The sequence below is a fragment of the Chelonoidis abingdonii genome, chromosome 4 (genome assembly GCF_003597395.2).
Source record: "Chelonoidis abingdonii isolate Lonesome George chromosome 4, CheloAbing_2.0, whole genome shotgun sequence".
Classification (NCBI taxonomy): Eukaryota; Metazoa; Chordata; order Testudines; family Testudinidae; genus Chelonoidis; species Chelonoidis abingdonii.
Genome location: NC_133772.1, coordinates 87,802,381 through 87,873,551, shown reverse-complemented (window position 1 = coordinate 87,873,551; position 71,171 = coordinate 87,802,381). Strand labels below are relative to the sequence as shown.

At 43.5% G+C, this 71,171-nt stretch overlaps 3 protein-coding genes and 2 long non-coding RNA genes across 17 annotated transcripts in view; 3 read left to right on the top strand and 2 right to left on the bottom strand.

Annotated features, from left to right (window-relative positions):
- TMEM62 (transmembrane protein 62) overlaps positions 1 to 3,209 on the top strand; it is a 50,036-nt gene extending 46,827 nt beyond the window's left edge. For 4 of the 6 annotated variants that reach the window (XM_032780212.2, XM_032780210.2, XM_032780213.2 and 1 more), the window contains one exon: positions 932 to 3,209. In XM_032780212.2, coding sequence (XP_032636103.2) covers positions 932 to 1,258 — 327 coding nt within the window. In that variant the 3' untranslated portion in view covers positions 1,259 to 3,209. The remainder of the gene's footprint in view (positions 1 to 931) is intronic. The other 2 variants (XR_004373685.2, XM_032780211.2) reach the window with 2 other exon arrangements.
- Positions 3,210 to 10,586: 7,377 nt separating this feature from the next.
- LOC116824716 (uncharacterized) lies at positions 10,587 to 36,097 on the top strand. 4 transcript variants are annotated; one of them, XR_012655791.1, is made up of 8 exons: positions 10,587 to 11,315; positions 18,797 to 18,834; positions 18,876 to 19,013; positions 19,339 to 19,425; positions 22,045 to 22,152; positions 22,665 to 22,756; positions 26,655 to 26,753; positions 29,330 to 29,687. It is a non-coding gene; the product is annotated as an uncharacterized LOC116824716 (long non-coding RNA). The 4 variants fall into 4 exon arrangements; XR_012655789.1 differs by having other exon boundaries at positions 18,797 to 19,013; XR_012655790.1 differs by lacking the exon at positions 10,587 to 11,315 and having other exon boundaries at positions 18,771 to 18,834.
- Positions 19,590 to 47,523, bottom strand: PTGR2 (prostaglandin reductase 2). Of its 5 annotated transcripts, none has more exons than XM_032780218.2 (11): positions 47,287 to 47,523; positions 36,176 to 36,281; positions 33,365 to 33,441; positions 29,956 to 30,074; positions 27,765 to 27,956; positions 26,559 to 26,729; positions 24,867 to 25,076; positions 23,067 to 23,188; positions 21,436 to 21,523; positions 20,710 to 20,749; positions 19,590 to 19,726 (listed from the first exon to the last, which is right to left on the bottom strand). In XM_032780218.2, the coding sequence occupies exons 1-11, from the start codon at positions 47,387 to 47,389 to the stop codon at positions 19,662 to 19,664; spliced, it is 1,293 nt and encodes a 430-aa protein (XP_032636109.1). In that variant the 5' UTR covers positions 47,390 to 47,523; the 3' UTR covers positions 19,590 to 19,661. The 5 variants fall into 5 exon arrangements, with proteins under 5 accessions (XP_032636109.1, XP_074921536.1, XP_032636111.1 ...); XM_075065435.1 differs by having other exon boundaries at positions 36,153 to 36,281; positions 47,287 to 47,374; XM_032780220.2 differs by lacking the exon at positions 36,176 to 36,281 and adding an exon at positions 43,736 to 43,859 and having other exon boundaries at positions 47,287 to 47,343.
- An 18,146-nt stretch (positions 47,524 to 65,669) lies between these two features.
- LOC116824717 (uncharacterized) lies at positions 65,670 to 66,735 on the bottom strand. Its single transcript, XR_004373688.2, has 3 exons — positions 66,599 to 66,735; positions 66,091 to 66,224; positions 65,670 to 65,736 (listed from the first exon to the last, which is right to left on the bottom strand). It is a non-coding gene; the product is annotated as an uncharacterized LOC116824717 (long non-coding RNA).
- A 113-nt stretch (positions 66,736 to 66,848) lies between these two features.
- Positions 66,849 to 71,171, top strand: part of MIDEAS (mitotic deacetylase associated SANT domain protein) — a 110,234-nt gene continuing 105,911 nt past the window's right edge. Inside the window, exon 1 of the mRNA XM_075065439.1 lies at positions 66,849 to 66,935. The gene's annotated coding sequence lies outside the window, so the exon portion shown is untranslated. The remainder of the gene's footprint in view (positions 66,936 to 71,171) is intronic.

Here is a 71,171-nt window from a genome sequence, read left to right as displayed (position 1 = left end):
TGGAAGACCAGTGGACCTGTTGCTCTGTTTCAAAGTGTAGTTGGACAACAGGAATCATAGAAAACAGATTAAAATTTTCAGCTGAAATGTGCACACTTCTGGGTCCTAGGGAGAGTGAATGTGATGCAGAATGCAGTTTTAACTTGTATCTAGTAGACTAGCTGCCACTGCCTTAGTGTTAATTAGCTGTATTATAGAGGTGATATTTCGACACACATAACACATCCAAATCACTTATGCCAGGTAAAGTGGAGGAAGGAACAAGATTTAGAACTGACAAGAGAAAACTCCAGATATTAAAAAGGGGGAACGTTCACTGAGGAGTTCTATCAATTTTTGCCCACTCCCTTGTGAAGTTTTGACTTATTGATGCTCCTTTGTTTTCCTTCTTAAATATCATCAGTAAATCTTGGGTTCCTGTTAGCAATCATTAATTCAGACTACCTCTTCTCTGCCTTAGGGAGGGAGCAGAAAGGAAAAGCAATCTTGCTTCTCTCTCTCAACCTTTTCTTTCTTTTCCTTCCCTCTGTTTAATTTTCCTTTGATCTTCTGTACACCAATTGAAAGCAAAGGATTTTCCACTTCCTCTTGCTGCAATGCATCACACTTGAGCCATGTTCCAGCCAAGGAGGACTGAGTGGTTAAGATTTTTTGCAAACCCTTCAAATTGGTCAGTAGGTTTCACTGTTAAATAGATAAACTCACACTTTCACCAATCTGAGTTTAATGCCTTCCCAATATTCCATCATGAACAGTCTCTGTGGAAGAATCTAACTCCAGGAATTATACCCTCTGGAACACTATTGCTGGCTACTAGACCAGTCCATGGGATAGTTATTGTGCCCTCCTGTATCTTCCCATGGTCTTACTTGCTCAGTATAACATTCCTGACGCATTTAAATCCTCCATTTCTCTCTGCTTGCCTTTCCAGATGATATTTTTTAACTTGCCTTTGATGGTTTACCTGTGCTGGTGCCTGTTGCTACGATGCCAGGGGCATAGCTTCTGCTCTCATATCCGTCATGTCAGGCACTTCCTGGCTGTGCCAATCCACCTAACCATGCTGCTCCTGCTGGCCTGGCAAGTCTATTCCTGTTACTTTCTGCAACGGACCTATGGAACTCTGGCTTTCTTCCTCTCCCCAATGAAGACCTGGCTGGTGGTGCTGACTCTAGTTCTGATCCGTAAAACCTGGACACTGAGCTCTTCTGAGCTGAGAACTTACATAGTGGAAATGAAAAACTGTCAGAACTCTTGATGCCTGATGAAGGTATTCAAAGTTCTTTGAAGTTAAGCTGTGAACTGCAGGTTTGTATGGCTGCATTTCAGTACAGCCCAAGCAATTAAATGGTAAAATCTGAAGCTGTCCCTGAATTGCTTCAGAACTTTGTGGTAATGGGGTTTTCTGTGGTACAGAATGGACCTGTGTGTTTGACAGATGGAATTATTTCCTGATTACTGAATGAAAAAAATGTTTTAATTAAATTCCTAATTTTGTAACATTGGAAAAATTCAGAAGTGGATCTTTATAATGCATTATTGGAACTGTGCTGCTATTTATTTATTTATTTCAGTGTTTACACATGAGTCTACAAAACCACTCCGTGTGATTGGATGTCACTAAAGACAGTATTGACCATAACAAAGGTCTGCCACCGTGGCCTTCACACTAGGTGTCACTGTGGTTTGTGCTAAAAACACTTCTTGGTGTGTATAAATGCTGTAATGTATATCAGCAACTCAAAATCTAATTGTAATGTGTGTGTGTGTGTGTCTAAGTCCTGCTCTATTCTTCTTCTTCAGACAGTGCTAAAGAGAGACAGTGTGCTCTGTCTTTGCCTTTTCTCTCCCAACAGTGACCCACACCTGACTAGTGAAAGAGCTGTGTTGATTGGTGTTGAAGGGAGGCTCTGTGATGGTCAGAGCAGGGAATCACAGCAGAGAAGAGCAGAGGTAGGATTCTTCAGGGATGAAAGATCTAAGTGGAGCAGTGTGGGCCAATGACTAGGGCATAGGAGAGGGAGTCAGGAAACTGGTTATATGACCTGCTGTGTGATCCAGGGTAAGTCGTTGAACTTTAGTCTTCAGTTTCTCCAGCTGGTAGATATAATGCACTTTGAGATTTATGGATAAAAACCATGAAGTGTTTCATATTTATAAACTATCCCTTCTCTTCTCCCTCCCTTCTGGAATCAGAAAGAGGGATAGTGTAGGTACAGGATTAGAATTGGGAAATCCCTAATGCTAATCTCATCTGTGACTCTTTGGATATGTGTTTACACTTCCGCCTGGAGATGTCATTCCCAGCTCAAGGAGCCATTCTAGTGCTCTCTCTTATTGAGCCAGTGCACTTAAAAATAGAACATAGCTGCAGTGGTGTGAGCAGTGGCTGGGGCTACCTTCTCTGGTTTTAAGCATGCTCACTCGCATTGAGCTAGCATGGTGTGTCTCCACAAACTTAGAATTACATCCTCAGCTCGAAGTGTAGACAGACTCTTTGTTTATGTCTTTGGACAGCCACTGTGCTTCTTCATGTCACTTTTCTCTATCTTTAAAGTAGAGAGAATACTTACATGGGGCTGTTTTGAGATGCAAAATTTAAGTAACTTGAATACGTTAACTAGTAAGAGCACAGATCTCATCTGCACAGCTGTTGTGAAGTTTTTTGCTTGTGTACACTAAAGAATCTCCTAATTCAAAAAAAAAAGGAGTAAATGAAGTAAAATGTATAGAAAAATAATTAATAGAATTTGGGGAAAAACACTTTTTAAAAAAACATGGAATGGTTATTTCTACTTGACACTTTTCTGTCTTTTAATGTTTTTCCCAATGAAAGGAGAGGGAGAAGGTAATATAAAGAAATCTGAGGAATCAGTTGTACATGTGAAACGTGGTGTTTTGCACACAGTTTACAGCATACTTTCCACAGCTTACCACAGCTCACCGGTACTGCTATGTAAACCAGCCACCAAAATTAAGAAAGTTTACAGGTCCAGAAACAAAACTTACGTACCATGAGGAGTAATGAAAATCTAATGATCTTTTTACTCATTGTGCAAAGCCACACAACTAGTACTTTTATTATCAGATTAGGGAGAACAGGAAGTGGTGGTATGACATTTCTGCTCTATATCCTGTGGCAAGACTCTGCTCTGAGTTGACCCTGCTTTTATTTTCATTACAACTCAATAAAACCTTTATGGATTCAACATTCCAGTGTCTGGTTCACTTTTCAGCTCTTGAGGGTTGGTTGGTTGGAATTCAATTACGAGCCTATTAGTGCCACTCCAGCAGGGGTGTGCTGAGTGATAAAGAATTATGTACGCCTAGGTGAATTCCATAGCTCTGATATCCCAAGTTAAAGACACCCAGATAGGAATCAGATGCTGAGAAAAGCAGATGACAGGGTGAATTAAATATCTACATGAGTAGCGGAATAAGGAATTTTGAGGGAAAGTGGCGTGAGCTCTACTGGATCCACCACTATCCTGATACCATAGCAATGAGCACATTATAAAAACCTGGACCACAACTCAGAATAGGAAACGCCTCTGGCCCCTGCCCCTGTATAGATATGATGTGGGGTGTTTTTTTAATTGACTGACAGAAAAAGTAAAACTTGATTCTGTCAGGAAATCTGGATTATGGTTATTCTACTTCAGCCACCTTGTCCATTGCTATCTTACTAGAAATATATTTACTCCCCTTGCAAGAGTTCATACAGTGGTTCAATTTAAAATGCTCAGTTTGAAAAAAGGTTCCTTAAAAGGCCATTTTTTGAGGCTGAAAGTTCTTGGAAGCCGAGACTGAATATAAGTTAGCTGTAAAAAAGTTGACAACTAAATTGGAAGCCAACTGGAAGTACAAATTAAGGAGAATGTAACTGATAGTTTAGTGAATCTTAAAGATGCAAAATATGCCTGAGGATATAAAAATCAGAATACCATGAATTTTGTCTTAAATCTAAAGCTGGAGAATTGATTTAATAAAACAAAATCACAATAGTTTACCATGGAGACTGAAGAGTATCACCTACTGCACTGAACTTATTATTAATAGAATTTGGGGAATTTCAGCTATTTGAGGCAGGGACCATATTTTTCTTATGTATTTATACAGTGCCTAGCTGTGGTCTGTGGCCAGGATCCATGACTGGAGCCTCCTCTGTGCCACAACAATACAAATAATAAGAAATGTAATATTCCATAGCAAAACAATAAATGATGTGCATATTAATGTTAATGAAATTCCTCTGACAGAGAACATCACCAACTCCGTATGTGGACCTGTCCCCACTGGCATCCATACAAAGGCTACTGTGTATTACACAAGTCAGCCAGCCTACAAAGAGCATCTTAGCTAGAAAAAGGAGCAAATCAACCACAGTGGACTGTAGTGAGATGTCCCAATATTAACAGGCCCCTCCTCCTCCTCTCAAGTTGCCCATGTGAATTAGTTCATTTCGGAATTAAGCTCTTTTGATCATTGTTACCAGCCTACATTTCTCTTGAGTGGAGAACCTGGCATCAGGGCCACCCAGAGAGGGGGGCAAGTGGGGCAATTTGCCCCGGACCCCACAGGGGCCCCCATGAGAATATAGTATTCTACAATATTGCAACTTTTTTTTGATGGAAGGGGCCCCCGAAATTGCTTTGCCCCAGGCTCCCTGAATCCTCTGAGCGGCCCTGCCTGGCGTTTTGCTGTAATACATTTGATCATTCTTCAGGCTCAATGTAAGATCACACAGTCCTCATGGCATATGATACAGATTTTTCTTCAGTTCATAAATTGCAAGGGTTTTGGTTTTTTGTTGTGCAAAAGAATTTTTTCTGGCTTACATTATTGGTAACACAGCTCTTTTTTCCTTCAACATAATATGGTTTGGCTGTTGTGGGGCAGGCATGAGAGTACAACAGTCTTTTGAAATCAAGAACATCCTTGCCAAGCTGTTCATTAGGAGGGGACAGAAGTACTGGAAGAGAGCAAAGCAAAGGACAGACCATGGAAACATGCTGTTAAGTCTTAACACATTGCCAGCAGGCGTCAATACCATGCTGTGACAAACTAATTTTTCCCTGTGAATGTTTCAATTGCAGTATTCTATGATTTTTAAAAAATAACTGTGGAGGAAGGAGGAATGGCGGTAGCCTGGCCCTTTGTAATCATTAACTTGCATTTGAAACTGTGGATTAAAATGTTAATTCGAAGTGACTGATCTTTTTAAAAAAAAAATCCTTTTTATGAGAGCACGTTTTACATAGTATTGTCTGAAAAAAAAATTAAAAGGCCTTTTAAAAAAGTGTGTATAGTGGATTTTCTGCTCCTGTTTGTTTATGAAGGGGCTTTTCTGTTAGTAAATGGACTGTAGATTCCATCAAATGCACAAAAAATCTGAATGGAGAATTTTCCTCCTCACTAAGCAGCCTCAGTAATCTTAGGTGATAGAACATTTTCAGATGTTAGTGTCTTTCAAGTTGACTCTGTATCTTTTAATATAATATAAACTCCTCTTCATAAGATAAGGCTTGATCTATGCATATTTTCTATGCATGTTTAACTATTTTGGCTGTGGGCGGTATGTGCTTTTTTGCACTGAAATAGTTAAATGGGTACAACCCCTACTGTAGACTCATTCTATCCATAGAAAAGTGCTTTCTACTAGCATAACTTATTCCACTTCCTGCATAGGAATATCTGTACATGGCGTCTTTATATTGATATAATTGCATCCACACTTTGGCTTGTACAGTTTGAACTGTACTGGTGTAGTTCATGTGGTACAACCTTAGTATGTAGAAAAGGCCTAACTGCCAAATGCAGGGCAGAATTTTCTTGAATTTTCACCAGTTGTCATCTGTATTGTCCACTCTCTTCAGTGAATAAACCTTTACATAAAAGGAGCAGATCAGATGACACAATGTACAGTAGAACCTCAGAGTTACGAACACCTCGAGAATTGTAACTCTGAAATGTTCGTAACTCTGAACAAAATATTATGGTTGTTCTTCCAAAAGTTTACAACTGAACATAGATTTAATACAGCTTTGAAACTTCACTGTATTTTGTTTTTTTGGGGGGGGTCGGGGAGGAGGGGGTGTCTCTGCTACTGCCTGATTGTGTACTTTCAGTTCCAAATGATCGACCGGTCAGTTCATAACTCTGGTTTTCTACTAGGAGGGAAAGGACCCTTCTGGGTACTCTTTGCATGGCACACTTTCGCAAAACAACTGGAGCCTGCTTAAGTTAATGGGAGTTTTATCATTGATTTCAGAGGGGTCATGATTTCACCACTAATGTGAAGAGGCCCTATTTTGCTCCCAGGAAATGTAAATGATTCCTATTGACTTCAGGAGGATTTCCATTTTGCCCTAATGGAGCAGAGTCCTGTCCTACTTTGCAACATATTGCTGGGCTCTTCTCATTGTTTCTTTTCTAGGAGAGTATTAAAGGCTGGTCCTATCCATGGTGTGAACTATCCTGCCATCTTGGACAATGCACTTTAGCCTGAGACACCTGCTATTTCAGTCCTTGATCAAGCTGAGTAGACACAGCTTCCTATGCCAACACTAAGAAATGTTTAGGAAGGCTCTGGCTGGGGATGTGAGCTTTGGGGTGGGGCTGGGGATGAGGGATTTGGGATACAGGAGGGTGCTCTGGGCTGGGGCAGGGAGTTGGGATGTGGGAGGGGGCTTGGGGCTGGAGCAGGGAGGTGGGGTGTGGGAGAGAGTACAGGCTCTGGCTGGGGGTGTGGCTGGGATGAGGGGGTTTTGGAGTGCAAGAGGGGGTTCCAACCTGGGGCAGGGGCTTGGAGTGTGAGAGGAAGTTCAGGGGTGCAGGCTCTGGCCAGGCAGTGTTTACCTCAGGTGGTTCCTGGAAGCGGCTGGCATGTCTGGCTCCTAGGTGGAGGGACCAGGAAGGTCTGTGTGCTGCCCGCACCCACAGGTGTGGCCCCACAGCTCCCATTGGCTGGGAACTGTGGCCAATGGGAGCTGCAGAGCCAGTGCTCAGGGCAGGGACAGCACGCAAAGCCTCCCTAGCTACCCCTGCACCTAAGGGCTGCAGGAACATGCCAGCCACTTTCAGGAACAATGTGGAGCCAAGGCAGGCAGGGAGCCTGGCTTAGCCCTCCTGTGCCACTGACTGGACTTTTAGTGGCCTGGTCAGCAGTGCTGACCAGAGACACCAGGGTCCCTTTTCAACCAGGCATTCCAGTCAAAAACTGGATGCCTGGAACCCATGTGAGTTAATTTTTAATAATTGGAGATGTACCTATCTCCTAGAACTGGAAGGGACCTTGAAAGGTCATTGAGTCCAGCCCCCTCCCTTCATTAGCAGGACGAAGTACTGATTTTTGCCCCAGATCCCTAAGTGGCCCCCTCAAGGATTGAGCTCACAACGCTGGCTTTAGTAAGCTAATGCTCAAACCACTGAGCTATTCCTCCTCCTTTCCCCCTTATAGTATAGCTGTTATAGTTGGTTAAAAAAAATCCATGAGACAATCATTTATCCCAGTCACACATGCTCCATTCTCTTTATGTCCTAATCTCTCTTGTAGCAGTATTAGTGTATTTAGGGCTATAGTTAAGACTGCAGAACTGTTTCCATTCTAACACACTCTATTTTCAGTTTCTTGTAGATTTCCAGGATGTTCACTTTTTCTGACTGAAATTTTCCTTGGTTGGTCTCAGTATAAAGAAGAGATTTCTTCTGAAAATTTGAGCAGAAGTAGTTCAGTTCAGAAATAAAAAAAAGTCAGCAGAAAGTCTGCATCTGAAGTAAGTATGGGGGAGACAGGGAGGAGGATGTGAAAGTTAAAATTCAAAATGGAGATAGCCCTCATTGAGAAGGACCTTTTAGCATTCCAGTGAAAACTGGATTTAGTTTTACATGGCTGAACCTTTGAAATGGTGCATGCTCTCAAAAAGCTTGGGAAGAATGACCATCTCCACCATGTGTAACTTGGATGTCAATTTAAAAAAACATAGGGAAGGAGGACATTGGTGAAACAAGGGCTCTGCACGTAAGATGAAAAAGGAGGGCTGCTATGCGCTCAATTCTGCCACCTAATATGCCTTGAATAGCACACTCAAAGCCCCTGTGAAAAGGTGACAGAATCAAGCCCTTTGTAAGTGATGCTGAGGCTGAATCAAGGGCTCCTATGAAGCCCTTGCTCTGTCGCTGCAGACTTTGGAAGATGCTAAGGGTGTAGGAAGAGCTGGTGCTGTCTTTGTGCAGTTCACAGAAGGGAAACTCACTGACAGAAACACAAAGAGGCCTCACCATCTCAGTACTCAAGTTCATGGGAGAGGAGGAACCCCCTCAGCTGTGACCTTCCTCGACTGGCTAGGGCAGGGGTGGGCAAACTATAGCCCGTGGGCCCTTTTAAGCCAGCCCCCGAGCTCCTGCTGAGGAGCAGGGTTTTGGGCTTGCCTCACTCCAGGATGCCAGGTCGGGGGCTGCACCATGGGGCTTAGGCCCCCCCCGGCACGCCAGTCGGGGCACCAGGTCGAGCGGCCCCACCACACGTCTCCTGGAAGCAGCTGCATGGTCCCCCTCCAGCACTCTAACAGGGTCGGGGGCTGCTCCATGCATAGGAGCTGGAGAAGGGACATGTCACTGCTTCAGGGAGCCACTTGAGGTAAGCGCCACTCACACCTTGCATCCATGAGCCTCTGCCCACACCCCAGTCCTGATCTCCCTCCTGCTCTCCAAACTCCTTGATCCCAGCCCAGAGCACCCTTCTGCACCCTAAACTCCTCATCCACAGCCCACACCCCCAACCAGAGCTCTCACCTCCTTCCACACTCCAACCCCAATTTTGTGAGCATTCATGGCCCGCCATACAATTTTTATTCCCCAATCTGGCTCTCGGGCCACAAAGTTTGCCCACTCCTGGGCTAGGGGAAGGTTTTCTAGTAGCCTTTAGCTAAATAGTTCCTGGTTATGGAATTTACGATGACTTGTGTCACCTTTCTTCTGGGCAGTTTGATGCTATTTGCACGTAAAACAATAAGTTTTTTTGTAGGTTTATTCCCCCTGCTGTTCTTTTTCTATTTATGGACTGTATAAGGCACCATTTCCCAACTCGAAGAGAACCTGATTAATGTGGGAAGTATGGCAATGGAGATGGAGGAGAGCAATTTAGGAATGGGTAAGACTATGTAACCTTGCATTTGGCCTTCCCCTTACTTTAAATATTAAGTATGGAATAAAGTACTAGGCACCTCTTTGAAAACCAGTCACCTTCCATCTTTGCTCTTGTAGCAAATGCTATTACCTGCTGCAGGAGCAGTTTCTCTGTGTAGGCTGCAGGCTTCCTGTTCCTGTGCCAGTCATGAACCCACATTGTCTGGCACTACAGAGCCACCAATAGGGCTGAGGAGGAAGGAGCTGTCATAGCTTTTCTACTTAGATCTGAACCTTAGAGTTCAGAAAATGAGATGCTAGCATGAAACCTCCAAGCTTAACTACCAGCTTAGATCTGATAGCACTGCCACCAGCCAGATTTCCAGTGTCTGGCGCACTTTGGTCTCCCCACACCTTCCCTGGGGGACCCCCAGACTCAGATGCCCTGAGTCTTACAACAAAGGGAAATAACCCACTTCCCTTCCCCCTCTTTACCTCCTCCCAGATCTTCCCGCCCTGGGTACTCTAGGAGATACCGTGTTTCAAGTCCTTGAAATGCAAACACAGAGAGATCAAGTTTCTTTCACCCTCAGTCAGAGTCCATGCAAATGCAAGCTTTGCAACTCTGACACAAAGAGATTTCCCCCTCCCAGTCTTTCCCTGAGAGAGACCGTAACCCTGGCACAGAGATTCCTATCCCCCTGAGCCTCAACTAGAAAAGAAAATCCAACAAGTTTTAAAAAGAAAGCTTTATATCAAAAGAAAGAAAAAAGACATAAAAATGATCTCTGTATCAAGGTGATAATAACAGGGTCAATTGCTTAAAAGAAAAATGAATAAACAGCCGTATCCAAAAAGAAATACAATTTAAACATTCCAGCAAACTACACGCATGTAAATACAGAAAAACAAAATAAGCCTGTCTTTCTACCTTTGTACTTACACTTGGAAACCGAAGATTAGAAAAGCCTGGAGATAGAGGGATCCTCTCTCAGAGCCGAGAGAACACAACAGAGTGACAGACAAAGAACCCACACCCCAAAAATTCCCTCTCTGAGCTTTGAAAAATCCGGTTTTCTGATTGGTCCTCTGGTCAGGTGTTTGGTTCCCTTTGTTAACCCTTTACAGGTAAAAGAAACATTAACCCTTAGCTATCTGTTTATGACAGGAGCTAACATGGAGGAGGAAAGGAGTGCGCAAACAAACCCAAATCTAATCACTCACGTACCCTCACATGTAGAGGACAGACTTGAGGATTACTTGCCCTCTTCTCTTAAATGGGAGCTTAGAGACCACCATCCACAGTCTAAGTTAAACCAACATGGAAGAAATTCTCATCCCTTTGCTGTTATTAACTCTGAGTCCTGCATGTGTCCTATGTATCTGTGCTAAGTCATCCTTTATTAACTGAGACCCATTTTGGACTATGCAAAAATAGGCTGCTGAAGAATCACATAGTGTAAGTTCGAGACCTGCACAAGAGCTCTGTGTAGCTTACAAGCTTGTCTCTTTCACCAGCCAAAGTTGGACCAATAAAAGATGTAGACCAACATGGCTACAACAATACTGTAAACACACAGAGTAAGTCATATGCAATTAAAATAAAGACATCTGGATTTCTGTTAACAGCTTGTAATGTAGGATACTTTCTTTAAACATTTTTCCCTTGTACTGTTTGAGAGAGAGAATCAGGATTCACATATGTAAATATGCTTCTTTATCAGGCTCCCATATATGACTGTGGCACCCTGTTGAGATTTCCTTCAGTCTTCCATTTCTTTGGTTTTTCCTTCTTTAGCCATTTGTGTCTGGTAGCATCTTTATAGGCTAACAGATTGCAGATATATTGCTGCATCCAAACTTCTTTTTAGAAAGGAAAGGATCAATACTGCAGTATGATCTCACATGGGCTTACCCCTCACTTCATCACCTGTTTATAGGGTGGTGACTTGGGTAGATTACTAAGCAGTTGCTGTGAAACAAGTAGTACAGGGGATTTTCTGTATTATGTTTTATCTCACGTTTGAAAAAATGACTCCCAGAGGAATGTTATTGCTGTAAGATGTGTCAGCTCACACAGTGCCAGATAAACAGCTCACTCTATGGAAACAGCCTTAAGGCAAACACAATTCATAAATACAAGCCTTGTACTTTGGACAAACAAATCCAGCTCTGGGACCAGGAAAAAGGTGAGGTGCTGAGGGATGGGGGAAGGCGGAGGCAGGGGGGAGCCTCTGACATTCTTGTGGGGACCCCTGCAGGGCCTGGGGCAAATTGCCCCACTTGCCCCCCCCCCCCACCTCAGGGTGGCCCTGATTTGACTGGGCCATACTGACAATATGAAATTCCTAGCAGTTATTTCTAAAGTGTAGTTTAGGATCTGTACACCTTCCCACTGAGGCCACGATGTTACAACCACAGATAAAATATGGGACATTCCTGGCCCATAAGACTTTTCTTTCCCCTTATAAGGTCCTATCTCCTCACTGCAAACCTATGATGCAAGTTGGGATCTAGTAGCTCTGAGGAGGATGATCTGCAGCAACTTTTGGGTGTTGCTTACAATTATACCACCTAGCCTGGAGAACCTTGGCAGGGATAGTATGTATGTGTTTTTTTTCCTCCGACGTCTGCTCCTTTCCCCTGAATGGATCCCTAAAATGCAGTGGGATCCTGGGGAATGGCACTGTGGGAGCAGCTGAACTTCTTCCATGGAGGGGAACAGGGGAGGGTAAAGGAGTAGGTGCACATATAGAAGTTCCCCTCCATGTTTGAATCTAGGGTGATGCTGGTGCCATAATGACTTGTTCCTCACATCTATTCTAAGGAAGGACAGCCTTGTGGTCAGAGATAAGACGGTTACTCACCTTAGTAACTGTTGTTCTTCGAGATGTGTTGCTCATATCCATTCCAGTAGGTGTGCGCGTGCCGCGTGCACGTTCGTCGGAGACTTTTACCCTAGCAACACTCGGTGGGCCGGCAGGGCGCCCCCAGGGCGCCCCCTGGAGTGGCGCCGCTATGGTGCCTGATATATACCCCTGCCGGCCCGACCGCTCCTCAGTTCCTTCTTGCCAGCTACTCCGACAGTGGGGGAAGGAGGGCGGGTGTGGATTGGATATGAGCAACACATCTCGAAGAACAACAGTTACTAAGGTGAAGTAACCGTCTTTTCTTCTTTCGAGTGCTTGCTCATATCCATTCCAGTAGGTGATTCCCAAGCCTTACCTAGGCGGTGGGGTCGGAGTGAGACGTTGCGGGAAAGTAAGACCGCTGAGCTGAAGGCGGCATCGTCTCTAGATTGCTTCAACCAGCGCGGTTAGTGCGATGTGAAGGTATGCACGGGAAAGACGACCAGGTAGCAGCCGGCATATGTCTTGGATGGGGACCTGGGCCAGGAAAGCGCGCAGACGAGGCTTGAGCCGAGTAGAAATGGGCGGTGATTTTTTTAATTTCGGCCAATTGGGACGTGAGCTAAGTCATAGCACGTCCGGATACAGGACGTCACCCTTGATGAAATCCGCTGGGAAGTTACAGGGAGACCTTTCATACGCTCCGCCACTGATATGAATAACGGGTGAGCGTCTGAAGGCCTTAGCCCTGCTGATGTAGAATGCAAGAGCCCGGCGGACATCCAGGGTGTGTAGTTGCTGGTACCGAACGGGATGCGTGCGGCCCCTCTCGGGAAGAAGACCGGTAGAAAAATGTCTTGGTTAATATGAAAGGCAGAGACCACCTTCGGAAGGGAAGGCTGGGTGTGGTCGTAACTGCACTTTATCTTTGTGAAAGATGGTGTAAGGTGGGTCTACTACCAGATCAGCGCGCACGGAGAGCTCAGATACCCGTTTCTGGCCGAGGTGATAGCTACCAGGAAGGCCGTCTTCCAAGACAAGTAGAGTAAGGAGCAGGTGGCTAACGGCCCCAAAGGTGGGGTCATGAGTCTAAGACAGCACCAGGTTGAGATCCCATGTAGGGGAAGGAGGCTTAACCGGAGGGTAGAGTCTTTCCAATCCCTTAAGGAATCTGGAAACTATTGGGTGAGAAAGGTGGAAGTGCCGGATTCTCCTAGGATGGAAGGTGGAAATTGCGGCCAGATGAACCCTAATTGACTGAGAGAGGGCTAGGCCTTGGCCCTTGAGATACAACAAAATAGTCCAGGATAACAGGGACTGGAACGATGTTAGGGACCAGGGAACGCTGCGTACACCAGTAAGAGAACCGCTTCCACTTAGCGAGATAAGTTGTCCGCCGTAGACAGGGTTTCCTACTACTCAAAAGGACCTGCTGAACCTGGCTGGAGACCACTGGCGCTCAGACTCGTTTAACCAGACAGAAGGCACGCCGTCAGGTGCAGGGACGGAAGGTCCGGGTGCTGAAGCCTGCCGAAAGTCCTGCGTTATAAGGTCCAGGTAGAGGGGCCAGTGGTATCGGAGTCGCTAGGACAGGTCGAGCAGCATGGAGTACCAATGCTGTCTCGGCCATGCGGCACGAGCGATTCAGGATTCAGGTTGGCTTTGTCCTGCCGTAGCCTTGAGCAGGACCTGTGGATTAAGGGAAAGGGTGGAAGGCATAAAGGAGACACCTTTTCCAAGGAATGAGGAAAGCGTCCGACAGAGAGAGCCCGGAGAGCGCCCCTGCAGGAGCAGAACACTTGACACTTCCTGTTCTTCTTGGAGGGGCGAATAGATCTATCTGGGAAAGCGCCCACTTCCTGGAAAACAGAAAGTAGGATGTCCGAGACGGATGGACCATTCGTGTGTGCCAGGAACGACCGGCTCAGGCGGTCCGCTAGAGTGTTCTGGACCCCCCGGAGAGAAGGAGGCTATCAAGTCTATTGACTGGGCTATACAAAAGTTCCCACAGTTGCATTGCCTCTTTGCAAAGAGGAGAAGACCGTGTCCCTCCTTGTTTGTTTATGTAATACATGGCCGTTGTTGTTGTCCGTAAAAAATGGCAACACAACAGGCCCTATAGCTGTTGGCGAAAGGCCTGGCACGCCAAAACTGACCGCACCTGAGTTCGCGGACATTGATGTGGAAGTGGTGGAGTTCCGGCAAGGACCAAAGGGCCTTGGGTACGCAGCGGATGGCCAGGTTGTGCGCCCCACCCCAGAGAGGAAGCGTCCATTGTTAGGGACAGCGAGGGTTGAGGTGGATGGAACGGTCGACCGGCACACACCAGGGCGGGTCTAGCCACCAGCTGAGGGATCCCAGGACGTGCAATGGTATTGTGATTATCATGTCCAGGGCATCCCTTCGTGGGCCGATTAGACCGAGGGGCGAGCCAGAGTTGCAGAAGGCGCATGCGTAGTCTCGCGTGCTTTGTCACGAAGTGTGCACGCAGCCATGTGACCGAGGAGAGCCGAGTGCGGTGCGGACAGAAGTTGTGGGGAAGGCCTAAGAGCCTCTGAACGAGGGTAACTATAGACCGGAAACCTCTGATGAGGCAAACTGGCTGTTGCTCGAGATGGAGTCCAGCAGTGCCCTATGAATTCTATGGTCTGCGTAGGACGCAGAATGGATTTGTCTAGATTGATGATTAACCTAGACGAGAAAACAGATCTTGATGAAGTCTACATTGCGGTCACTTTGGGTCTCGGAGACCCTCGAATCAACAACCTCAGTCGTCGAGGTACGGGAAGAACATCGAATATGACGACGACGGAGGTATGCAGCTACTACCGCCATACGACTGACTACTTCGTAAAAACTTGGGGGGGCCAAGGAGAGGCCGAAGGGAAGAAGGCCGCAAATTGGTAGTGATGACGGTTCAGCACGAAGCGAAAGAAACCTCCTGTGCGGTGAGGTAAATTGCTATATGATAAATAGCGCGTCCCCATGTCGAGAGCAGCGTACCAATCTCCAGGATCGAGGGAAGGAATGAATGTCTTCCGCAGGGACACCATGCGGGAACTTTGAGTTTCTCCTTCTGATGTACTTGTTCAGAAGCCCCGGCGCAGGTCCCAGTTATGGGCCGGAGGGCCGCCTTTTCGCCTGGGAGGAATTAGGAAGTTTAAACTAAGGAAATAGAAGAACCCTTCCGCTCTCAAGTTAAGTGCTCTGGAAACCATCGGAAGTATCTGGAATAGAACCCTCCGCCTCTTAAGTGCTCTGGAACCTCCTCTATGGCTCCCAACGCTAGGAGCTTGGAGACTTCCTGTATGAGGAGTTGCTAATGAGAGGGGTCCCTGAAGAGGGACGAGGAGGGAGGGTGGGAAGGTGGGGTCGAAATAAACTGAAGACAGTAGCCACATTCCACCGTGCTGAGGACCCAGCGGTCTGATGTCAGCTGGGACCAAGCAGGGAAGAAAGCAGCGAGGCGATTGGCGAAGTGAGCGGGATCGCTGGAGGAAATTGGTACGGTGCTCTCGAGCGCACCTTCAAAAGTTAGGCTTCGGTCCCGCCGGTGGTTTCGTGGGACCGGAGTTGTTACCCCCTTGGGGACCAGGCTGGCGCCTACGAGAGGTCCGGGCTCTCCTTCTGGAGAAGTCCTGTCGTGGTCGAGGTGGGGGGTAGGACCACTGGGGCTGGGAACGGAAGGACCTTCTCTGAGATTGCGGTGTGTGCATTCCCAGCGAACGCATTATCACACGATTGTCTTTGAGACTCTGGAGTCGAGGGTCTGTTTTCTGTGAGAAGAGCCCCTCACAGTCAAAGGGCAGGTCCTGTATCGTGTACTGCAGCTCAGGTGGCAGACCGGATGCTTGCAGCCACGAAATACGCCTCATAGCTACTCCCGAGGCAAGAGTTCTCGCTGCCGAGCCTGCGGCGTCCAACGAGGCCTGAAGGGAGGTCCTCGCAACCTTTTCCCCCTCCTCCAGGAGAGCTGAGAACTCTTGGCGGGAGTCCTGGGAGACTAGCTCTACAAACTTCCCCACTGCCTCCCAGGTATTGAAACTATAACGGCTCAGGAGGGCCTGTTGATTCGCAACCCGGAGCTGGAAGCCTCCTGCTGAATAGATTTTCCTGCCCAATAGGTCCATCCGCCTGGCCTCTCGGGATTTGGGCGCAGGAGCTTGCTGGCCATGCCGCTCTCACTCGTTTACGGATTGGACCACCAACGAGCAAGGCGGAGGGTGGACATAAAGGTATTCATATCCCTTTGACGGCACCATATATTTTCGTTCCACCCCTTTCGCCGTAGGCGGAATTGAGGCCGGGGTCTGCCAGATGGTGTCGGCTCGTGCCTGAATGGAACGAATAAAGGGGAGTGCCACCCTGGTTGGTGCCTCTGCCAAAAGGATACTGACCACTGGGTCATCTACCTCAGGAACTTCCTCTGCCAGTAAATTTATGTTCAAGGCCACCCGGCGTAGGACATCCTGGTGAGACCGGAGGTCAATAGGCGGCGGCCCTGACGTTGCCATTCCCGCCACAGCCTCGTCCGGTGAAGAAGAGGACGAGACTCCAGGGACCAAAGGGTCATGCAGAGACGCTTCGGTCTGAGGAGCATCCAGGGGCTGCTCCTGATGGTCCGCATCCTGGGCAGGCAGCTGCTCCAAAGGCGGTGGAGGGGGTCTGCTCGCCGTGGACTCCGGTGCTCGGTGGTCGGAGGCGGAGTGTGGCGGCGGATGATGGCTACCTTGGCTCTGGTGGTAAGCCCACGGAGTCCAAAAGGGCCACTGATGAGGACCGTGATTGTCCGACTCCCCATACGATGCAGTGTCAGCATGGGAAGAGATGGACGTTTGGCGGGACGGCCATGGTGGGGCGGAGAGTGTGTGAGATACGTCCCTGTGACCAACAGAATCGTCCCCGCGTGCCGGGGAGCGGTGCCGGGAATCCTGCCGGTGCCGTGAAGGTGACCAGGACCTACGACCAGGCCGGTGCCGGGAGGTTGACCAGTGCCGAGAGCTTCCATGCCGAGATCGGCTGCGCGACATTCGGTGTCGAGATCGGTGCCGAGATCTGGAGCGGTGCCGGTAATGCCTGGATGGTGACCGGGACCTCGAGTGGTACCGCGAGTACGACCGGTACCGTGATGGGGAACAGTACCAGGACTGCGAGCGGTCGCAGGATCGGGAGCGATGACGAGACCGGGAACATCTGCAGGACCTGGAACGGCGGGGTCCCACGGTGCCGGGAGATCTTATTAGAGCCGGCTTGCCAGTAGATTTTGGGACCCGCACCGGCGGTGCCGGGGGTCGAGGCAGCTCGGGCTCCGTCATCGCGATTAGGTCCCTTGCCGCGGAGAATGTCTCCGGGGTTGAAGGCACGATGAGCTCAACCGCGGCACGCGCCGGGGAGCTAATAGGCACCGGACTCGATGGCTCTTCCGGGGCCGGAATCAACGGTGCAACAGACATCAAGGCCGCGGCAGATGTAGTCGGTGCTGGGCGGTCTGATTTAGGTAAGCGCTCGGACTGCGGTGCCGGAATAGCGGCCGCAGGAGGCTTACGCTTCTTGCTTCGTGGAGACAGCGAGCGGTGCCGACCAGAAGCTGGTGCCGGAGACCTGTGGGACGGCGTCTTTTCTGAGGTGTGGTGCGGTGCCGAGGAGGCGCTTGTGCCCGGTGCCGCGGACGGTGCCGAGGACGGTGGAATGAGAGCTGCCTCCATCAGCAACTGCTTCAGGCGAACGTCCTGCTCTTTCTTGGTACGGGGCTTGAATGCCTTACAGATTTTGCACTTGTCTGTTAAGTGGGACTTGCCCAAACACTTCAGACAGGAATCGTGCGGGTCGCCTGTGGGCATAGGCCGACGGCAGGCCGCGCACGGTTTAAAGCCCGGTGATCCAGGCATGAGCCCGGTACCGAGGTAGGGAACGGGGTAAACCCCCGATCCCTTCTAAGTAACTACAAAAACTAAACTAAGTAAAACTAAGTACTAACTACTAACTAAATCACTATATACAGAATTTACAAAAAAGAGTCAAGAGAATCGCTAGGGATGTGGAGAAACAGTTAGACTGCGCTCCACAGTTCCAACGACCGACACAGGCGGTAAGAAGGAACTGAGGAGCGGTCGGGCCGGCAGGGGTATATATCAGGCGCCGTAGCGGCGCCACTCCAGGGGGCGCCCTGCCGGCCCACTGAGTGTTGCTAGGGTAAAAGTCTCTGACGAACGTGCACGCGGCGCGCGCACACCTACTGGAATGGATATGAGCAAGTACTCGAAGAAGAACTACATTTCATTCCTAGCTCTACCACAAACTTCCTGCATGATCTTGGATAAGTCTGAATCTCTGAATGTCTACTGCTCATCTGTATCTCAGTTATTCAGCACAGGATTGTTATAAGGGAAACGTGTTAGTGTTTGAAAGGTGGTTAGATATGATATAGAGATGAACACCATAGAAAACCCAATCACTCATTGTCAGCTACTGCTACCTAATCCACAAGCTATCTTTAGTGTGACTGGTACAGCAAAAAAACAGATTATACATTTAAGGATTAATAGCAGTGCTATAGATCCGGTTGGGCTCCCCCTGCCAGCCGTGCATCAGACTGCTGTGAGAGGAAATCTAAGTACCTTAAACACACCTGGCCCCAGAATCCCACCAAAGGTGTAAGCTTTGTGGGTGACAGCTCTCTCAAGAAGCATTTGGTAGGTGTAGCATATAACATACAGGTACCTTACTTAGAGTTCTAATCTAATATTGCTCTTTAATCGCATGAGAGTTACACAGATCTATATGAAAAATATAAATCCTACATGCATTTCCCCTTACTCTAGCTCACCCTGTCCATGGGAGACCATCTGTGTTCAAGCAGGTAGAGTCCTCTCTCCTTGCCTTTTCTGGCTCCTGCAGAAGTTTCCCTCAACTTACACTGATGGAAGAAGGCTTAAGAGAGAGATCAAACTGAACAGTTTCTGCTTTTTATAATCTTCCAGCACCTCTATCAGATGACCTCCCGATCAGCCTCCTCAGGTGAACAGAGACCCCTACCTGGTGAGTTCATGGCCCGGCAACTTCTCCCTTGATTAACTATTTCTCCTAGGTCTAAGCAGTCCTATGACAGCCGGCAGCATTGCTGAATGGCAAAGTTTGCTGATCTGCATATTGAAAGACAAGATACAGAACTCTGATACAAAGACTTATTTTTTTCCTCTTTTAATCCTGAAAAGCAAATAGAAGTTGAAGATTAAGCATAAGGTTAAATCTAAAGCTGCATTTATCCCTGATGAAACTCACAATGGTGTACAAACTGAAGGCCGGCACTTTGTGTGAATAACGTAGGATTCATGTAATAATGCTCTGTTGTCTTGACTTGTAGGCATGATGTAAAACGCCACTGTGTAAGGAAATGGACTAAATGGACCAGTAGAAGAGTGTTACAGGCTATGAAATGGAAGTATTTCAAGTATTATACAGCCTGGCTTCAGATACAAGTTTCAGTTTCTCAGTGGAAGAGTTTTTCGAATGTACTCATGTCCAAAAATCTCTGCTATCCAAGTTTAGGGGTTTTTCAGTTGTTGGTGCCTGCTGTAACAAAAGGGAAGATTAATTTAAATAAAATAATGCTCATTCAGTCATCAAAATAAAGAGTCAAGTTTATTTTTCCAGTTGGGCCACCCTCACATGAAGAGGCAAAGATTTTCATTCAGAAATTAACACTATCTGTTTTCCAGTGTTGCCTCCGGTCATCATGGACTGGAAAGCCCCTACAAGAGAATAAGAACAATACACATTATTAGGATAATACCAATTAAACATTTATGCATGTAGTACGTTTTTAAAAAAAAGCAAAAATATTACATAACATCCTGAGAGCCTGCTTTACTGGATTATAACAATGTAAAGAGAAATCAAATTTTGGACTTAAAACGTACAGATTCCTCCACAACACAAGAAGTTGAGACACCATAATGTTAGAATGCAAAAAGTTGCCAAAGGCAATTTAAATAAAACTTTAATAAATTAGTTTTAACATTTAAAATGCCTGATCAGACCTTTATTTACAACAATAGCGGTTAATTTTTAATTATTGTATGCCCTGTTATGATATGCCATGCAGACACAAGAGGTGGGCATAAACCTGGCAAGCCTACAGCAAAGGCTTTTATTTAAAGCTTTGGCCATTAGGTGAAGAGGCAGCTTATAAAATATTTATTGCTTCAGAAATAAACATGAAAACTTTACATAAAAAGTAAAGCACGGGTTAACCCAATATGAAATATGGCTGTCCAGTTAGCCAAGTCCCTTTAAAACAAATCCATGAAGGGCAGTAAGCTAATGGTTCGAAATTAAAGCCAACTTGTATGATTTAGCTAATGTTTTGTTCCCAAGGGTTTTCCTCTGACGGTGCAGGACTGACTTAAGTTTGCTGCTACCTGCTGTAAGAATGCTTGTTTTCAAACCACAAGTTTTGAATGAGCTGGCTCTTTAGCTTTATAGCTTGGGTGTACAAAGCCCCTCTTTTGTATTGTTTTTACTGTTTCTTTTGTTTTTTAGCCACTGTCTGCAGGCTATTTTACCTCTCTTGAAGTGACATTTTGACCTTGTTTAGGCAAATAATATTAAAACTATATTCTAGGAGAGGGACAAACATCTGAACTGGGGGAAGAGGAAAGGAAAGAGAAAGTGAAAGTTGTGTTGTAACTATATTTCAACAAAGATTATGCTAGAAAATGATGGAGCTTCTTACCCCCAATGTTTTCCAGGCCTTTTACCACAGTCTCTTTGACCTGTCAATAAGAATAGGTCTTGTTAGTTTTCCCTCCAAAATCAGTGTCTATCTGAAAGTGGCCATAAAATTGCCATACCATGACCAAAGATTTTAAAGGCATCCTTTTACTCCCCAGAGGAAGGTGCTTCCTTTTGGACCTTGCCCTTTGGTCAAAATGAAAGTAGCTACTTTGTTCAAGTAGATTGTTTTAAACCTGTAGGCTAATAAACCCTTCAAATGAAAGATAAAACATTACTGCAGCTCTGGGTGTACATGAATGTGAAGTTCAGGGAGGATGTGCAGATCAGCTGGGGGACCACATAACATCAGTAGGCTTCAGGAGAAAAGAGCTGGACACAGGGCACTTACCCACCATAAAGTAATGAAGAGTGACTTTTCAAGTTTGGATTAGGAATCTCATGTCAAAAAAACTAGGATTTGGCTTTCTCTGAAAATGGTTGAATCTAGGCATCAGTTATGTGTGCTTCTAAAGGACCCAGTTAGATTGCTATAAAACTACATTCTAAGTAGCTAAACTGCCCTTTCTAAAACAGCGCTGCTATAAAAAAAGCCTTCAAGTGTGTTATCATTTCACTCTCCAAAGTGAGACACCACAGTCAAAGTGATTTTGATATGGGCAAAGAAAATAGACTTCCTGAAAGAAGGCTCATGCTGATGAATAAAATATACAGGTTCGGTTCCTACCTTCAGTTTCCCCTCTTTGATCCACTGACAGAGCTGTAGAATACTAGCTTCGTGTTTGTCCATATAGTTTAATACCAGAAACCTCTCCCTGTGAAAGAAAAGAATGGATGATGATTTAAGAACTAGAGTGGCTGGTCAATATATTTCAAAAGCCTCTGAAATTTTTTCAGTTTTGTGGGCAAATATAACAGAAGATTAATAGCATCAGCTATAGTTAGATGTAGTACAGACAGCTGCTGAGCAGGCTTGCTCATACAATTCTGTATAATGGAAGCTTTAGATGAAATAATGTTGTCTCAGACAAGTAATCCTGCCTGTATTTCAAACAGTATTGAAAGGAGGACTAGCAGTCAAGGAGTGCTACTAGAGCGGGAGTGGGCAAACTATGGTCCAGGGGATGTTTTCATCCAGCCCTGAGCTCCTACTCACCTAAAGCAGCTCCTGGAAGCAGCAGCATGTCCCCAACCCTCAATTTCATGAGCATTCATGGCTCACCATACAATTTCCATACTCAGACATTTGCCCACCTCTGTACTAGAGAGATCAGCTTAATATGTGACTGTAAAATGCAGGTAATTTTCTACTCATTCTTTTTTTTGTCATCCCAAGTGGAAACCAGCAAACAAAAAAGCTCTCTCCCAGGACTGCTGCCGCAACTACACAGCCACATTAAAGTGCTGACTTCAGTGCGGTATACAACTGTAATTAATGCTTAAGGTGAGAGCAGTGGATCTCAAACCAGCATATATACTGTTTATTTCTGAAGCTCATTCAGGTGTAGAATGCTCCAAGGAATGTGGAGATTTAGTGGGTAAGATGGGAGGTGATCCATTAAAGGATTGGAAGTGGTCAACAAAAGACTGAAAAAGTTAGATCTGATGCATTAGTTATCTGTTCTGGATGGTCCTAACAAAGACCATCCTATAGGATCAGATAGGCATATCTATTAATTTCCTGTGATTATCGGGTGGGGATAGAGGGGACCTTGAGCACTAGTGGAGTTTAGTCTTTGCAGCCTTATTTTAGTGTAAGCCTAACCAAGAGCCCATGTTAATTTACATTCTTGAATCTTTTTCCTATATATATCGTGTCATATTTGAAATCCTCTTCCCTAATAAAGGAAATTAGTACTAAAAAGAGTAACTTAAAAAGTGGAAGATGCTGTGATCACAATACCTTCCAAGCAGGATTCCACTTAATTTTCTCTCCTCACACACAACTACATTCAGAAACAAGACACTTGCTACAGAACATCTGGTAACAGAACCTTCTTCATATTAAAAAGACTGAGACAGCCAAAGAATAAAGCAAGTGACCACAGGTGAGGCATATATCAGCCAATTAAAATTATTTTAATTCTGCAATGTTAGTACCACTTGAAGTCACAATTCTCAGTGTCCCTTCTGCCCATTGAGTGGCCTCCTCACCAAATGCTTATAATACAAACAGCTGTAAAACACAAAATCACCAGGTCCTTCCCTCTTTTTCAGTAATCCACAGCATTACCATAAAAATGCTTACAATGGATCCAGAGCTCCTCTCCTCAGATCAAATATACTGATAATGTAAACTCAACACCTGTAAATTTGTGTTCAGTGCACCATGAAGCTGGTGGGGAAAGAGAAATATACCTTGTGATATTCCTTGCTTTCCGTATTTCTTCTACTGCAGGAGGCAGTGGGGGAGGATAAGGTACATCTTTATTATACTGCGAAATCTGTCCACATAGGATGATATGGCTGTTCTGATTCATCTGTTTGATACAACATAAAATTAGAAATACTACTTTCATTGTCCTCAAAAAGACACAAGCTTATTAGAAGTTCATTAGACTATATATGGTAATCATGCAACAAGTCATTTTCCTCAGAAGAAGACATTGGGAGAAGAATTGTATACATGTGGTCATTCAGCTTGTAATGGTGTAGCAGGTGGTTTAAAAACAGTGCAGTAGTGGGAGGATAAGACCCCACTGTACACTGTACAATTCAACAAGGTGTTAACTAGGTAACAAATATGAAGGATTGTTAATTTACGGAGTGAGGATATTTACTGTGGAATGAGGAACAGTGCAAACCAGGGTTGGAAGGGACCTCAGGAGTTCATCTAGTCTAACCCTGCTGCTCAAAGCAGGGCCAATCCCCAAACAGATTTTTGCCCCAGATTCCTAAATGGCTCCCTCAAGGATTGAGCTCATAACCCTGGGTTTAGCAGGCCAATGCTCAAACCACTGAGCTATCCCTCCCCCACATACTTAGCTGTGTAATGAAAAATAAAAAACATTCCATATATCTGTTCTGCAGTCTTACACAATTAAGAAGCGTGAGTTTTCTACTCTATTCTTTTAATTTGTGAAACAGGAGTCAAGAAGACGGTGTCAATGTAGTCTCTCACTCATGAAAATATGAGTCCCCTCAACCACTTATGCATGTGAAGTGCAGAATATTACTCTCCCTTGCCACATTCCAAGTTTTAAAATAAAATAAAAATAAATAAATAAAAACACCTTTCCTTCTCTCTAGCCCAGCAGTAGAATAGCCTCAACAAAAAATGGGAGATCTTTGACTCCTGTTGTTGGCCCACCAAATCCCAGAGGGTACCTGCGCTCAAGGGCTGACAGGAGTCAGAGATTCCTGGAAATGCATAATATGCAGTGAGAGAACAGTAAGTATAAGAAGTGATTTAACAACTGTAATTAACTCTCCCCAACTATTTCCTTGATTGACTCCAGCTGCATTCAGATTACCCAAATACTCTGAAAGGTTCTTCTAGTAAAGCTTGAGTAAGAATCAATAATCCATTTTCCCCCTTCTCAGGGACTCCAAATGATGTTTTCAGGAGGTGGACAAACAATAACCCATTTCTCAAACTGAGTAAACCTCATTCAGCTGATGAACTGGATTATCATGATAAGAGTTTTCCTGAGAGAAGAGTTTCACTGACTGTCTCACTAAGGTCTTGATAAGTGTCCCTATTTTCTCTCCTTCCCACCTCCAACTCTGGTGATACTACCAGAGAGGACTGGTTAGGACCCTCACTAGAGCCCAGTAATGTTACTCCTTAACAAACCAGAGATGATCAAAGTTGAAAAACAACAGTAATCACCCTCTCAGACAGGCATTGTTGCTAAAGTACTCCCCTGTCCCTGCTAGTTAGAGGATTAAGACACCAGAAGTAGAAATCAAACTCAGGACTCCTGCATCACAATACAAAATTGCTACTGCTAGGCCATCAGGCCAGATCAGCATGATAGGCTTATGTCTCTGATGTTTGGACAGTTTGACTCAATCACATTCAGTATGTCAGGTACATGTGGGAAGGGAAGGTTTTCCTATCTTTCATCAGGCTGATTTATATTACACTCATTCTAAAAGATGCATGAAGAATTTGGGAGTGGGAGGAGGTATAAACAGGACAGCTGGTATAGGTACCTGATTTATAACTGCATCACTGATGTCTCCACCAACATTATCAAAATAAACATCCACGCCAGCTGGGCAGAGTTCATGCAGCTGCTCTGCCACATTCCCCTTCTTGTAATTGATAGCCGCATCAAACCCCATTTCTGAGACCAAAATGGAGCACTTCTCATCTGTACCACAGATTCCTACCACTCTAGAGCAGCCCTCTAGGCGGCCAATCTGCAGAAACACCATAAACAAAACAGTGAGACCATCAATCTGTCCGCATTTCAGTACCCTGTAATCACTTGAATTTTAACCACCAGAATTACAGACACCAGTACTTTAGGGGCTGAATACAATTTAAGACTGACAAATGTCAAGCACCATTTCCCTTCCAGAGATTGGGTCTCCAGTAAAAAGACTGGAAAATCAAAATGCAAATATACTCTAATTTGATGTATTTGTTCAAATGCTGTGGTGTAACAGTTCGTGTTTGAATTTGACTTGTTTTAAGTTTACTTGTTGAATGCTGTGTATACACATTTTATTCTGGAAAGCTTGGGAGGATAAATAATATTACTACCTTTTTAGAGAACTGTATACCAATAAAATATAAAGAATGGATAGGAAATGATAGGTCCATCAATGGCTAAACAGGATAGTCAGGGACACACCTCCATGCTCTCGGGGTCCTTAAGCCTGTGATTGCCAGATACTGGGACTGGACAACAGGGGATGATAATTGCCCTGTCCTGTTCATTCTCTCTGAAGCATTAGGCTTCAGCTACTGTCAAAAGACAGGATACCTGAGTAGTTGCACCATTGGTCTGATCTTGATTGGACATTCTTACATAATGTTATCCAAAGCAACATATGAAAGTATTTACTATGCTTTTCACTAGCCATATCATCCTAATGCACAGGTGAACACATCAATACTCTAGTACAGTGGTTCCCAAACTTGTTCCGCTGCTTGTGCAGGGAAAGCCCTTGGTGGGCCGGGCCAGTTTGTTTACCTGCCGCGTCCACAGGTTCGGCCGATCATGGCTCCCAGTGGCCACGGTTCGCTGCTCCAGGCCAATGGGAGCTGCTGGAAGTGGCACCCAGTACATCCCTCAGCCCGCAACACTTCCAGCAGCTCCCATTGGCCTGGGGCAGTGAACCACGGCCACTGGGAGCCGCGACTGACCAAGCCTGCGCACGTGGCAGGTAAACAAACTGGCCCAGCCTGCCAGGGGCTTTCCCTGCACAAGCAGCGGAACAAGTTTGGGAACCACTGGTCTAGTAGCCTTTCAGACAACTTTTGGTAAGAGCGTACTTTATCATAACGTTCCAAAGTCCGTAAGATTGACAACTAAAACACTATAAAAATCTGGTAAAATATTTTTTCTCTATGAAAATTAGTGTATTAAGTAAACAGGTAGGCAATTAGAAATTGGGGGCAGACTACTATGCAATAAATCAGTTTGTTTACTTTCAAGCCAGTGACAAAGTAATCATCATACTCAACTTCTCCTCCCCTCCCAGTTTCAAGAATCTGAAGTTCAAAACCTAAATACACTCAGCATGAGTCACTGTTGACTGTGAGCCAAATTCACAGATGAAATAAGCAGGTGGGTGTAACTCCAGTGAAATCAGTGGAGTTACAAGAAGCCACATCTCACAAGACAGAACTTAGAAGTAACAGCTCATTCCCTTGCAAATCTTAAACCTGTTTACCTGACCAGCCACAGAACCACAGGCACCAGCAGCCCCACTGACAACCATTGTCTGATTGGCACCCAGAGTCACATGTCCCTTCTCTTTTATTCCTAGAAAGGAGGTCAGCCCAGTAATGCCAGCTGCACCAAGAAAGTAGGAGAGGTGTCCATCGACAAGTTGTGGATCTAGCTACACAAGAAAAAAAAAATTAAAGTGAGATTTTGGATTATTATTATTATTATTATTTGCTGACTGCAGATTTTAGGATGACGACATTTTAAATAAACACAAGTACAAAATAACCCAGGCTGTTTAGTTCAGACAAAGTATAAACCAGTATTCAGAAGCCTGCTGTACACCAGCTGTCAGATCTACTATAATACTTCAATAACAAGTTTACAAAAAAGTGAAACATAAAAGCATTTTGGAAAAAAAAAACTATTTTAACAAAAAGTCACTCACAAGAGACTTGAGGATTTTTAGCAATTAGAAGGTAAGATGTAAAATTACGCCATTGTCAATACCGGTTTGGAGACAGAAAATAGTTAACGATGTTGAACTACACCCTCAATGGCCTCACGAATGCTACAGCAGGGTGGACATATCTTGGAGTTGAGTCAATGACACCAACAGTCCTAAAACAAATGTTTCCAGAAAGCCAATCTACCTCAAGTTGCAGAATTTTTCTGTCTATAGTGAAAATGCAATATATATTAAATACTCTTTGTGCAAAGGGGCTAAGTTATAGCCATTACAGAACTGTGACTTTGAACAGCCTTACCTTTGTGGGAGTGCTTGAGATTTTACAAGGTTTCACTAATGTATGCTTTTTGCATTTAATACAAAATGTGTCAAGAGCATAGTAGTAAGATATGTTGGTGATCAGGTGTCAAAAGTTCTATCTGGAGTTTGCATGATTAATGGACAAACCTTAATAGCAGCCTCAGAGAAAATGCTGATGAATTTAACAATTTCATCAACATTGGACTGTTTAGTGGCAGGAAAAGGCATTCCTAATTGCTTCTTACAAATAAAAGAGAAATTAATGTAGACTTTGCCAAACTTAATTTGATCTGCTTTGTAATAATTGATTGCTTTATTAGCGCTGCTTTGTCCTTGACATATCTCTAAAATAACAATCATCACATGCAAACAAAAGATTTTTTAAAAATGGAGAAAAATAGTATACACACTAACTTAATTTTCTGCAGTTCAGTATGTTACCTTTTGGAGGAGTCTTCCATCTAGAATGACCTTTGTCTGCCAGGGCCAGTTGAAAGAAGTTACAATATCTCCTTTAGCAAAGTTAGCATGTTTGCTTTCCTCCACAATCCCAATGCCCCCACCATCAGCCACCTCAGACAACTGCCAGGGTAGGAGGTAATCAGAACCTGTGTCTTCATTCATGCGGCAGCGCTAAAAGACAAGGCTCTAATGAGGAGATTCTTGCATGATGATGTACATAAGCTTCTTTTATATGTTCAGTAACTTTGGGGTGGGATGCATTTAATAACAAAGCACAAACGGCTTCTCCAAAATTTTCAGTAAGAACTCCACTTTCAGATTCTTAATTATTTATTTCTCCTTTCGTCATTCACTTAGATACAAAGGGAGGAAATTTTATTTTCCTCAATAGTGTCACCACAAACACACACCCTAAATGCACCACACCACACACAAACTTCTAGCCAATAGGGACTTGATGAGATTCTCTTCAAACCCAATTAACACTACTTAATTGGATGAAGAGAACTTTATAGAGAAACATGGGGTACTCCTTCACTACAAGGAGCCAAGAATACTTCTCTTGCATAATCATAGCTCCTGTCATCCCAGGGAATAAAAGCCAAGGATCAATAATCAAAGCTGGGTCTCCTATATAGGATTGCCAATTTTGGTTGGACATATTCCTAGAGGTTTCATTACATGACAATCTTTAATTAAAGATTAATCTTTAATTCTTGGAGACTCCAGAAGACTCCTGGAGGATTGGTAACCCTACTCTCATGTAACCATGCAAATCATTATTAGTATGCCACCAACCCAGACTCCAAATGGTTGGTTTAAGATACTATGGGTTTAATATGAAATGTCATGGTAATGTTTTCAATAGGATTTCCTACTTCTTCGTTCAGTGAAAACATCTGGGCCACTTGAGTTCAGCTGCCCTATCTGACCCTAAATTTATTTATATTTTTCAATAGAAATTGAGCACTGAAAATGGATGTTGAATCATAAATTGCTGCTGGAAAGGCAGCTGGGCTCTTGGGAGAAAAGAATGCCCCTACCTTTCATGCCTCCTTCCCATCTCTCCTTCCTCCACATCATTCCTGATCTGCCTCTTCTGGGAGCTAGCTGGGTGGGTGATGGTGCTGCTGCTACCTCCTTTAATGGCACAGAGGTGGGATTGACCTTCAGGTTGCTGTCACTGGCTTCTTGCTGTCCCACATCTTAGGCCTAGAGTGCAGGCTGGAGTGAATCCCGATGCCCAGCTAGTTGTGCTAGATTCTGTGCTGGGCTGGCAGTACTAACCCTGCTGGATTTTCTATTAGAATTTCTGCCAAATTAACAAGGGACTATTCTGTCTAGAGCTGTTGCTGCTACTCAGTTTCAGAGCAAAACTGTGGTGCTTCTGAAGCCCATGGTTGTGGGCCCTCTATGATTAGGGCAATCTAGAAATGTCAGGGTTGTCTCATCCTTCCTTTACATTCTTAAAAAAAAAAAAAAAAAAAAAAAAAAGAGTATGTCTAGTCCTTTTCTTCATGAAGCTTGAAAATTTTATTTTACAGGCCCATGCAAAAATTGCTAAGGGTGGCTCTGTCTAGTTCCACCCCCAAATCCACAGCACTCCCAACTATATATTGTTCACATGGAAGGGCTTTTGCACGTATTGGTGGAGGGTGAGGGAGCATGAGACAGCCTCACTGGCCCCTCCACAGGCTGTTTGTTTCTTCTTTCCTCCTTCCTAAACCATCCAGAGCAGACAAGCACCTGGCACGATATATGTAAGTAAAAACTGGATAACTACATGGAATTTAACTGTACTAATTCTGTGCTTGGAAATAACCCCAGATCTTCAAAGGTATTTAGGCATTGTATTCCCATGGAGTTCAGCACCTAAATACCTCTGAGGGTCTGGGCCTACCTGACTGCTTTTTAAGAATATCAGGAATTTTGATTTTTGCTATATTATATATATATATATGACCCCATTCTTATATATAAAAACCTATATAAGCCACAGGCACATTAATGCCAAATTCCCCCCTTATATAATTCCACAGAAGTGAATGGAGTTATATCAGGGATGAGTTTGGCTCATGGTTTGTATAGTTCACACTAAACATCATGGTTGGCACTGAGGTAAAATCATTTTTAGAAAATCTCCTGACATGACCTCAATTCTTTCACTCACCATGTAAGGGTCCACAGAAAGGTAGAGGGTTCGAGCTCGTACCTGTCCATCTGTGATTTTATCTGGTAGGGGGACCGCTTCCATTCGGAAGTTTTCTGCCACTGGCACACCATTTTTACCTAGAATTATTTTAAAGTGAAGCAAAAAAAACTCCAAATGAATCAGTGATAAAACCTTTGATCTAACTTTATTTTTAAAAAATTGAGGCCTTTTATTTAAATGTTCTGCCTCCCTTTTAGTAAATAAATTAAGTGGACTAAAATTCACAAAATTCCAGTTTGACATAGCATTCTTGGATAGCATGTCTTGATTATTTATTTCTCTGAAACAAAAGAAATAAAAGGGCTTTTCTGTATCCCTATAAATGTTTCCAAGGGTCTTTTCAGCAAGGGAGAAACTGACTTACAGCTTCATCTTGCAGGATAGTGAGAACCCTAACCGTTATCCATGCATGTGCTTAACTTCAGATTTGGAAGGCAGGATACTGGGATAGATGGACCATTGCTCTGACACAATACAGCACTTCTTATGTTCGAGTATCCATATATTAGTGTTTGCAGGATCACGGCCATAGTTCTTTTGGACTGAACTATGATGCTCACATGTAGCTTTGCATTTTCTCATATTAACATTCAAAAAGGTTAACAAGAATATTTTTTAAAATGTAGCATATGACTTTGCACAGAAGGTACATTTAACCCAGGTCTGCACAAGTCGTAAAGCGGTGAGGGCCACATTACTCCAAAGAAAACAGCTGAGGGCCGAAACCCCACGCCCCGTGGAAACACCCCCCTCCCGACCAGCACCTCCTGGCCCCACAGAAACACCCCGCCCCAGCACCCCCCAGCCCTGCAGAAACAAACTCTCCTTCCCCAGCACCGCCCCACCAAAACAGCTGTGGGCCAAAAAGGAAGGTTGGGGGTGGGGAGGTGATACTTGATTTTAAATCAACCAGGGGCGCCCAGCTGAAGAGTTGGCTGGGAGCCCCCAGGGGCAAATTAAAGGGCCCGGGGCTCCAGTGGCTGGGGGAACCCGGAGCTTTGCGGGGCTGGAGCAGAGATTTAAAGGGCCCAGAGCTCCTGCTGCTGAAGGGAGCCCGAGCCCTTTAAATCCCAGCCCCAGCCCGACACTGGAGCCACGGCCGGGATTCAAAGGGCTCTAGGCTGCCCGCAGCGGCGGGGAGCCCTGAACCCTCTAAATCTCAGCTGTGGCCGGGATTCAAAGGGCTCTGGGCTGCCCACAGAGCGCCGTGTGCGCAGGATTTAGAATCCTCCCAAGGGTCGCACAGTGAGGCTCCGCGGGCCGCATGCGGGCCGCAGGTCGTATGTTGTGCAGGCCTGATTTAACCAATTGGAGGCTAAAAAATTAAGCTCCTTAATAATGAATTATTATTAGTCATTTTATTCTTAGATCAATTTTCCAAATTAGTCTAAGTTTCTATAGGAAGCAAAACAAAAAGAATGTCTAAGTTTTTTTTTTGTTGCAAAGATAGCCTTGATAACCTAAATCAGTTTGCCTTGCAGAATGGTCTTCAGCCACACACAAACCACAGAAAAGGTAAATTCACCCTTTTCCCCAACCCCATTCACTCAAGTGGGATGTGAATGTCAGTGCCTGCATAGGACAATTTCAGTGCTCTTAAGTAAGGACAGCTGGATTTGAGATGCTTTAAAAATGCTGGTCCCAGTTCTGATCTCACACTTATGGCAATGGAATTTTTCCTGACTTGCACTGGTGTAAGTGAGAAAAGAATCAGATCCGTTGTGCCTAATTTTGCTCTAAGTTACACACATGCAATACTACTGAATTGCACCTGTATAACAACAGAATTATGCTGTTTTTATACTTTTCATTCTGAAATTAGGAAGTGTCAAGGGTAATTGAGAAAAATTAAAAAACAAACAAAAACCAATACCCAAACACACTCACTAATTGTATTCATTTAACATAATTATAATTTCATGTGTCTTTTAATAAAGTAAGTGTATATATATATATAATATGGGACAGAATTTATTCAGGCTAATATTTTTTACACATAATGTATAAGTTCACTTCACTGTATCACAGTCTGGACAACCAGGTTAGCAAACCATCACCACTCCTAAGTTCTGAACAGCCCCAGAGCTATAAAGTTTTATCAGGGCAGGTTAGAAAAATGAGATAGAGATCAAATCCAAACTTGGCTCATAAAAATTGAGTGTTCTTATTTTCCAAAGATGATGACTTACTTGTGTAGCGACAAGGTTCTGATTAGCCCCGCACTCTAAAACACAGAGGCGGCACTGGGCCAGTTTCTCTGGTCTGATACAACCTCTCTGTGCCACTTCCAGAAAGCTGGTGGATCTGGCCAGATGGACTGTATACCACTTCCCTTTCCGGCCTCCCTTGACGCAGAAGTCTTGCCAGGGGAAAAGATGGTATGGCCAGAGTGCCAATATGTTTTAGATATTCCTCCCTGCCACAACAGCCCTTTGGGACCATAAGCAACTGTGCTTAAATTAGAAAAGTCCAGATGCTGTGGTAATTCCCAGGATTGGAGAGCTTCTCTCCAGGGTCTGTGCTAAGTGCACCTCAGCCAGATCTAAGAATTGGGGCCATTTTTAGCATTAACTGCACAAATTTAGGTCACGGATTGATCCTTCACTCGCTTTAGCGAAACACCTATCTACAGTAGATACCACTGTCGTTTTTACCTGCAAAAACTATTTCCAAACTGAGAAATATCCAAAAACATCAAAATGTTAACTAGTTCTGCAGTAGCAAACTAATAAACACTATTCCAAAAGTTGTTCTGACATCTACAGTGATGCAAATGCATAAGCAAAGAAGTAAACATCAGCGTTGAGAGTTCAATCCTTAAGGGGCCATTTAGGGAACTGGGGTAAAAATCTGTCTGGGGATTTGTCCTGCTTTGAGCAGGGGTTTGGACTAGATGACCTTCTGAGGTCCCTTCCAACCTTAATCTTCTATGATTTAAACAACAACAAAAGCCATGTAAATTTCAAGGTCCTTAGAAACATGGTAGGAAGCAGAGATTCAAAGTTTGCCAAAAGAAAAGGACAAAAGTCAGCAGAGAAGCATATTATTGTCAATCATCTCAGAGTGAATTACAAACAGCAGAGTAAAATGAGAACAAATTTTAAAGCTAAAAAGCTGTAAATGATAGTGTGCCTTTGGCTATTGCCATTGAGTCACTAGTATTATACCTAATTCTATGATCTTGCCTAAAAGTTTGAAGACGGCATATAGAGGCTCAATAACTACACATCTATCATAAACCTCTTTTTCTATTGCACATTACTTTCTGTAAATATCTCATGTTACTTTCCTCCATTTCCCTCCCCATTTAGGGGCATTATGCAATTATACAAAATATACTGATCTTTTGTTGGAAAAAAATACATACCAGGACGTGAGTTCAACACCACTCTTTGTATAATCATAACCACTTTAGCAGGAATTCCACACTGTACGTCAGTGACCCTGCAAAGCAAAAGCTGTTTGAAATGCATGTCAAATTTATAGAATTTTCTTACTGAGAAACATTTTGAGAGTGAAGTATTCAGTAATTTGAAACTCAGAGAAAAACCATTTAAATTCCACATGTGGGTCCAGTGGAGATCATAACATTTAAATGGTCTCATAGACTGACTGTGGTTGAAGTCACAACTGACTACAGACAGCTGCATATCTTCTGCTTCCTGAGGTAGGAGAACCCTGCCATCCTTCACTTTTGCTCTGCAACTATTCTGTTAGCAAGGATGATGATGGGAAACTGATTAAGGAATACAGAGTGTGAAAGAAGCAGGAAAAGAGCTAAAAGAGAACAATCTACCCAAAATGAATGATTAACTTATTTTTTAAATTATTGACTTCAATAGGGTAACGGATTCACTCCCAGTTCCTTTAAACTTATAAATGAAGCCCATGCTTAACTGTCTCTGCTGACAGTTATATCAGATATGTTAGAAAAAACTCTCTCTTTCAGCAGAGCTGGTTTGTCTTGACATGAACTGACATTCCATAGAAAACTATTGTTAACATGAATTCAAATTTCAGCAACAAAGGGAGTAAAAAAAGATTAGCTGTGAAGGTCTAACCCCATTTAAGTTAGTGGAATTTTGTCATCTACTTTGACAGAGCCAAGATTTCACCCCATAGCCCAATGGCATCTTCTGGAAAGGCTTTAGGATACAACTAAAGGTCTCAATCCTGCCCACAAACATGCAATTTTACATATGTGCATCATCCCACTCAACTCAATGTCAGATAGTTCAGACCCAAAAAATAGGGGTTGGAAATAGGTTTTATAAAATATATATTATCTGCAAAAATGGAAACAGGTTTTGTTTATATTTAAATATTCCTCTGCAGTGACTGCAACACAAATCCAAACACCACTGTAACAGTATGTGAAATCAGGAAGTAAAACAGCCTAGTCTGCTTTACTTTTTCCCTTCATTCTTTCAGTTTGGACAATTAAACAGCAGTAAATGTGAAAAACAGATTAGATTTATTTAAAAAATCCAACAACCACAAGCCCTCTTTTAATAATCTCATGTTAATTAGTGTCCCTATGGAAAAAAATGAAAAACACAGAGGTACCTATTCTAATTTCAGTATGGATTATATCCATGTTAAGGGATGGTAAACATACACCCCAACACACAAACATATAGCTAAATATAGAGAAATGAGATTAGATGGCTCATTACATTAAATGACCTAAGGTGTATGTATGTAGGTCTGACACAGTCAAGTAAAAGGTAGACATGTCAGTGACAGCAATAAATAAAAAATAATTACATTGCACTAAAGACTGCCATTTAAGATATGTTTTTCAATATGAGATAAGAGACAACAATATAAGGCAACTCAAGTATTGCTCTCCATGAAGAGAAGAAAAGAAATATCAGGTCTCTGCTTCAGCAGCACATTTTCTTCTGAGAAGGGTCAGAGGTGAGGAAGAATTTTACACCACTAGAACGGTTTTCCTGAGTGGTTTCCCCCTATATTTCAACAGGTGAATGAAATCAAGGACTGGAAATTTGTGTCCAACATTGATTGAGTCTTTGCTACTGAAAATGCCATGGTGATCGATGTGATATAAACCTAATTAATAAAGAGAAAATTACAATCTCATGGACTTCTAGGATTTAGAATAAAATAATAATGTTCCTATTGCTAACACCTGGATTACATATATACTTCTTGCTCAGCTGAGCTCCATAAACATTAACCTCCATAAGCATCAAGGACATTAAAAAATAAAACATGATAGCTGATATCTCTGTCACAGTGTTTATTTTGTTGATAAGAACAACTAATCAGATTTAGTGATGATTTTTTCTTTCTGGACTCATCTGTTTAGTTTGGAGTGCTTGTTCGTCTTTATCCTGGAATGTTACAAAATACAAGAAATAAAATAAGTGTGCGTACATGTATTATATATAAATAAATGGGGTGGGAATGACCGTAACAAGAATATGCACATCTCCTTTCTTAAGTGGGGTAGGAATGGACATATGCAGGTCCCTCTCCCTTCTTCTAAAAAAATAAAATAAAATAAAATAAAAAAATCTACATTTGACATATGCATGAGGTGTAATATTTGTGTTCATTTGCCTTATATTTTCAAATGCTGTTTATGAGAATAAAAGTACATGGGATCTGGTTTTCTTCTGAGATTTCAATTACCAAGTGGTGCAAAATTATGAAATGTGGAATTCTTAAACACCAGTTTAGTGAGCTTGCTGTTATGGGCCCTCCATAGAGTCTCTCCTCTTCAAGCCTCTTTTTTGATCCTTTGTTTTCTCTGTGGGAGACCACTGATCCATCCTCTAAAGACAGTTGGCTGCTCTGAGGGTGAAGAAGAAGGTGGCTGATCTGCCACCATAAATGTTACAGATTATTTTAAATGTTTGTATATTGATTTATCAGCCGCTGGTATTATACCCAAGTCATATCTATGAATAATTACACTGTATATGGTAACCCACATAGCTCGCCACAACAAAACCAAGTTAGCACAGTATATTTCACAACACATAACATCTTTGTAACTTTTGTTATGGCTGCTAGTTTATCAAATAATGTTACAGTTAAAATCTTAACATTTAAAAGTACAGAGATTAGTATTTATGAGAAGGTGCATAAATATTGAAATATCCATAGAGTTTCTTAACTAAACATACAGATGTAAACTATGAAGACGTACAGTAGCCCAGTAGCAAGGATACGAGGCTGGAACTTGGGAGAGCTCAGTTCAACTCCATACTCTGCTGCAGACTTGCCTTGATGTGGCCCTCTGCACAATTTAATCCCTAGATAGAATTGGAAAAGGGGTGTGTCATAAACAGATGGTTAAAGGTTAATGCCTCTTTTACCTGTAAAGGGTTAAAATGTTCACCTAGCCTAGCTAACACCTGACCAGAGGAACCAATGGGGGAACAAGATGTTTCAAAAGAAAGGAGGGAAGTTTTTCCTTTGTTGAGAGTTTAAGTTTCAGCCGAAGTGAAAAAGATCAAGGACCCAGCCTCCTATCAGAGTAGTAAGTTTTAGAAAGGAATAAATAGGTTTATGTTTATTTCTTTGTAACCTCTCTTATGCAAATTAGAGGTAGAATCAAATTGGTATTTGGGTATTTTTTTTGTGTAACTAAATTTTTGCCCAGGGGAACATCCTCTGTGTTTTGAATCTGTTGTCTGTGAGAGTAGCTGGTATGCTAATCTCTCCCAGAGGGTTTTCTTTTACCTTTCTTTTCTTTAATTAAAAGCCTTTTTCTTAATACCTGATTGATTTTTCCTTGTTTTAGATCCAAGGGATTGGATCTGGATCCACCAGGAGCTGGGGAGAAAGGAGGGGGATGGTTAATTTCTCCTTGTTTTAAGATCCAAGGGATTGGATCTGGACTCACCAGGGAATTGGTGAAGGAGTCTCTCAAGGCTACCCAGGGAGGGGAAGATTTTGGGGAGAAAGGGAGTGATCCAGACACTGAAAATTCTGGATGGTGGCAGCGATACCAGATCTAAGCTAGTAATTAAGCTTAGAAGTGTCCATGCAGGTCCCCACATCTGTACCCTAAAGTTCAGAGTGGGGAAGGAACCTTGACATGTGTACTCTTCCGCAGACTTGCCTTGATGTGGCCCTCTGCACAATTTAATCCCTAGATAGAATTGGAAAAGGGGTGTCTGCAGGCAGAGTAAATGCACAGTTCCCATGCACCACGGAATAGTTCACCGTGTTACTACTGCATAAACCTGTATGAAGGACTTCAATGGGAATGAACCAAGGAGGAGTCAAATGATCCACATTTATGCTGATCCAGTGGTCCAAACATCCCATGCAACTAGTATAGAAGGGCTGTCACTTTCATAGCCCATAGGCTGAAATAGCAGCCACAAGAGTCTCTGCAGCAGCCCCACTCAACAGCTCTGGGGTTTGAGTATACAGAATGGATTTCACCCCCCAAAATCTCTCCACACTCCACCCACTTAAAGCCTAAATACACAGGTTTTATGTAGGTGTAATAGATTTCACTCACGGGCATCATGTAGTTATTTTAATATGGGCCTAAGTGAGGGAGAGATTAAGTTTTTATGTGCACACTTTTGACAATCTTTGTAATTCTGAAGTCACTACGCAATTGTATTATGAGAATGGAAAGAGTATTAACAAGGGCCAATTAATAATTATTAAATATATATGTATTTCTACTCTCCCTAACACCTGCTCTGTATTGTGGCACACAGTAAATACAGACCTCAAAATATTCAGCCCCATCTGGAAATTCCAGTATGTTAGTAAGTGCTGAAGTTATTTAAACATATTTTTACCATCTTAGCATCAATGCATTTTTTAAATCTCTGATTAACAAACAAAAATATTAAAACACAGGAAAACAGCACATTCGCAGTAGTGCACAGGAAAATGAGAGAAAGAGGGGGAGGCATCTAAGGAGCAAACTCTTAGATGACTTATTTGAAAGTCTGAAGTTCTTGGGGGACAGGAATACTGTTAATATTTGAGTTCAGCTTACTGATCTGTTGTTGATAAACTTGTACAGCAATGCCATTTGGAGACCTTCCCTGATACAGTGAGTGGGTGGTGAGAAAATAAGGGGGAAGCTGGTGACTGAAGTGTCGCTCTATGGCAGCTGTCACAGTAAAAGATAATTATGGAGATGGACATTTATTTCTCAGTACAACTGCACTTATTCCAGGCTGCAAGCCAATAAACCATTACACAAGTGAAAAATGCTGGACACATTAATATCACAATGTAACATGAAGCACCAATATCTTCCAACATTAAAAAGCAATAGAGACTTCATCAGAAAAAAAATAAGATCACACGTTTTAGCACCATTGGATTATGGGAGTCTTTTGGAGGGACTGAAAGGAAAAATATTTTTCTTTAAAAAGTGAAAAAAAAAGAGCAGTTTTTACATTACTGCCTTGAATACGTGTGTCATGTCAATAAATGCCATTTCTAAGGAAAATTGTATCGGTTCAGTTCTTTAGGATAAGATGCTACACACTTTAACACATTAAACTTTTCAAATAATAATGGACTGAGTGTATTAATTGAGAATGTTCTTTTATCATATTCAGAGTATAAATTACGGCAAGGTTAAACAACTATGACTGAATGCCAGGATCATTTGAGTCATGCTGGAGCAGCAGCAGGATTAAAGAGGGTCACAGCAATATTCCCAGAGAAGTCTCAACTACATTCTCTGTCCTACTTTTACTTTTCCCCATGTCTCTTCCCACTTTTGCAAACAGGCATACAACTCCTCTTTCAAAGGACTAAAATACATTAGTGAAGACGACAATGTTGTAGGCTTTATTTTGGGAAAAAAAGTCAATGCTTTTTGGTTTTCATTTGTGTATTGGTAGCACCGTTTATTATTAAGGTTTCCCAACACTTCCCATTATAAGACGGTGCTTTCAATTGCTTATAATTTTGCCAAACTTTAACCACTAGGGTTGAAATGTTATATGCTAAGTGTCTATTTCAAGCTGAATTTTTCTGGAAAGTTTCAGCCAAAAAGGTTCAGCTGTTTCCAAGAAAAAGACTGGGGAACCATGTTTCCCATATTAAGAAGTTCTGGCAACTCTTTCTTCGTGACTCTGCCAGTGCCTCCTGCTTTAGAGCAGGGACTCGAAATTTGGCAGAGGATGGGCCTTTATATCAGGTATATGCTTTTTGCTATTCTTAGGGAAATCTACCCAAATTTGGCCAAATTATAAGTTTTTGGAAAAATCACAGTATGCTCATGCTTATTAGAGACATGCTAGACTTTTACAGCTAAAGTCTCCAAAGATTCTGTCTGCTCTAAGCATGCTTCCTACTGGAGCTGAGCAGAGAATTCCCTGCAATTGCCACTCTGGGCTGCTGCAGGCAGTGCCAGGGCCAGAACTGGGCACAAGAACTGAGAGTTGGAACCTGTCTCTTCTGTGCTCTTAAAGCTTCTCCCAGCTGGGCTTAGGCAGCAAGGAGAAGGAGGGTGCCTGATCTGAATGCAGATGGGACAACAGCCAGACTGAGTAAGGAGGAATAGATTGTGACAAGGAGCCTCAGGGAGATGCACAAGGAACTGTGATTCGGATGGTGTGTTTTGGGGAGGAGACTAGGACTGGCTAGATGAGGAGAACAGAACTGGGATGAGGAGCCAGCATGGGGGAGAAAAAGGAATAGGACATGGGGGGAATAAGTCAGTGGTTTGAACCTTGGTCTACTAAACCCAGGGTTGTGAGTTCAGTCCTTGAGGGAACCAGTTAGGGAACTGAGGTAAAAAACTTCCTGGGGATCAGCCCTGAGTAGGGAGTTGGAACTAGATGACCTCCTGAGGTTCCTCCCAACCCTGACATTCTATGGACAGGTTCAGGAAGACAGAGCAGAAGGGGTCAAACTTTGATGAAATGGGCAGAAGAGTCTGTGTGGACACTACAGCACACATCCCTCCAGAGCCTGGAATGGAATCCAGGATTCCTGAGCCTCATTCCTTTGGAGTCAGCAAATATCTGTGGCAACCCACTAGCAAAGTATGTGTCTCATCTTCATCTAGTACTGGTGTACATAGAGGATGACAACCTACTACTGCTATCAGTTATTCAGTTAGCTCAAGTGCCAAATGTTCAGTTTGCTTTTTAAAAAACCTAATAATTTGCAACAAAAACCATATTTAAAAGAATGTTATTAAGATTGCAAAGGAAAACACTCAAATGTTAGGAAATGCCAGAATTAAGGTTGCCTGAGACTCAGAGATTAAAGTAAAAATTAATCCACTAATTTTGAGTGCCAAACTTGAGACAACTAGGACCTGTTTTTTTTTCTTCAGAATATTTAACATTATAAACCACTTTATATGTTCAAAGCACAGCTCCCAAATCTTCAGTTGCAGCTCAGTGCTCACCACTTCTTCAGATCAGACCCCAGGGTCTCAAATCACACAATAAAAAAATTGAGGACACACAATTAGTGACCACCAGTGAAAAGTCTGCTTTAAATGACTTTCCCAGCAACACACAGGAACACTTTGGCAGAGACAGGGATAGAATCTAATTCTCAAGGCCAACATTCAAGTGCCTTAACCATGAGAACATCTTTTCTCATTCTGGCACCCCTTGCCTCATTTGCGACACATCTTCCAACCCCACTAGACCGCTAGAGACCTCCAATGCATCACCCAAGTAGGTTGAATGCCATTCAGCTAGCCCATCTCTGAACTATGCCCAAAAACATCAATACTTGTCCATACTTCACGCTCCATGTCCTTGCTCTTGTGTCCTGCCTCAACACCAAGTGGCAGCAGCTATTGCCATCTGCAGAAGGCCGGGAGCCACAGTGGCCCAGCCTGCATCCATCACCCTTTGGGGGAATTCAGCTGGTAGCCTCTCTGTGGAGCTGTGAGCACGGTCATGTGGTTGGCGTGGTTCACAAAGTCTCCTGACACTTGCCCCTTTTGCACCAAGAGAGACCCTGGCATACACCTGTGTAGAGCACATCAGGCTGCAGCCCCTCTTCCAGCTCCTCCAGAACCTGCTGAGGTTCTAACTGCCTTTCTCCCCACACCTCCTTGTATATGCACACCCCACCCATGGCCTTACAGAGGCACGAGACCTCCATATCAGCCTCCTCCTGGCACTGGCAAGATGGCCATCAATCAGACCAGGAGGCGTTCCTCCCCCTTATTTGAGGCAGTGGGCCTTAAATTTTGGATGGGCCTATGCCCACCCATCCCAGTATCTGTAATATGTGCATACCTTCCAACTTCTGCAATAGCTGAAGCAGGGGTCCTACAGACAACAGTATTCTTCATTCCACAACCCTTATTCATTCCCAGAGCACAATCTGTCCTGGGCACTAAATGAGGCAGGGGGAAAACAGTATGTAATCATGCAGTTAAATACTGTAATTTGACACAAGGAGCCTGAACTGAAGTTGCACGGGCAACCTTCATTCTGGCATTTCCCCATTTCTGAGTGCTTGACTTTGCAACCTTAGTGATATTCTTTTAACATAGTTTGTGTGTGTAATAAAATATATATTGAGAAACACTCACTAAATAATCTCCAAAAATTATGTATGTATTTATTTTACAAATGATAAGCAGAAAATTGTTTGGTGTTTTCTGACTGAAATTAAGGCCTTACATTTCAAGCCACAGTCTAATCCTACACATTCTAACTCACCTGAGTAGCCCTACTGAAATCAATAGGACCACTTATGTGAAAAGAGTTTGTAGGACTGGGCCACATATTAGTACCTATTCAAAAAAACAGGCTTAAACAGCATAGGCCTGGAGCATAACCCCCTATGGAAAAATTCACAGAAGGGACACAAAGGAAGGAAATCTCCTTGCACAGGCCCTACAGGCAGGAGGGCGGGAGACTATGTTCCCTCGAAGCTGTGCAGTTGGGCGGACGCCCAGGTGAGATTCAAGTGCGGCCCAGTTGATTAGCAGAGCACACTCATCCAGCAGTGTTCAGGTGCCTCTCTCTCCCACCGCTTTGCAGCTACCTTGCTCCTGCAGCTGCTCCTGGAACCCTCCTGCTGGCTGTGCAAAGTAGGGGGAGGGAGAGGGGCACTGATGTCAGGGTGTCTCCCTCCCCCCACCTCTGTACCCCATCTCCGCAGTGCAGGGGAGAGGGAGCAGCCTGGCTCAGGACTCAAAGCTTCTGAGGTCTGAACAACTGGCGCCTCTGGGTGGTGAGTGCCTTTCTTAAAGAGACACCACATGGCCTCAGACTTCCTCAGCAGCGAACTCTCTCTCTCTCTCCATAGGGTGGGGGAAGGGAGACAGGGCTCAAGACAGAGCAGGAGAGCTTTCAATGAGTGCCTTAAAGAGATAGCGGCACAAAACTCTCTCAGAGACTTCTCCAGTAGCCAGCACAGAGTCTCTGTCTCTTTCACACTCACCTCCCAACACATACTTGTATTATTGTTGTTATCTCTTTGTACTTCTCTAATCCAAATATATTCTCTGTAATTTTATTCTTTCAAAGTGTGTTATTTTAGTGTTTTGACTGCTCTATGCATTTCATAATTTTTATTTCTCTTACACTTACATTTAATTCTTTGAGTAGTGAATTTTAAAATGTCTAACCTGTTCTGGCTGGAGTAATTATCCCTATGGTAACTTTTAAAAAATATATATATATTTTTGTTTGTTTTTACTGGTGACACACATCTGCACATACCTTGTTACGCATAACAAAAAATTTTCAGCACATACATGGAAAAAATTTGAGGGAACATTCAGCCAGGGCAGTGCTGCAGAGGTGATGGAGTACTTTCTGCAGAGGAGCTTAGAGAGCCACGTCCAGAGGGTCCCCCCTCTGAGCACTTGGGTGGCGGAAGGACACTATGGGTTGGACTAAGGCCCAGATCCATAAAAGTATGTATGCAGCTAAGCCCCAGATTTAGATGTCTAAAGTACATCTATACAGCCTGTGGCAGCAAGCCTCCAAGCCCGAGACAACAGACTCGGTCTTGAGTTACCATGCTAAACAGAGCTGTGTAGATGTTGTGGCTCGGGTTGGAGTTTGGGATTAAAAGCCTAGGGAAGGGGTGGGCTTCAGAGCAAGAGCAAGAGCTCAAGCCTGAGACAAATTAAAAGCGCTATCTACACAGCTATTTTTAGCACCACAGCATGGGCACCATGAGCCCAAGTCTGTCAACTCAGGCGCAGATGCTCACTGCCACAGACTGCTGCTGCCTGTGTAGACATACGCTTCAGTCTGGGTTTAGGCAGCTAACTCCCAATTTTGGCTCAAACGGCAATTCACAAAACTCCCACCAAACCAGGTAGGTGCCTAAGTTTTCTAAGTAAAAGTTACCTAGGCACCTCAGAATGTGCACTGCTGCCTCTCTCTAGGAGTTCAGTTCCCTATCTCCCACCTAAGCCCCGGACTGAATCACAAACTGGAGGAAGATAGGCATTCAGCTGCATAAATTGTTTGCAGGGCCTGATCTGGTAGGGATTCTGTAGCTTGATCTATGGATTACGTATTAAATTATATTGATTACTTAATAATTCCCAATTATCACTCTGAGGTTTGACAGTTCTTGTCTCAAGATCAAGCCCAGTATTATTAAAATTACTGTATAGCTGGGAACCCCAATATGCACAGTTGCAACACTCACACTTTAGGAACACTTCTGTATTTATAATAGTTTATTAATACATTTAGCAAAGTCACAAACACTCTGATCCAGCAAGGTAGTTAGAGATAATATAGAATGTACATCTGAACATCCATATACTCACACCATCCCTTGCAGAACAACCTGAAATGTTAGCCATTATCTTCCTCATCACCTTCCTCATCATCACCAGCGGCCATCATCCTGGCACCTCCCAAGGTCTACATCTCTCTCCTCCTGTACACAGGCTGGGATACAACTTGTATGTTACACTGACATCACTATGCCTAATGTATATTCAGTAGAGGTTTCTCCCCTCTTCCTTATTTGTATTTCCTCATCCTACTAATGTTGGGGTTGCCTTCTCCTATAAGTTAGTATATTAATGATCTCAGCTTATTATCATATATGCCATTTTATAGCCATGGCATTCTTGTGGGCAGACATCTGCAGATGTTCCTATCCTAAAATATCCAAAAGCTGGTGTTAGCTCATATTCCTGTGGTTGTCTCATGTTGTTATGTACAGACTTCCCCCTTAAACATTCTATTCCCAGTTCCCAGAACTTAGAGGTGACCATTGGGCTATTTATCTGTGCTAAAGGTCACAGGCCTCAAGCCTTATGCTAACTGCTGAAGCCAATGTCTTACAGGATACAGGATCCTTGTGTTACTGCTAAATAAAATAAATGCTAATGCTAGCTCTCTGGGCTACAATGCTTTGAGGCTGCCTACTGGTTCAGGTCCTATTCAAAATCCAGCTGGAGGAGGAGGTGTTACCGACTACTTTATAACTTTTACCACAGTGGTTAGAGCACTTGCCTAGGACATGGAAAATCCAGTTTCAGTTCCATCCTTTCTGGCAGAGAGCGGGGAGAAAGTATTTACTGAGCAATGGGATATTTTGATGTGGGATTCCCTCAGTCTCTCCTGTTGAAGCTGTTTGCACTAGGATGAGTAATAATAGAATGAATGGAGTAAGATGACTGGACCCATGGTCTCCCACCTCCTAGCTGGGTGCTCTTACCACCGGACTATAGAATCATTCTCACACATATTATCTCTATTGTTGGCTCAGCAAGTTTGAGAATGATTCTGTAGGGAGACCCCTGTTCAAATCCCTTCTCCCCCTCTGGCAGAGGAGGAGGAATTGAACCTGGGTCTCCATATGATCCCAGATGATTACTCTAACCACTGTGCTAAAAGTTATAAGGTGAATACCTCTTTCCTCTCCCATTTTGTGTGGAGTAAGACAGGCTCCTAAAGCCATCCGACTCTAGGTGGTAGGTTCCTGTTTATGAATCATTAGCAGAGTTAGGTGCCTATCTACAAGAGAGGAGTGGGGCCTACCCCCCCATGGTTGGCATCTCCCATTGGCTGGCTCAGGCAGCTCTCAGCCTAGCATGCTGGTTTTGCAGATCACATTCTTAGGCTATGTCTCCCCATTCATTGTATTACCCCTGGGGGAATTCTGCGCCACTGCACAATACAGAATTTGTCAGAAATTAATGTTTTTTGCACAGAATTTCTCCCCCCACCCCCAAAATGGGCTGCCATGCTGCTGGCTGCCACTAGAGGCAACGGGACCTGGCAGAGCCCAGCTCACACATAGAAGACACTGCCGAGGAGACGCAGAGGGAACTAGAGGGTTCCAGGCAGCTGCAATTCCCCACATGCCGAGAGAAAGGGATGGTGGCCTGCAGGAAACTTCACACAAGCCTAGGACAGAGCATCAGGCTGTTTCCCACTCTGGATCCCTGCCATAGGTCCCGACTCTGTGGGTGTTCCAGCCCTGGAGCACCCACGAGGAAAAATTAGTGGGTGCTCTGCCACCACTGGAAGCCAAGCTTCCTTCACCTAGGGTAACCAGATGTCCCGATTTTTGGGTCTTTTTCTTATATAGGCTCCTATTACCCCACATCCCCATCCTGATTTTTCACACTTGCTGTCTGGTCACCCTACCATGTCACCCCCTGCCTGCCGCACCTTCTCCTCCTCCTCCCCCACCATAGCGCCCTGTCCCCAGTCCTCCGCCTACTTCCCAGAGGCCACCAAACAGCAGTTTGGTGGCATTAACAAGCTAGGAGAGGGAGGAGGAAGGAGTGGGAATGTGGTGCACTCAGGAGAGGGGGCTGGGCTGGGGCAGGGATTTGGGGAAGACATTGGAATAGGGGTAAGGAGGGGGCGGAATTGGAGTGGGGATTTGGGGGAAGGGGTTGGAATGGGAGTGGGGCATTGGGGTGGGGCCTCATGGAAGGGGTGGAGTGGGGGCAGGGCTTGGGAGTTCGGGGGGGTCCAGAACCCAGGGAAAAGCAGGGAAGTTGGCAGCTATGACCCCTGGGTTCTGAGGCATAGGTGCCTACTTCCCCTCTTTCATGTGGGTTCTCAATCCCCACTCTCCCCCTGGCCCCACCCCTACTCCACCCCTTCCATGAGTGTTATTTCGACAAATAACATTTGCAGCATTTTAAAATGTGTGCAGAATTTTTTTTTTCTTTGGCACCAAATTCCCCCAGGAGTAATTGTATGGTGCACACAACTCGGCTCTGTGAGTTGCAGTGTCATTCTTGTGGTTTGCGAGGTGGCCTGACATTCACTGTTGCAACACCTAAGTCCCTTTGTGGATTCCACCTGCAGTTTGGATTTATACCTGTGTAATAAAGACTGGCATGCGTGACAGAAGATTATCAGAACAGTCCCTTCTGACTTGAACAGCTATGAGGGTGGCTATGTTTGCAATCAGGGTGGAACCACTTCAGTTCATTCGTTACAAGACAGTAGCTGTTGGCCTCAGTCCTACAGAGGCCTGGGCACAAGGCCGCGCACTGTGTCACCAGGGCCGGTGCTTCCATTTAGGCAACCTAGGTGGTTGCCTAGGGCGCTAGGATTTGGGGGGAGGGGGCAGCATTTTGCCACCCTCAGCGGCAGTTCGACGGCGGGGGGGTCCTTCCACGCTCCGGGTCTTCGGTGGCAATTCTGCCCTGAAGACCGGCAGCGCGGAAGGACCCCCCCCCGCCGCAGAATTGCCACCAACGACTGGGAGCGCAGAAGGACCCCCGCCTAGGGCGCTAAAAACCCTGGCGCCGCTCCTGTGTGTCACTGTTACGCAACTTGGCAGCAGCATTTAGTCAAAGTAAAAAGAAACAGCGAGTAGCGCCCCTCCTCCCTGATAACTTCGGCTACACCCACTGCCTATGACAAACACACAATTCTACAGAGCACCGAGCCGCACCAGGGCTTCACCCCGTATCGCGATTGGACTCTGACCCCTCCCATGGGACAGGTGACGTCGTCACTTTACACCGCAACCAGGGCGCTGCCACCTTGTCACGTGCAGCGCAGCCAGAGGCGCGGGGCCCGTCCTTGCACTGTCAGACCGTTGTACCACCCCCTCCCCCACGTCCGGCTCCGAGCCCGCTTCACCTCACCCGGGCTCTGCGGCCGGGGCGCGGAAGCACGAGCGCAGTCTATGGAACAAAGAACGGCGCGGGGACGGGCAGGCACCGACCCCGCCTCCTCTCTCCTCTCTGCCCAGCGCACGTGCGCGGTTGCGCGAGCTGACAGACGGTTACTGGAACTCGCGGCGGGGGTCAGTTAGGTACTGAAACACCGCCCCACCCCGCCGCCTCATCCCCCAGCGCCCGCGCGCCGGCACCCTGAGGGTGCCAGCACTCACCGGGACCGAGTCTCGTGCGCACCCCTCTAGCCGCGAGCTCAGCCTCCAGCTTATTAAACCAGGGCCTGTGCCCGCTCCGCTCGCTCCCAGCACGCATGCGCATATCGCAGAAAAGAGCCGTGCTGGGCTCGGCTTTTTAAAAGGGCGAGGCGGGCGCGGCAGAGTAGGAGCTGTGCGGTCGGACGGGCTGCGTTTGAAGTACTGGGGGGCGAGCGATCCCGCGCGGGTGTACGAGGGGCCTGGGGCAGGGCAGTGATCCCGGGACTGGGGCGAGAGGCCGGTGGTAGCGGGGAGGGCGGGAAGAAACAGCTCTCTCGGCAGGGAGCCCGCGTGACCGCGGGGCCCAGTTCGTCCCTGGCGCGTGGAAACCCAGGCCCGCCCCCTCGGAAGCCAGGCCAGCGAGCGCTGCCGTAGGCTGGGCGGGAGCAAGTGTTCCCCATAGCTCTTTGTGCGGGGGGCTCAGCGAGGACAGTGGCGGTGCCCCGGGCTCCCAGCAGGGAGGATTTGTGTTGGAAGGCGCCTGCTTCATTTTTTGTTGCGAAAGACAGAGGGTGAGTTTGTAATGAAACTGGCAGGGGAAGGTGAATAATTATTGTGCGCAGACATGTCTGTGTGCACGGAGCAGGCAGTGGAACACGAGGGGTGACCATGTGATTACACTTACCAGCTGTGCACCGCGTCCACGGTTGTGTGTGGAGCAGGAGAATGACACGCCAATTGACCTGACATCTGACACCAGAAGAGCCTGGCCATTCTTGTGTGTTGGCTCACGGCTTGAACTGTGTTGTTATTTTTATAAAATCAGTTCCAGATCTGTGCAAGCACTGGGTGTAATTGCATTAGGTGAGATTTATCAGCCAATTACTACTAAAGGAGTGGATGCATCCATTTGAGGAATAGGTATATTAAAAATGGTCATATTGTTGTGACATCAAGATCATGCAAAATCTAGGGCAAATTGCATATAACGTGGCCTACAACGTCTAATAATCTAGGTTAAAATTACATTCTACTGCTCACAAATGCAGAAGTTTTATAAAAATACCATTTTGAGAAGTGCAGTTACACTACATGCCATCACTTTTCTGGGGTTGAAGTCACTTTTGGTGTGTGAGTATCCCTTATAAACACAAACTTTTATTAACACTTATAATGATATATTACCATGGTGACCAGAGGTCCTAGTCAGGTACATTGCCACTGTACAAATCCAGATAAAGATAGTTATCCCACTGTATGTTATTGATTGTTATGGTTAAAAACAGCTGAAAACCTGTGTGTTTGATGCCAAGGGGGTCAAGCAGCATTGATGCCATTCAGGCATTATAACATTGTTTCAGTGGCTCACTATCCAAGGGAAATGTGGTTTGGCCAGGGGTATGCCCAGTGAGTTCATTCAAAGCACAAACAGATTGGATGGGGAAGGGATAGCTCAGTGGTTTGAGCATTTGCCTTCTCGCTCCAGGGTTGTGAGCTCAGTCTTTGAGGAGGCCATTTAGGGAACTGGGGTTAAAAATGTATCTGGGGGTTGGTCCTGCTTTGGGGAGGGGGTTGGACTAGATGACTTCCTGGGGTCCCTTTCAACCCTGATATTCCATGATTTTGTACAGACACTTCAGAATGTGTATTGACTATGCCATTATCTGTAAGACCAGCTACAGCCTGTCTTCATAGAGTTTGGGATGGATGATTTCTCACCTTCACATAGCTGCAGCCAAAGCTCTTTATTCCAGTTTTGCCTATAACATTAGAATTTAGGCCTAAGTAAACTGTTTATATTTATGCCACCCTAATGTAGAATATTGCATGTGAACCAAGCAGGCTAATTAGTTTAATATAGTGCAAGGAATTTTTTAGGGATGGAGATGCTGCTATAGTATTAAACTGATATATTATGTAAGCAGGAGAGCTATGTAAAGTAAATAATTGCCTCATTGTGCAATAAGAGTATAGCTGCTTATTGCAGGCATAATTACAATTGTTATATCAGAAAACAATGTTACAAATCATAAGTAAACAGGAAAAGATTATGAGATCTCTATTAATGGAAAACACCCTATTAATTTGGAGGTGCTATATCTCAATGACTAGTGGCAATGGAAATTAATCTAGGCAAAAGTATACAGTACAATCAGATATTTAAATAATGATCCTGTCACTCAGTGCATAAGGACAACCCTTTTGTGGATTTGTTTAAAATGGAACACACACAAAAGGCATTTGATATATACAGCAGTGTAGATTTCTTCTTGTAACCAGGTCAACTATTATATAGTTCACATTATAAAATCTGCATTAGGGTTAACAGGATTTAATTAAATAGTATCTTGATTTCAGGCCATGAAAAAATGATTTTTTTCATTTTTCTACCTCATATTTTCAAAGGAGAAAAAATCTAAAGATCGTTTAAGAGCTAACAAATTAGAAATCATTTGAAACTGCGGTAAAGAAATCTTTACAAGGAGCACTTTCAGAGTTATATTGTTGGCAGTTCCTAGTTCATCTGAGATCAACACATTAATCTGAGCTCCTTCCAAAACATATGTTCTTATCTTTTAATAATAACTGTCTTTGTAACTGCTTGGGGAAGTACATGGACAATTACAATTTAAAGAAAATAATTTTAAGGAAAATTATATTGAAGGAAATAGAATAGATTACTCTTATTAACACATAGCATAATATAAGTATAGCAGGTTTATTAAAATTAGCTTATATTTCCCTTATGAAAATGTAGTATATTTTGGAAAATGGATTCCCTCCGCAAAATCACAGTAAATGACACGCACCAGCAAAATTCCAAAGATATTTAAGTAACAGAAAAGATTAGTCAACACTCATTATTAGTTCCACCAACAGCTTCATTCCAACAATGCTTACTGGCAATAATAGCCTGGGGAGAGAGATCCCTTGTTTACAACATATCTGTCCTGCTCAGTGGCATTTCAGGAGAATGGCTTACCATACCACTTGCATAATGGGTCTTGAATATTATTGGTGTCGGACTGTAACTAATGTGATATGTTTCTGGTATATAGGTTTACAAATTGGTGTCATCATATATGAACTGCTCCAACCGCCAAAAAAGTAAATTGGTATAAATTATAATAATATACAAGATTGAGTGGAATTGAGCTGTGGTATATTTCTCTTAACATGTTCTGTAAAACTCCCGAACAAACATTTGAGTAAATTTATGAATAAAATGGTAATTCACAAGAGAAAATCCATGTGGTTATAAAGTGTTACACCTGTCCAGCCATTCAGTATTAAACTAAGAAATCACTTAAACTTTCAAACCATCATGTCCAAAACAGGTGGTTGTGTGCTTTAATATAGCTACTAGATCCTGGCTCTGGGGATTATTCACTTATTGCCCTCTCACTCTATTCTGTTGCATTCAGGGATTAAAGTGTAAATTATTTCCAATCTGTTTGGGAGATTGAGTTCAAAACTGCTATTATTCCCATATCTGCCCATTGTTCAGGAGCAGCTGGCAACAGTGGTGAGTACCAGGTATCCTCCATTCAGAAGTGTGGGATACGTGGTCTCTGGGCAGCAGCACTGGATATAATCTTACAATCAATTTTAGAGTCAGAGGTAGAATAGAAAAGGCTGATGGCTCGTCTGCTTGAAGGATTAGTTTGCTGCAGGCTGAGTGTAAATCTACCCCCCACTAGCTTGCTGCAGACTGTGTGGAACCTACTGATGCACATTAACAGTTCATTAGTTTTCTTTGACCTAGTCTCATTTCAAAGAGAACTACATTAAAGCAAACTAACAGGTTATTAATCCACATCATCAGGATCCTCACAGTCTGCAGCAAGCTAGTGGGGGGCAAATTCACACCCCAACTTCCTTCAAACTAAATGTTCATTGTAGACAAGTCCTCCATGTCATCTAGTTTATCCCCATCCCACTTTGTAGGATGGATACAGTATACACTGATGTTTTTTGTCCATAGTCAAACAGAGCAATGTCATCAAGTTGTGACTATAGGCCTTTGCTTTGCTTGGCAAATAATCCAACAGATGCAAGGTTTCCTAAGAGTTTACATCTCATCTTGACAGCACATTGGGATAAAAGGCTCCTGTGATCTGGTGTTTTTAGGATAAAAAGGTAAGATACAATATCTTTTATGCTAAGACACCTCTTGGTGACATGAGTAGTCTTTGGTATATTAAAAAATAAAAAGTCTATCTGGTTCAGCTTCCTTAAAGTAGGGTAGGGATAGCTCAGTGGTTTGAGCACTGGCCTGCTAAACTCAGGGTTGTGACCTCATTCCTTGAGGGAGCCATTTAGGGATCTGGGGCAAAATCAGTACTTGGTCCTACTAGTGAAGGCAAGGGCCTAGACTTGATAACCTTTCAAGGTCCCTTCCAATTTTATGAGATAGGGATATCGTCATATTAAAAAAAACAAAAACAAAACACCACTTTCAGAAGTGGTATGTCAGGTCTTCATTTATTCACTCTAATTTAAGGTTTCATGTGCCAGTAATGCATTTTAACATTTTTAGAAGGTCTCTTATAGAGTCTATAATATATAATTAAACTGTTGTTGTATGTAAAGTAAATAAGGTTTTTAAAATGTTTAAGAAGCTTCAGTTATAATTAAATTAAAATGCAGAAGCCCCCCAGACTGGTGGCCAGGACCCAGGCAGTGTGAGTGCCACTGAAAATCAGCTCGCATGCCGCCTTTGGCACATGTGCCATAGATTGCCTACCCGTGGCTTAAACCCTTGTCACCATTATAGGCCTTGTTCTAATCAGTTTTAAGTGGAGCAAATGTGGGTAGTGGTAGTGTAGGAATGAGAGTCAAAACTCCTAGTTCAAACCATGGCTTAACCACTAACTTGCTCTTTGTCCATGAGTCAGTCATTCCATCATTTTGTGCCTGCATTTTCCCCATCTGTAACATGGAAATAATCAAATTTATCTACCTTATGTGGGTGTTGTGAAGCTTAAGTGCTGTGTAAGTACAAAATATTACTGTAGATAACACATGATGCATGGATCATATTGCTGGAAAAAATAGTGAAAAATGATTTTTTAGATGTTCACTTGTTCAAAATAACTCAGATTTTTTGGCAAATATATGTCCTCCATACAGTTTCTCCTATACCATTGATTACATAGTTATCACTTGGCTCTGCAATTCCTTAAATGGATATCATCTCCATCTATTTGTTAGGTTCCCACACACACACTTACAATTGAGACACTGATTTATGGCTCCAATCCTACAAATATTTATGTGCTTACTTTACTTTAAGCACATGAGTAGTCATATTAACTTCAGTAGGACTAATCATGCTTAAATTGAAGCACACGCAAAAATGTTTATAAGATCAAGGCTAATATATTTATATAAAAGTTTAGAATTTTAGCACCTGTCATTGCCTGAGTTTCTCCATTACTGAGTTTCTCCATTTATATGTGTCATACAGTAGTTTCCAAAAAGCTAACAATGTTGAGAATCATTAGAAAAGGGATAGATACTAAAACAGAAAATATATTGCCTGTATATAAATCTGTGGTTTGCCCACATCTTGAATACTGCATGCAGATCTGGTCCCCCCATCTCAATAAAGATGTACTGGAATTGGAAAAGGAACAGAAACAGGCAACAAAAATTATTAGGAATATAGGAGAAATTAATAAGACTGGGACTTTTCAGCTTGGAAAAGCGATGACTGGGGGGGATATAATAGAGATCTATAAAATCATGACTGGTGTGGTGCAATTAATAGCAGCAGGTTTAAAATAAACAAAAGGAAGTATTTCGTCACACAATACACAGTCAACCTGTGGAACTCGTTGCCAGAGGATGTTGTGAAGACCAAGACTGTAACAGGGTTTAGAAAATAACTAGATACGTTTATGGAGGATAGGTCCAACAATGGCTATTAGACAGGATGGGCAGGGGATGCAAAGCCATGCTCTGAAGTGTCCCTAGCATCTGTTTGCCAGAAGCTGGGAATGGGTGACGGGATGGATCACTTGATGATTACCTGTTCTGTTCATTCCCTCTGAAGGGTCTGGCATTGGCCACAGTTGGAAGAGTGGATACTGGGCTAGATGGACCATTAGTTTTTATGTAGTAAGGGCTATCATTTTAATGATTGTTCACAGTTCAGTGGTTCATCTACCCTTTTGATGTAGAGTTATGGAACTGAAAGAACTGGTTTCCCCATTAGAAAACACTGGAAATCAAAGTTTCAAAGCTGGTGTGAGTTCTGTAATTTTGAAAAATAATTGAATTAATTTAACTTTTTTAGCCTACTGTTAAATTAATTTAAAATGTTTATTTTCTATCCATCTGTCTGGATAGATTTGAATAATGAAATTGTCAAGATAGTGGCTTCCTGTTTTACTGTTAATTATGTTTAAGACAATTAAAATATATTTTGGGTCTTGATCCTGCTTGCACTGACATGAGTGGCAGTTTTGCCTTTAATTTCAAGGGGAACAGAATCAGGCTCTTTATGATTTACTCTTCTTTGTAATCAAATGTAATGATTATGTTTGTTATTATTCTGGTGTTTGTGACTTGCCAAAGACCATGCAGCAAGCCAGCAGTAGCTGGGCATAGAACCATATAGCCCTGGTTCCCAGAACTGTGGTCTGTGTTTCAAAACAAACAAATACACAAAAACAGAAGAGAGCTCAATTGCCGTCATCATTGATAGGCAGAGCACCATCACTGGAGCTGGAGGAGCCTCCCAGTGAGAAAGCAGAGTTGGCTCAAGGGACATGCGAATTTCCCTCCCCATCTAAAGAATCCTCCATGTTCCCGGATGAAGCTGTCACTAAAGCCCTGACACCAACTGTCCAATTTTATGGTCTTATAGGAGCTGCTCTTGAGGATAACAGATACCTTGACATTGACACAACGGTGATCCAAGAGAACACATACAAACTGTTTGATGATGTGACAGAATACACCCCTATATTCACACCCTACACACTATTATAATAATTGTTGTACAAGGTATGCCTTGTAGGGTATCATTTGAAAACTCATAATTTGCTGGTCAGTATTGTCCTGATAAAATCTGTAGCTATGGGGATAAATTTATAAGATTTCCGTGTATGATGTTATTAACATGTTCCAAACTCCTCAGCCCTGCCTATGGAGAAGTCAGCAAACAGGTCTTTCCTAAACAAAGAAATATGTGCTTGCCTTAATTTGCATTTAAGCCATAAACAGAGTCATCAAGCGGGAATGGAAAACAAAGAAAGCTCAAACAAGTGAAAAAAGCCAGCAGGGAATATCCTTCTACATTGACTCTTTGTCTCCTGGTTCTCACCTGAAAATCATTTTCAAAAGGAGTATTGAAACTATAAACAGGAAGGGCAAACACCCCAATGAGCCCCATCTCTCTACCCCTGCCTGTCATGTTCTTTGCATCCGGGAAAACAAAAGGAAATAGCCATTGGATTCCTGATCTGAACAGTTTGGTCAGTAATTTTCCTGGAAGCATGTAGTGAGAAATTTTGCTTGAATCTAATATTGTTTGTTAGGCACTAATAAATGTTTTATCTTTATTGTTTTGTAACGATTGCTAACTTTTATGCTGTATTACTTGTACTCACTTAAAATCTCTCTTTTTGTTATTAATAAACCAGTGTGTTTAAGTGTCTGGGTAACTTCATTTATCATGATAATTTGGTGTATATTATTCATGTAAAGGTATAACAAACCTAATATTTTTGGACTGTCTGGGAGAAGGCTGGACAGTGCAGGACAAATATTTCTGGGGGGAAAGTCCAGGACTGGGTGGGTATTGAGGTCATCCTGCAATATAACCAAGACCTGATGAAAGCTAGGGTCTGACTGGCAGGTTACAGTTAAACAAACACATTTGGAAATGGCCTGCATGTTGGTGTCCAGTTGTGAGAAATCCAGGTTGGAAACTGTAACAACAGGGCATTGTAAGGAACCCCAGGTTACAGGGCGCAGGTGACACAGGCCTTCAGTGGTCTGGATTATACCCCTGTATGTCACAGACATCCTCAGCTCCTTGGTGTCCACAAGAATTGCCATTCCAGTCAGTGAAGTCCTACTGGTCCTCCTGAAAGGTTTGTGGCACACCCTGGCCTCACTTTTTGCAATTTTGAAGCAAGTGGAAACGCACTACCAAGTCCTATTTAAGGGCTTAAAACATTTCTGTGTGCATCCAGCACTGTTGTTGCTCATTGTCTGAGGTCCAAGACAGAACCTGATCTACCAGGAAGGCCACAAAAGGAATGTAAAGAAAAACTGAAAGACACAATGAAGGAAAGGTAGATGATACCCAAAACAGTGCTATAAGAGGCAACTGACAAGTCTGATACAGCTACTTGGTCCATGGCCAGAGGGATCATAATGCACAAGGCTTCTTTGCTACAGGAGCCCAAGATACCTAGAAAAATCCAGATGGGAATTGAGGATTTAATTTTGATGGCATGGACCTATTGAGTACCTAACCTGAAGGATTCAATGGACATGTTCAGATCCCTGAGTATTTGTACTCCAGTGCTGTACTACAAATCTTTCTGGTTACAGTCACCTCAAAGACAGAGAACACTGTCTTATTCCCATGTTATCCTAGGAAGCCCTGGTCATCCTCCATTCCACACCAGCCTCCCTCCCAGAGGCATCAGGTTACCAAGATGGTTGAGAGCTACATCACAACCACCCCAGAGCTGACCTTAAGAAATCTTGCCCACTTTTACTGAGCATAAGCAGACATTGCAGGCTACAAATCAGTGTGGACATTGTCACCCAGGTATACCCCATCCGATTCCTTTGTCTACCGTCTCCCTTTCCCATTTCCCCTTAGGGACCTTTCTCACAAAAGCCAATTACAAAATGAAATGTTTTTTTGCTTTCTCTAGGAGCCATAAAAAAGATTCCATAGTATGAAGAAAGGCTGAAAGAATTGGGTTTGTTTAGTTTTGAAAAGAGAAGAGTGAGAGGGGACATGATAGCAGTTTTCAGGTATCTAAAAGGGTGTCATGAGGAGGAGGGAGAAAATTTGTTCATCTTAGCTTCTAAGGATAGAACAAGAAGTAATGTGCTTGAACTGCAGCAATGGAGGTTTAGGTTGGGCATTAGGAAAAAGTTCCTAACTGTCAGGGTGGTTAAACACTGGAATAAACTGCCTAGGGATGCTGCGGAATCTCCTTCTCTGGAGATATTTAAGAGTAAGTTAGAGAAATGGCCTTCAGGTATGGTCTAGACAGTATTTGGTCCTGCCATGAGGGCAGGGGACTGGACTCGATGACCTCTTGAGGTCCCTTCCAGCCCTACAATCTATGAATCTATGAATAAACTGCCACCTCAGATTCAGGATATTAAAACTTGTCTCCATCATTCCATCATTTCAGGCTTAGGGCTGGTTTGTGGCTTTTGACTTATAAGACACACAATTCCACATTTCCATTTACCTGGCCTGTAGGATGTACCTGAGATTTACTGTGGGGCCTAATTACTATGAGTACAATGTACTACCTTTTGGGCTCTCCAAGGCATGAGGAGCGTTGCTGTAGTGGCAGAACGCCTGAGGGAAAACGGCATCACATCTATCCGTATCTAGAGGCAGATCATAACAGGAACTCTGAAAAGCCTCAGCTGTGCCCCTTCTCTGTTTCCCCTGCTGGGTCTCATGGTGAATTATGAGAAATCACCCTTCCCATCCCATTACAGATGATAAGAGTTCATAGGTGTCAGGATAGATTCCACGACAGTCGGGGCATACTTAGGACAGATTCTTCCGACTTCAGTCTTTACTGAACATGGTGATACCTGGCTACAATAGTATGGACTTGCCTCACATTATTAGGCCATATGTCCACATGTACATATATGATGCCATTTGCCAAACTTTGTCCAAGGCCCCTACAGCTCTGGCTCAGATCAGTCTACTCTCTTACAAAGGATCACTAAGCAAGACAATTTTAATTCCACCTCATATCCTCATGGTGCTAACATGGTGGCTGCCCCTCGACAGTGTCCAAGAAGGGGTACTGTTTGTGACTTGTGATGCAGGGCATTAGTCACAGATACAACAGAGATAGACTGGGGAGCCCACCTGGACCACATAAATACAAGGGATATGGTCCACAGAGGATACAAAACTACACATAAACAACTTAGAACCTGGAGGGGGGCATTCTTCCCGGTCCTATAATACTCTGTAATGAAGATAATGACAGACAATATGTCAGCAAAGTATGACATAAACAAGGAAAGTTGGGTCCTCTTTTTTCCCCTCTGCAGGGAAACAATCTAGCCATGGAACTGGTGCTAACTACATGGCATAATTCCAATAGCCCTGCACCTTCTGACAGATTTCCTAAGAAGACAGTCTGTCACCAACCATGAGTGGTTATTGTTGAAATCCATCACCAAGTTGTTATTCCATCAATGGGGGGATTTGGTAATAGACATGTTTGCCACCAAGGGCCATGCTAAGTTCTCACACACTTCTGTTCTAGAGGAGGCATGAGCCTGGTACCTTTGCCAGATGTCTTCCTTCTACAGTGGAATCAAGAACTCCTTTAGGCTGTCCCACTACTAATCCCTAGAGTGATTTCCAAGGCCAGACAAGACCAAGTCAAACTCATTTTCATAGCTTCCTACTGGCTGAGGAAGTTGTGGTGGATTGATCTACTGCAGATGTGTTTGCAACCATATATCAGGCTTCCAGACTGCTGAGACCTGTTATCACAAGATCAGGGTCAAGTATTCCATCCAGACACAAAGTTGTTACAACCGACAGCCTGTATGTTGGCTTGGTGATACTATGGAAAAGGACTGCTCCTTACTTGTTCAGGAGATACTGGCACAGAGATGGAAGCTATCTATGAGGAAAATGTACTTTTCCAATTAGTAAAGGTTCTCAATATGGGCAGTCCAGTGTGACCTAGACTCAGTGCATGCCCCGGCAGTGGGGACTGTAGATTATTTGCTGCAGAAAAGCATTCACAGATTTCACTTAGCCCAAATAAAGTCCATCTGGCAGCAATGTCAGTGTATCATCCACTGATATGTTTACTCTCAGTCTTCTCTCATCTGATGATATCCAGATTTCTTAAGGGCTTAATGCATGTTTACCGATTGGTCACTGAACCTGCTTCATCATGGGACCTCAGTGTCATTCTTCTAAAGTTCATTGAGCCCCATCCCCCCTCCTCCCGGTCAATCCTGTTTCAGAATGTTCCATCCACTCTCTTACCCTCAAAACGGTCTTCCTGGTGGCCATCACCTCAGCTAGAAGGATGAGCAAACTTCAGATGCTCCTGGCAGAACCCCCTTATACCTTGTTTCAAAGAGATAAGGTGTTTCTGAGATCTTGTGTGAAATTCAGCACTAAAGCGATTTTTGAGTTCCACTTAAACCAGTCAATTGACTTACCTGTGTTTTTATCAAAGCCAGATTCCACACAAGGAGAGAAGAAACTCCATACTTTGGATGTATCCAGAACCCTGTGGTACTACACCAATAGAACCAAATCTTACAGATTGTACCCATATTTATTTGTGGCTATAGGTGGTTGTTCCAATAAGTTAGGCCATTTCATCACAAAGACTTTCAAAATGGGGATAGCACATTGTATCTCACTGTGCTGCCAGCTGCTGATGTACTTCTTCTATTGAGTATTAAGGCTCATTGCACCAGAGTCCAAGCTCCACACTCAAGCTGCTTCTGAAATACATTGATATGTGATGTCTGCAAGTTTCTGTGTCTTTAATAAGTTGCTTGTCAATTCTTTCTTGGCCTACTTTATTATAACTTTTACATTTTACTTGCCAGTTTGTGCTGCTTATTTTCCTCATTTTGACTTACAAATTTTAAAAGATGCCTTTTTGCCTCTAATGGCCTCCATTACTCTGCTGTTTACTCATGGTGGCGTTCTTTTGGTCCTCCTGCTGTCTTTTTGTATTTGTGGTATGCATTTAGTTTGAGCCTCTTTTATGGTGTTTTGAAGTAGTCTCCATGCTGATTTCAGGCATTTGATCCTGGTGACCTGGTCTTTTTAATTTCCATCTAACTAGCTTCTTCATTCTTGTGTAGTTCCCCTTTTGAAAATTAAATGTTACTCTGATTGTGGGGTTTTTGTTGTTGTTGTTGTTATTTTATATATATATTTTCCCACCTCTAGGTATGCTAAATTTAATTACATTATGATCACCATTACTGAACAGTTCAGCTATTTACCTCCTGGAAAGGATCCTGTGCTCCACTTTGGACTAAATCAATAATTCCCTCTCTCTCCTTGTGGATTCCAGGACTAGCTGATCCAAGAAGCAGTCATTTATGGTGTCTAGAAATTTTATCTCTGCATCCAGCCCTGAGGTGACATTTACCCAGTCAGTATAAGGATAGTTGAAATCACCCATTATTTTTGCGTTTTGTGGTTTTGTTGCCTCTCTGACTTCCCTTAGCTTTTCACAATCACCATCACCATTAGGTGGTCAATAGTATATTTCTACTGTTTTACTTATACTATTTAAGCATGGACTTTCTATCCATACAGATTCTGTGGTACAGTTTGATTCATATAGTCACCTTATTTGCCTCTACATGACCTGCTCTGTCATTCCTATATATTTTGTACCCTGATATTACTGTGTCCAGTTGTTAGGAAGAGACAGGCAATATTAATGAGGGATTTGATTATTAGAAACATAGATAGTTGGGTTTCTGATGACTAGTAGAACCACATGGTGAATTGCCTGCCAGCTGCAATGGTAGCAGATCTCAAGAGACATCCAGATAGCCTTATAGGCAGTGCTGGGGAGGAGCTAGTGATTGTGATACATGTGCATTCTGATGACGCAGGGAAAGGTAGGAGAGAGGTCCTGAAGACCAAATTTAAGTTGCCGGGTAAGAGATTAAAGCCCAGGACTTCCATGGTAGTATTCTCTGAAATGCTTCCAGTTCTACATGCCGGGCCAGTAAGCAGGACCGGCGCTAGTGTTTTTAGCGCCCTAGGCGCACAGCCATTTCACTGCCCTGCGTGCTGGTCCCGCGGCTCCGGTGGACCTGCCGCAGTCGTGCCTGCGGAGAGGGTCCCCTGGTCCCGCGGCTCCGGTGGACCCTGCCGCAGCTGTGCCCTGCGGGAAGGTCCATCGGACCCGGGGAGGCAGCAGACCGTCCGCAGGAATGCCTGCGGCAGCTCCCACTGAGCCGCGGACCAAGGGGACCTCCGCAGGCACGACTGCGGCAGGTCCACTGGAGCCAGCTGCCGCCCCCCCCAGCAAAATGCCGCCCCCCAATAATCCTGGCGCCCTAGGCGATTGCCTAGGCCGCCTAAATGGAAGCGCTGGCCCTGCCAGTAAGACAGGCAGAACTGCAAGGTCTAAATGCATGGATGAGATGATGGTGTAGGGAGGAGGGATTTAGGTTTATTGGGAACTGAAGAACCTTTTGGGGAAGGAATAGCCTATACAGAAAGAATGGGCTCCATCTTAACCAAAATGGAACCAGACTGGTGGCGCATAAAATGAAAAAGGTTGTAGAGGATTTTTGAAACTAAGGGCTGGGGAAAAGTCGTCAGGCGCAGAGGAGCAAGTTGTTCAAATAGAGACATTCCTAGGAACCTTTCAGTAGTGCATTAGGTGATGTCACTAACTTATGCCAGATGTGGTTTATTCCCTCTCTCATATATAACGAGGTCTCATCATGATTCTTAGGGAGCCAATTTGTTTCTGATTTGCATAAACTGCTTCTTATAATTAAATAGTAAAGTTCCTCAAACTAGACAAATAAACTGACCCTTCCTGAAGCCAACAAAACAAATTTAGAGTTTCTGTCTAAACTTTTTGAGATATGAGGAGCAAAATTAATATTAAGAAACTTTGCAAAAGGTGAAAACAACTCCTTTTTTGAATCTGCTCATTTCCAAATATCTTTGTTGATTTGCTTCAAAATTCCCAGAAAAATTCTATCCTAGCATAAAATCACACATGTAATATTGTAGGTGGATTGGTTTAATTCTGATACAGATGGGGAAAGGTGCTGATGTAGGACTTGTAATGGAAATCTAGCTTCCTCTGTAATACTATATTCTTAAAAGCATTTTCCATTGGAATAGCACAGATTAAAAGAAAGCTAAAAATTTTTCATTTTCACTGAATTTTTGTGTTTTAGTATGTATACTTATTTACTCCTAAATCATCAACGTCAAAATTAAACATTAAAAACCAAACAACTTTGCAGAAATCTAAGTTATGAAATGCAATAGTAATTTGTATTTCTATATTACCTTTCCTCTGAGGTTCTCAATGCAGTTTGCGTAGACTGTCGGTCCTTCATCAGTTGAGACTGAGACGATCACAACATGACTTCCAATCTTCTCTTGCTCTGGCCATCCTTTGCCATGCTTGTCCATATCTCCTTGTTAGAAAATCATCCCACCTCTTTGGAGGCTGACAGCATGGCCATTTCTGTTCTTGCATAAGTTTACAATCATTTAATTAAGCCTCCACCTCCATAAAGTAAGTGAAGAAAATAGAAGAACATGTCTCCCATACACCTGTGAGATGGAACATGTCAACTATTTAACAATGCAATGGTGATAACACAAAACAACAATTTATGGTAGGAACTGAAGAAGAATACCATATCCAATAGAAAATGCAGGGAGAATTTAGGTAGGCAGAATGCAACTACATGCAACTACATGAGTTGGAACTTGGTGAGGACAGTAGGGTTTAATACTACTTCTCCTGCAGAATGTAATGCTGTTTTTAGGGATCATAAGCGGACAGGACCTTGATTTTACCTGTCATTCAAAGGATAGCATCTCTGGTAGCACAATATCCTCCCCCACAATGCAGAGGCATTGGCTCAGCTCTGACTCAGAGGAAAGAGTGCCACCTACTGAATATCAGCTCTACTTTTGCAGAACACAGGTATATGCTGCAAATCTGTCATCCAAATTCTGACGGCATAATTTATTAAGGTTATAAGAGCTGACATCATTACAGCACAAAATATGCCTATACAGCTTAAGAATTTAGGGGTTTTATATGTTTCCTAGGAAATGTTCTCATTTGCTAAGATGTTTTAATTTAGTGATAAAACAAATGATCTAATAGGGAGTACATATATATTGAGCTTTGTTGCTGTTATATTGGTAGAGTCATAGTCTGACACATACACAAATCTTGTGAATTGTAATAATAAAGAGGACAGCACAATCACAGCAGTGGCTGCAATGAAAAACTATAATGGCTATGGTTTTGGAGAAAACAAAATTGTAAGAAGTGAAGACTGAGGAGTGGGGGAGCTACGTAATAGTGCCCGGTGGCAAAACCTTTACAAAACACTTTATAAAGCCTTACCTATAGTTCACCAAAGTAACTAGTGAATAAACAGCCATGTCAGGGTGACTTTGAACTTTGTCCTTGTGGTTACTATGTTGCCTTGGCTCTGGGTCAGCAGCTGATAGGTTCAAACTTAGATAGTATCATACTGAGGGGATGGCCATGTTGAAAGACCCCCAAGAAGATGACAGAGCACAGACATTCTGGGCATTGCAATGTTAACACCTATAAGGCAGGATCATGTCATTTCTGCCCAGTGTCACTTTTGCATTACTATGTTGTGGCATTTTCCGTTGCAGTTCACAACACAAATATTTTACTTCATTAAACTCAGTCAGGTGAAGTGCTATTCACTCATCCTTGCTAGGAGGCAGGGCTGTGCTCTGGCGTGTTCCAACTTGGTTTGAGGGCATAGTAGGTACTGTTTTCAAATGAGCTGAATTCAACTTAAATCAGTTCTCTCCATCTCCATTCACATTCTCCATGAAAGATATAGATCCTATGACACTTTTGCAAAAGAGCAGGTAATAACTCCAATGTACAAGAGTACATTGTACTACTTTGTATTAGGGCAAATTCAACCCTGGTGCCAATGCGTGCACCTCCAATTGCCTTCCATTGGATTCACCACATTTACAACAGGTTTGAATTTGCTTCTTTATGTATTGGCCTGCGAGCAATTGCTAAGCACATGGGCCCAGATCCTGAAAGGTAATTAGGCTCCTAGAGACCCCAGACTTACGTGCCTAAGTTTTAGTTTCGGCTCTGCTGTGATCCACAAAACTACTACCAAACCCTGAAGGCACCTAAATTCAGTTGGTGCTTAAGTTTTCAGGCCAAAAGTTCCCTTGGTAGTTGGCACCTGTGTTTCAGCGGCTGAACATGCACAGTGCTGCCAACCTATAGGTGTTTGGTCACCCAACTTTCACCTATGCTCCAGAGCAATTCACAAATTGGGTGAAGATAGGCCTTTGACTGCCTAAGTTACATGCAGGGCACAAGCCAGTGAGTGAGCTCTGAGTATGCTTGCTGGATTAGGTCTCATTTAAACTCTGGCCAGACAAGGAAGTTGTGGCACCACCTACATTGTAACGTTTAGCTCTAGTGCTTAGAGCACATACTGGGGATATGACCGACCCAAGTTCAATGCCCTTCCCCCCAGGAGAGAAAGGATTTGAACAGGAGAGTGTCCCACCTGTCAAGAGCATGCTCCAATAACTGAGTAATCTGATATTCTGATGGGGTTCTCTTGTTCAAGCTCTTCCAATGTGGCTAAATAATGAAAGTGTAACTGGAACAAGGGGACTTGACCCAGGTTCCTAGGTAGATGCCCTAATAGCTGGACTACAGAGTCATCTTTCTCCCTCTCTGACCCAATGACTAATTTAAGTATTTATCCATGGTAGAACAGTTATTGGGTGCATGCACATGAGAGAGAGTGACTGAGGTAAAGTGCTATGGCAGCTGTTTAGGAAACCCAGCATCTGGTCCAGTTGCTTTGCTCCAATCGCTCATCGAGAGAGGCTCAGGGAACCCCCATACCAGGCTATCCCATAGCTCAGTAGTTAGCATACTTTCCTGAGAAACTGGAGACCCCTCTTCAGATCCTTTCTTCCCCTCTAGCAGAGAGAGGGGATTGAATCTGGGTTTTCCACAGCCTGGGTAAGTGTTCAAAACACTGGGCTAAAAGTTATAAAGTGGTGGTGGTGGCAGTGGCAGTGGCGGCAGCAGCTTATTCATTGCCATTTTTGTGCAGAGCCAGGCAGTTGCCTAACCTTTCCCTCAAAAGTACCTAAGCTGCCTGACTGCAGGCAGCTGGGTCCCTTTGTGGATAGCTCAGTAGAAGTAGGTATCTGCTGCTTGGACTTACGTGCTTATCTCTGAAGGGGGGGCAGCTGGGCTTAGCACACACACCCCTGGTAGGCATCTCCCTTTTACTATCTTATGCAGCACCGTGGCTTGCCTGCTGGCTTTTGTGGATTGCATTCTAAGGCCATGTCTCATGGATTGTATAGCAGGGAGACAAGGCATGTAACTTGGCTTTGTGGATCACTTCCTGTGATTGTTTTTAGGTTCCTAAAAGTTACAACCTGCCAGGCTCAGCATTCCAACACATAAATCCCATCATGATCCCACCCATAATTCTTTCTGTATTGGATTAGTCACTGGACTATAATTTCCATCTATACAGCACTTCTGGATAGAAAATATTAATGGTACTAGAGAAAACTAACTTCTATTTTATTTTACTGTTGGTACAATGTTGCATGGGGGGAGTGTTGGAACAAGAGATAAATACTACAAACATTTAAATGAGAAAAAAATCATTTGCTATTTGGGGAAAAATTGATAACATTAAACCAGGAAATCATAGGTGAAATTCTGGCTCAATTGAAATTAATGAGAGTTTTGCCCTTGACTGTAGTAGAGCAAGGATTTTAGCCCATGTCTTTAGTAAGAAACTATATGTCATCAGCATGCCTGGATAAAATTACATCCTTTGCATTACATGGTTTCTCATTTTTTTACAGGCACTAAGAGGGAGGCAGCATGGTCTAACAGACAGAGCACTGGGCTGAGACACCTGAAACCTGCTTTCTGTTCCCAGATCTACAACGAACTTGCTGTGTGATTTTGAGCAAGTCACTTAATTGCCCTGTGTCTCAGTTTCTCATATCTATAGTGTGAAGATAATTATACTGACCTACTTTGTAAAGCACTTTGAGATCTATTGGTGGAACATATGATATTATTATATTGCTGTCGAAGAAATAAAAAACCCACTGTAGAGTTGTTTGCCTGTATCGGTTGTACATTATAAACCTATGTAAACTAGAGATGAGAAAAATCCCCAGGTTTGAGTACAGTACAGTAATTTTGTATTAACCTTTGTGTGCTGGATAGACCCAAGCCTGGGGCAAAAGTAAATGGGAGTGAGAACATCAAGTGCTCAAAAGTGAGAGAACAGGGATATACAGGAGTCTTTTCACAAAATGTTTCCATCTTAATTTTGATTTGACTTGTTAGGACAGGGGTAGGCAACCTATGGCACGCTTGCCAAAGGCGGCACGCGAGCTGGTTTTCAGTGGCACTCACACTACCTGGGTCCTGGCCACCCGTCTGGGGGGCTCTGCATTTTAATTTAATTTTAAATTAAGCTTCTTAAAAATTTTAAAAAACTTATTTACTTTACATACAACAATAGTTTAGTTATATATTATAGACTTACAGAAAGAGAACTTGTACCAATGTTAAAATGTATTACTGGCACGCAAAACCTTAAATCAGAGTGAAAAAATGAAGACTCGGCACACCACTTCTGAAAGGTTGCCGACCCATGTTAATATATTTTTTCTATATGATCCCCAGGAAGATTTTTCTGATAATTTTAAGACTGTCCAAAGCATTGCTTTATATATTTAAAGTTTTGCTTGTGGTTAATGAAACTGGGTGTGATGATGGAACAAGAACTTTACTTCCTGACCTATAGTGGAGCAGGGTGAGCCTGTTTGCCAGCATGCAATATTTTTTTTTTTCAGGCCAGGGTGACAGAAAGGGTTATATTCCAGATTGAGAAATCCCAGAAGTACATATTCCACTGGGTGAGAGAACAATTTCCTGTAGCAAAAAGAAAATTCTTTTAGAAAGTTTCAGCTGTTTGAAACATTCAGCATTTGTTGAAATAGGCTGAAGATTTGTCAAAAACACAGAACACTATGGTTCCCCGCTTTTAATCCTAATGTATTTGCGGGGGGGGGGGGGACTGGGAAATATATTCTCTGGGGTAAGTAGCTCCCTAAAACAAATCACATTATAATCTTTCCTTTTAAAAATAAGTAAATAAACCAACCTTAACGGGAAGACATTATATAACCTAGAAGTTTTGCAAAGTAGGACATACACAGAGCGGCATTTCACAGCGAGCTTTTGCTTGACAAATCAGTGCAGCAGACCTTCCCCTCCTCTCTTTTCTACAAATAAGCAAGAAATACCAGGCACAGAAGGTCAAATAAAAATCTGTGAGAAGGCAAGGGCAGCAAGAATCACGATACTGCTAGTCAGAACTCCTCAATAATCAAGGGTGGAAGAGAGGAAGGAGCTGCTTCCCGGCTAACACTCTGAACTACAAATTCTGTGAGAGGAGCAGGAGGGACGAGTTGAATTAAATGAACTCATTGGGAGCCTCTTCCACTTACAGTATGAGGAAGTGACGCTTTTAGTGAGCCCCAGAGAGAAAGGAGCAAAGTTTGTTTGTTAATTGTTTCCTCTTCGTCCCCCCTTCTCGGAGTAGCAGAGCTGGGAACAGAGCTAGTGCCTTTAGTTTCCAAGGTGAGCAAACAAATTCCACTTCCCACCCTCTTTCCTGCAGCTTCATTTTTGGTGTTAATTTATTTCCGTGTCAGTGGTATTGTGTTTTGTTTAGTTTAAATCAGTGGGTTGATCTGTGGTTATTTGGTGCAAGATGAGACGAAAAGAACTAGAGAGGGAGATCTGCTATTAAGTTTCCGTTTGTATGGCCTTGACATCCCCCCTCCTCCATCTCAGCATTGCCAAATGACAGGAGCAGCTGACTTCGCCCTTCGGGGGCCCAGGCGCAAGCGGCTGGAGTATAGCAGAAGTGCAGTGACACCAGTTCCTTTCTTGATGAGAAACACAGCTTTGGTTTCTTCTGTTTGAAAACAGGAAAGATGAAATTCCTTTAAAATACATTTAAAAAGAAGGCCCTGCAAAGCCATTCTCTTTTGTTTTGGGGGGTTTTATTGTTGTTTTTGCTAAAGCCACATCAAGGCTCTAAATATGGGTTTGCAACTCAGCCCCCCCCCCCCCACCCTTCCCACACTTAAGAAGCAGTCTCTTGCGTATTTTTTTTCTTCTGTTAAAATTTCCATCCGATCCGTATCGGGATTTCAGTGCAAGATTTTTGAATGTTCCATGTTTTATTAGCCTTTGCAATGTGTAAAGTGAGGTGAAAGTGCTGTTTTTAAGCCTCCTGTGCATGTAGGAAGGAAGCCACGTTATTTTTTTAAAGTACTAAATTAAACAGAAGGGAGCTCTTGCTTTGCAACGTTCATAAATATCACTGAGATTTAATCAGTTTTGGATGTTTTTTTTAACTTGTTTTTGATAATCTTGCATTCTAAGTTGTACAATTCTTCATCTGACTGTAACTGCAAAGGACTGATATTTTGCAGTTTACTAGTAAAAGCTGACAATACACCCACGCACATATGTGAATGTCTTATATAATACAAGCCCTTTATTCTAATACACTTCAAACGAAGTTTTATTTTTGCTTTGTAAAGCCTTGCAAGGTTGCAAACCTACAGGATTTTTTTTTTCCACGCTGCATTTCTAAAACAAACAGTTGAAAATTTTATAATATGATAATAACTTGATTAAATCCAGGTTTGCTGGTTTGTAAGCAGTGCAGAAGTTCTCTGCATCAAAGCAGTGAGCAAACAACAAAGGGAGGGGAAACCAGAGAAGAAATATCCTAATGCAGAGACTGAGATTAGTTGTTTAGAGGATGATATTACAGTTCATAGCAGCCATGGCTTTATGAGTGTATAATTACAGTGTGATTGCATAGGAAGGCATTGTTGGAACTAATATGCATACACAGGCTATTGTGCAAGACTTCAATATGGAACAAAAAGTAGATTTGCATTGCAAATAGTAAAAAGAAAATGTAGCCCTTACTAAACGGCTAAGTTCCTTTTTGCCTTTTGACCTCAAGTCATGATGATCCCTCCCTGAAATATTACCAAACACCTGAAAGTTAAAGAGAGGAGAGGAAAATGAAGTTGTTTGCATTGCCCCACCTAAAAAGAAATGGGAGAAGGGAGGTATTGCACAGGAAACTGGTGCTACTACAGGAGTCCTAGATTTGATGTACTGCACAGAAAATACCTATAACAATATCTGAACTTGTAAAAGGTTTTGAAAGCTTATTGAATATGTGGACTTGCAGTCTGAAAATTCAGCGGATACTAAGCAGTCAGTTTTGCTAGCAGTTTGATTGATTTTGTGTAGACTTCTGCTGTACAATTATGACTCTAGTCAGGGCCTTGTCTCTTGTATACTGGGTGACGAAAAACAAATGCATTAAAATTAAAAAGTGATTGCAATTAGGCTGTCCTGTTTTTTGGTAGAGTGAGAGTCAAAAGAGGTAGTTTGCATGTTCTGTCACAAGAAGTAAAAGGTTCAGAAGAGGAGTGGTAATAGAGACTTGATATTCCCAACTCTGGTGATTTTATTGTGAATCTGGCAATATTCAGTGGTGTTCTTTTAAAAAACAGATCCAGGAATCTTTTGATAACAGAGAATCTGTTTCCATTATTATTGTTGTTGTTTGTTTTGTTTTATTTTATTTTATATATTTTTTACACATATATATATATATTATAAATATATAGTAAAAAAAAATTCCCCTCTCCCCCTATGGGTGGTATGTGTCTTCCTCAACCTCGGAGTCCTCTACCGTTCCTGTCGGAGTGAGTTCTGCGCAGTATCTTAGCTGTTCCTAGCACATGCACTCTTCCTGGACAGAGAGCTCTGATGTTGTTCCTGGGATCTGTTGGAGCCACTCACCCAGCCTTAGAGTCACCAGCCCCGAGGGCTGCCTACCACCCTGGGACCACTTTGGCCTTCACTTTCCACATCCTTTCTAGTTCCTCTTCAGCCCTGGTACTCTCCTGCTCTTCATTTCCTTCTTCCTGATGTTGCTGTCACTGGCACTGATATATCTATCACCCGCTGTCCTTCTGCTCCTGTCATTTACCACGATGTTCTGGATTGATTGCCAAGTACCTGCCTGTTCCGTCTGGATCGGAAAGTCCCACAAAGAATCTTAGACAACCTTGCTATTCTCCACAACCTTCTGCGGATAATCTCCCATTGGTCTTGGAGGTCTAGCCCATACGCTGCTGCAGATGTTCCTGTACACAATGCCAGCCACTTGGTTGTGCGGCGTTCAGTGTATGCTGTTCCTGCCTGCATCTTACACCCTTGCCACTATGTGTTGGACTTGTCTCTTGAGCCTCTCTGCACAGTCTGCACCTTGGTCCTCTCTACTTGTGGTTAGTACCCTGCTTCAATGGATCTTTTGGTTGCTTCAGTGGCCTGTTCCTGTTGCTGCATGATCAGTGCCTCAGTGCGTCTTTGTGGTTCCAGGCCTTTCAGCCACTGGTAGGATCCTAATGTCAGGCCACCTCAGCTATCTGTCGATGGTAACATCCATGAAGGGGTCTTGTCTTGCATGGCACCTTCTTCTGCTGTTTATAAAACTAATTCTAGGCCTTCTGGAGCATTCAATTCTTGAAAACATGACCTAAGTATACCCTAAAAGCCACACAACCAAGAGGCAAATAACCCACCCCCAAATGTTAATTATTTTTAAAAAATCTCCTGATTTAAAGATATTACATGATTTTTGGAGGGGCCCAAGTCATATTTTTTAATATTTGGATTAGCATAAACTGGCAATAGCAATGGTTTAGTTCTCCTTCAAGAGATGTCCTGTGGGTGCTCCACTCTAGGTCTCGGTGCGCCCCTGCGCCAATATTGATCGGGAGAATTTTTGCAGCAGTACTCGTAGCGGCCATGGCATGCTCAGAAGCCTGTCACTCACCCTGAGTATATCACTTGGAGCATTGCATCCAGCTGGTTCCTCAGTTCCTTTCTCTTTACCGCCCCGGCTGAAGGAGCTCAGCAGACTCCTTAAGAATTTCTTTCCCCATCTTAAAATACCTTGTAGTTAGACAGTTTTTTCCTGTTAGTTAGTTGTTAGTTAGTGTTACCTACCTTTTTTCTACTGTTTAAAAAAAAAATAAATTTCTTGTTCTCTCAGCTGCTTCAAATATGCCTAGCTCCACAGGCTTTAAGCACTGCTCCTCCCCTAAGGACGCTATCCCTCTCTCTGATGGACACTCACAGTGCATAAAATGCTTGGGGGAGACTCATATTCCCCCAAAATGTACTCACTGCACTAAACTAAGTTCCAGAGCGAGGAAGGATAGAGAGTTAAAACTCAAACTCATTTTACTTCAGAAATCTCTACAGTCTGCCTCAGACCCTGGCACGGACTCTGCCTCCGCTCACAGACACAGCTCTACCACTTCAAAGAACCAGAAGAAAGCAGCTAAACGAGAACACCTTCACTCAAAGTCAAAAGAAACCCTTAGACACAAACCTTCTCCGGTCAGATCCACAGTCTCCTTACCGGTTGCTCCCCCGCCTGAGTGCTTTCGACGAGCCGGGCTCCTCCGGTACCGTGCTAAACCCGCCTGTGCTTTCGGCGGCAGCACGAGTTTCTGGTGCCAAGGCCACAGACATTCAGTTGCCTGCCTCAATTATGGCACCTATCGGCACCGCGATGAATGCGGCACTGACAACTCAGGCCCCCCTGAGGCACGCAACCTGCTATTAATAGCGCGGCACCGCCTGTGGCACGGGCATTGCCAATGCTACTTGGCACGGAGCCAAGATTAAGAACTCCGGTGTCAGCCCAGGTTCCCTCACAGGAATTCTATCAGGCTTCGCCTTCGGCTGCCCCAGCTCTGCAGT

What these genes read in the sequence shown, in the direction of transcription:
- PTGR2 (XM_032780218.2), bottom strand. Translation starts at nt 47,389, where the DNA reads ATGCGCATGCGTGCTGGGAGCGAGCGGAGCGGGCACAGGCCCTGGTTT. An exon ending in GGTGTTGAACTCACGTCCTG is followed by an intron (nt 30,075 to 33,364) that starts GTATGTATTTTT and finishes AAATAATTCTAG; the next exon opens with GTAAAAATGGTGTGCCAGTG. An exon ending in ATGGAAGACTCCTCCAAAAG is followed by an intron (nt 26,730 to 27,764) that starts GTAACATACTGA and finishes TTTCTTGTGTAG; the next exon opens with CTAGATCCACAACTTGTCGA.